The 72089-nt window shown below is 33.1% G+C and overlaps 4 protein-coding genes and 1 long non-coding RNA gene across 9 annotated transcripts; 2 read left to right on the forward strand and 3 right to left on the reverse strand.

The window, feature by feature from the left end:
• Window positions 1–10558: 10558 nt before the first annotated feature.
• On the reverse strand, window positions 10559–12534 carry LOC132635546 (polyphenol oxidase E, chloroplastic-like). The gene has a single exon (XM_060351976.1). The coding sequence runs from the start codon at window positions 12506–12508 to the stop codon at window positions 10727–10729; it is 1782 nt and encodes a 593-aa protein (XP_060207959.1). The 5' UTR covers window positions 12509–12534; the 3' UTR covers window positions 10559–10726.
• Window positions 12535–14075: 1541 nt separating this feature from the next.
• Window positions 14076–28974, forward strand: LOC132635547 (uncharacterized). 3 transcript variants are annotated; one of them, XR_009580616.1, is made up of 8 exons: window positions 14076–14400; window positions 15023–15103; window positions 15205–15304; window positions 26079–26140; window positions 27337–27476; window positions 27575–27729; window positions 27862–28324; window positions 28403–28974. It is a non-coding gene; the product is annotated as an uncharacterized LOC132635547 (long non-coding RNA). The 3 variants fall into 3 exon arrangements; XR_009580614.1 differs by having other exon boundaries at window positions 27575–28324; XR_009580615.1 differs by lacking the exon at window positions 27337–27476 and having other exon boundaries at window positions 27575–28324.
• A 15768-nt stretch (window positions 28975–44742) lies between these two features.
• LOC132635548 (catechol oxidase B, chloroplastic) lies at window positions 44743–46671 on the reverse strand. The gene has a single exon (XM_060351977.1). It carries the CDS (start codon window positions 46641–46643, stop codon window positions 44886–44888), a length of 1758 nt encoding a protein of 585 aa, XP_060207960.1. The 5' UTR covers window positions 46644–46671; the 3' UTR covers window positions 44743–44885.
• Window positions 46672–65540: 18869 nt separating this feature from the next.
• On the forward strand, window positions 65541–67274 carry LOC132637278 (uncharacterized). The gene is made up of 3 exons (XM_060354392.1): window positions 65541–65844; window positions 65960–66567; window positions 66651–67274. The coding sequence occupies exons 1-3, from the start codon at window positions 65541–65543 to the stop codon at window positions 66669–66671; spliced, it is 933 nt and encodes a 310-aa protein (XP_060210375.1). The 3' UTR covers window positions 66672–67274.
• A 2221-nt stretch (window positions 67275–69495) lies between these two features.
• LOC132638280 (uncharacterized) lies at window positions 69496–71870 on the reverse strand. 3 transcript variants are annotated; one of them, XR_009581656.1, is made up of 3 exons: window positions 71073–71870; window positions 69996–70740; window positions 69496–69917 (listed from the first exon to the last, which is right to left on the reverse strand). XR_009581656.1 is itself a non-coding variant. In XM_060355224.1 (3 exons), exons 2-3 carry the CDS (start codon window positions 70111–70113, stop codon window positions 69559–69561), a joined length of 477 nt encoding a protein of 158 aa, XP_060211207.1. In that variant the 5' UTR covers window positions 70114–70740; window positions 71073–71863; the 3' UTR covers window positions 69496–69558. The 3 variants fall into 3 exon arrangements, 2 of the variants coding, with proteins under 2 accessions (XP_060211207.1, XP_060211206.1); XM_060355224.1 differs by having other exon boundaries at window positions 71073–71863; XM_060355223.1 differs by having other exon boundaries at window positions 69496–70740.
• Between the last annotated feature and the right edge of the window lie 219 nt (window positions 71871–72089).

Raw genomic sequence — 72089 nt, forward strand, 5'->3', positions numbered from 1 at the left:
TTAATAAAACTACTTCACATAAATTAAAATTCACGGAGTATATAGATTGTTAAAGAAAAAGGCTTTAAGAGAAGTCATTTGATCATTTTCTAAAGAAAATTACAAAGTCTTCGGGGAATATTTTTTTCATCTTTTTATTTTTGGGTCTTGTTAACATACTACGTGAAGGCAGTATGTTAGCATCCTTCCCATTTTATCTTTTCCTGGAATGCCCTTACTTTTTCTTACTAGTTCATTAAAAATGGGGACCTTTTTGTCATTTCAACACAAAATTCCCCAAAAGCTTTCATATTTGAACTTCAGGAACTCGATTTGGTCGCTGAAGTTTTCTTATCTCTGTTTTTCATCATTTTAACTTGTATCACGACATATAGATGTTCAGAAACAAAAGTAATTGAAATTTGACAATGAAATGGAATGGAGGAGAAAAAGGGAATGAAGATTCAAATCATAAAAATTAAAGTTAGTTCATATAGGTGAATTGGGGAATTATGCAAGGAGAATTAGACCAACTCCCACAACTTCTCTCCCCGCAACAGTTAGGTTAAAGAAGGTAGAAATTTTCATTTTCAAAATAGTGCAGCAAATTAATCCCTTCTTGTTTCTATTTTCCACAGATCAAGAGAATCAAAATTACCTAACCACAGTTCTAATTAACTGTCAGTTGGATACCAAACTTGATTTGAAAGGAATCTTTAATTTTTTTATTTGGTGTTATCTTAACCACAGTTCTAATTAACTGTAAGTTGGATACCAAACTTGATTTGAAAGAAATCTTTAATTTTTTATCTGGTGTTATCTTAACCACAGTTCTAATTAACTTTCAGTTGGATATCAAACTTGATTTGAAAGGAATCTTTAATTTTTATTTGGTTTTATCTTATTGTTGGGTGTCGCTCACGATGGGAGAAAAACGAGTTAGAGGAGGGAAATGAATTTGTGGGATTTTCTATTGAAATGACAAAAAAGCCCACAATTTTAGTGAGTTTGTAAGAAAAAATAGGGGCATTTCATGCAAAGATAAATGGGAAGGATGTAACATACTACCTTCATGCAAGACTCTTATTTATCTATTTATTTTATTTATTCAATTTGCAATTAAGGTTGGGGAAAAAAAAAAGTTGGAGGAAAACAAGATATTGTAGAAATTATTTGTCTTATTTGTCTGCCCCTTGTGTGGGGACATGGCGAGTTGCAATCAACTCAAGGAAAAAAGTAAAGCTTGTGATTTTGTTCATTTGTGAAATTCTTTTGGACTAATTTGCATCAAAATTGAAAAGAACTTGAACACTAGTACACTTCTCTGGTCTGGCTGGAATATATAAATCTGAAAAGAGAATGGATTACATGTGCGTCGACTGTAGAGGTATGACTGAAAAAGGCATAATTATTTAAAGTGACATTCACTTTGAGACAAGATTATTTTTTGCAAAAAATATCTTAGAGTTACGGTTCAACCGGCTAAATTATTGTGCCCTATCCATATCAAATTTCACCACATGTTTTGCGAGGTCCCCGACAACCTTTTTCGTAGTTTTTGTCAATAGCATAAATGTTTGGTGGAAAGAAAATATAGCCATGCTAAGTTAACTAGTAGTGACTTTTCTTTCACTTCTACATTTTCGATTAATCGTTGTTTGGTCAAGCTTATGTGGAGTCAAAAGTACTTAGCTAAAAAAGAATTTAAAAAAAAAATCTTGAATAGTAACATAAACTGTTTTACCAAAAACAAAAAAATAACTTTTTCCAAGAAATACTTATAGAACTTTGGCCAAGTATAAATTGCTACTATAATAATGATAACAAAAAGTTTTTCTCAAAGTGATTAACCAAACACAAACTAATATACTCTAGAAATATTTTTTTCTAATTTTCAAAATAAACAAATTTTGGCAGCTTTGCCAAACAGGCTTCTGAAACATGATGTTAAGTAGTAGGTATTTGATTTGCGAGTTATTGCATAGTGAGCAGGTTATTTAGTGTGCATCTGAAGGGTAGTGGCCACGAGATTTTTCTGGGGGTTCCAACAACAAAAACAAAAAAAGAAAGTATTGTAGTAGGTATTTGGACATGAACTAGCTGATATTTGTAAAAATAATAATAAAAAAAAAATACTAGTATTTGAAGTTAAATTGTGTTTTGAACACAACAAAAAAGATTGTTATGTGAGTAAAATTTGAGAAAACTTGAAAAATTCCCTAAAATTTATTTTTCAAACTCCAGATTTTATATTTTCAATTTAAAATTAAAATAATTAATTAAGTTAATAAATAAATATTTATTTAAAATAATCTCCAAATATTATTTCAAAATCTTTGAAATATGTATGGAAAACGGGTCCTAATAAATTTAAAAATTTAACAATACCTTACACTTTATTAAATTTAGATAGGAAAAGAGGTATCATTAATTAAAATGAATGTACGAAGCAGTTATCAACTTTTACCCTTTTTGAATTTTGCCGTTGAAAATGGTTTCCCACCTTGCACTTGCATAAGAAAAGTAAAATCACCAAAAAGTGAAATCACCATTTGTAAAGGAGAAAAGAAAAGTTGAAAAAGGGTAGTTGCACGCTGATAGAGTAAGCTTCTATTCTTTTCGAGAACCATGTCCATATGGGCTGTCGCTACATATCGAATTGACAACATACTGACCTTTTTGGAACACTACGAAGATTAAGAATGAGAAAGAGTTTGGGAAAATAAGAGCAGATTTTGCTTCTGCTATTTTTATTCTAGTTTATATAGATTTTGTACATCTTTGAAGATAAATATAAAATTTTGAAATCCTTATCTAATACCTATTCTAAAGGAAGAGTAATACTTTTGTTACAATGGATAAGCTACAACAATAGAGTTCTAGATATACTACAATGTGAATTCAAAACAGATGATACACTCTAATAGCCCCCTGCAAGATCATGTTCGGGATCGAACCATGAGCTTGGATCGAAGGTTGAGGAATCGAGTTGTTCCAACAACTTTAGTAAAAATATTTGCTATTTGATTTTGAGATGAAACATAGCGAACCGCTAAAGATTGATCTTCAACCATCTCACGTACAAAGTGATAATCAAGACGGATATGCTTTGACCGTTGATGGATAACATGATTCCAAAATAAAAATTGTGCACTGAGATTATCACAAAGAACTATGGGAGGTGAAGTGAGAGGAGCACGTAGCTCACTGCTAAGTTGTTGCACCCAAATTAATTCAGTAGTTGCAAAGGCTAAAGCACGATACTCGGCTTGAGTGCTTGAGCGGGCTACTACCTTTTGTTTTCGGGAAGACCAACTGATCAAGTTACCGCCATAAAATAGTGCAAAACCATGTTGGGAGCGACTATCATCAAGGTCAGAGATCCAACCAGCATCCGAGAAAGCCACAAGGCTAGAATCAGACATAGGTCATAGTAGGAGACCATCATTAATGGATCCTTTTAGATATCGAAGTATGCGTTTGACAGCTGACGAATGAGTAATGGTAGGTGATTGCATAAATTAACATGCTCGATTGACTGCGTAGGATATTTCTAGCCTACTGATGGTAACATATTGAAGGGCACCAATAACACTACGGTATAAATGAGCATCAAGCAAGGGATCACTAGAAAGAGTAAGTCTAGATCCAGGTTCAGCCAGACTAGAAATTGGTTTAGCATCAGCCATGTTGGTCCGGCGAAGTAAGTCACGAATGTACTTTCCTTGAGATAAAAGAATCCCTTTTGATGTTGGAGATACTTCAATTCCAAGAAAATAATTTACCAACATGGCCGAAATATAGGCACTTTAATCGGTTTAACTGTTAATAGAACTTAAAATTTGAAATCGAGCTGGTAGTCCATAAAATTTAAAAATCATTAACCAAATAGATTGCTAAACCAATATCTTTTTTTTTTTCGGTTCAGTCTATCGGTTAAACCGATTTTTGCACACCACTAAATTCAGGGTCTACTTTGATGACACTTAGAACTTTGAATTTCTCGGGTACAGAATGTAGCAACTTTGAATAATATATATCAAAAGAAAAAGGAAAAAAAGAATTCCAATAAATTTTCTAAGGTGTTTTTACTTTTAAAACTATCCTACATTTAATTTTGGTTATTAGTTTTTATAATATTTTTTTTTGAAGTGTCAATTATTTTCTTTTAAACTTGTACGTATTTTAACTGATTTTTTTTTAAGAAAAATTGAAAAAATGGAAGAATATCTTAAAAAAATTTGATTCGCATATAATAGAATTAATTTTAAAATTGATGATAAAAAAAAAAGAGAAAAAATAGGGAAGAGGAGAGAGAAATGACAAAAAAACGTGATAAAGAAAAGAAGAGTAAAAAGAACATAAAGCGATGGGGCTGACAATATAATTATAATAAAATTAATCCTGACACACCTTGTCATATTTATGCCACACAGATGATAAAGTTTTTGTACGAGCACCCATGCTTGCCTTGCTACTTCATTAAATCCAAAGGAGGTGCCTGAGCATATCATTGCTCCAACATCTCGAGTCGTCACATCCATTCAAGTTAAACATAAAGGACGAATTTGATTGGTTTTCAAAAAAATCTGCCACCTTTTAGGAACCTAATAATGGAAATTCAAACATTTAACGAAGACAAATCAATATTCTCATGTAGATCATTTTGTTATTCTACATCATTTAAAAAATCTTTGGAGGAAAGCATTTTGAAGAAGTTCATGGAAAGGTTTTAAAAAAGCATAATCGGAAAATAACCATTTTTGCTGAAAAGGATAATAACAATAAAGTATACTTCCACTGTTTTATTTGATGTGATAATAACAATAAATTATACTTCCGCTTTTTAATTTATTTTCTTAGGTTAGTTTGTTCTATGATTAATGACACATTTATAAAATATATATGCAAAATAAATTAACTTTTAAATTTCTCATTTTATCCTTATTAACATGTTTTATAGCTATATAAATCTCAAGGTATGTTCAATATCAAAATTTCCAAAAGTCTTTCTTTCCTTATTTATACTTAATAAAACTACTTCACATAAATTAAAACGCACGGAGTATATAGATTGTTAAAGAAAAAGGCTTTAAGAGAAGTCATTTGACCATTTTCTAAAGAAAATTACAAAGTCTTCGGGGAATATTTTTTTCATCTTTTTATTTTTGGGTCTTGTTAACATACTACGTGAAGGCAGTATGTTAGCATCCTTCCCATTTTATCTTTTCCTGGAATGCTCTTACTTTTTCTTACCAGCTCATTAAAAATGGGGACCTTTTTGTCATTTCAACCCAAAATTCCCCAAAAGCTTTCATAGTTGAACTTCAAGAACTCGATTTGGTCGCTGAAGTTTCCTTATATCTGTTTTTCATCATTTTAACTTGTCTAACGACAAATAGATGTTCAGAAACAAAAGTCATTGAAATTTGACAACGAAATGGAATGGAGGGGAAAAACGGAATGAAGATTCAAATCATAAAAGTTAAAGTTAGTTCATATAGGTGAATTGGGGAATTATGCAAGGAGAATTAGACGAACTCCCACAACTTCTCTCCCCGCAACAGTTAGGTTAAAGAAGGTAGAAATTTTCATTTTCAAAATAGTGCAGCAAATTAATCCCTTCTTGTTTCTATTTTCCACAGATCAAGAGAATCAAAATTACCTAACCACAGTTCTAATTAACTGTCAGTTGGATACCAAACTTGATTTGAAAGGAATCTTTAATTTTTTATTTGGTGTTATCTTATCCACCGTTCTAATTGACTTTCAGTTGGATACCAAACTTGATTTGAAAGGAATCTTTAATTTTTTATTTGGTGTTATCTTAACCACAGTTCTAATTAACTTTCAGTTGGATACCAAACTTGATTTGAAGGAATCATTAATTTTTTATTTGGTTTAATCTTAGCGTTGGGCGTCGCTCACGATGGGGGAAAAACGAGTTAGAGGAAGGAAATGAATTTGGGGGGATTTTCTAATGAAATGACAAAAAGCCCACAATTTTAGTGAGTTTGCAAGAAAAAGAAGGGCCATTTCATGCAAAGATAAATGGGGAGGATGTAACATACTACCTTCATGCAAGACTCTTATTTATTTATTTTATTTATTCAATTTGCAATTAAGGTTGTGGGAAACAAGATACAGTAGAAATTATTTGTCTACCCCTTGTGTGGGGACTTGCAATCAACTCAAGGAAAAAGTAAAGCTCGTGATTTTGTACATTTGTGAAATTCTTTTGGACTAATTTCATCAAAATTGAAAAGAACTTGAACACTAGTACACTTCTCTGGTCTGGCTGGAATATATAAATCTGAAAAGGTTAATGGATTACATGTGCGTCGACTGTAGAGGTATGACTGAAAAAGGCATAATTATTTAAAGTGACATTCACTTTGAGACAAGATTAGTTTTTGCAAAAAATATCTTAGGGCTCGTTTGGTTTAAGGACTCATTAGTTCCGGAATTATAATTCCGGGATTAATTTATCTCATCTATTGGGATTATTTTATACCATTTAAAAGATGATATAAAATAATCTCAGTATAAGTGGGTTAAGAAAGTATAAGTTGAGTTATTCCAGCATTAATTTTTATATCATGTTTGATATAAGGTATAAATTTATCCCAGTACTAATTTATACCTTATACCAAATATGATATAAAAATTAGTGCTGGGATAACCCAACTTATACCTTAAACCAAACTACCCCTTAGAGTTACGGTTTAACCGGCTAAATTATTGTGCCCTATCCATATCAAATTTCACCACATGTTTTGCGAGGTCACCGACAACCTTTTTCGTAGTTTTTGTCAATAGCATAAATGTTTGGTGGAAAGAAAAGATAGCCATGCTAAGTTAACTAGTAGTGGCTTATCTTTCACTTCTACATTTTCGATTAATCGTTGTTTGGTTAAAGCTTATGTGGAGTCAAAAGTACTTATTTAGAGAAAAAAAAGTATTTAGCTAAAAAAGAATTAAAAAAAATGAATAGTAAAATAAACTGTTTTACCAAAAACAAAAAAATAACTTTTTCCAAGAAATACTTATAAAACTTTGACCAAGTATAAATTGCTACTATAATAATGATAACAAAAAGTTTTTCTCAAAGTGATTAGCCAAACACAAACTAATACACTCTACAAGTTTTTTTTTTTTTCTAATTTTCAAAATAAACAAATTTTGGCAGCTTTGCCAAACAGGCTTCTGAAACATGATGTTAAGTAGTAGGTATTTGATTTGCGAGCTATTGCATAGTGACAACAATTTTTTGTCACAAAATATGCAATGTTTTAAATAACGACGATTTTAAATTTGTAGTTGAATGATTTAACTCTTGATGACGAAAATAATTCGTAGCTAAATATAAATGATCTTTTTCTACGATTATTTATGGTGATAAGTTATCGATGCTCGAGTGTCTGCTGATAGCAAATATTTACGAAAAAGCTATGATACTTATGAAAAAAGCAAAGCGGGCGAAGGAATAAGGAAGGACATGATGTTTCAAGAATTCATTAAAATTTGGGAGTTTATAATATGGTTATAATCATATTTAAATCGGAAAAGGGCCAAATATACCCTCGTACTATTAAAAAACGGTCAAATATTACCCTTAGTTATACTTTGGGTCCAAATATTTCCCTGCCGTTATACGTTGGGTCTAAATATACTCCTCCTCTGTTGACGTTGTCCAAGGTGGACATCCAATCCTACCTGTCAATGACATTTGATGAGTCGGATGCCATGTGGCATGCCACCTCAGCATCTCTAACTCATTTTGCTCCGCCCTTTATTTATTCTTCCACCACTAAAATGTCCTTTCTCTCCACCACCATTACCATTTGTTACTCTTTCGAAGTTCGAATCCCCCGACAACATAATACCCAGACATCTTTAGCTAAAAACAACTTCAATTTCGTAAGAATTCAAATATGATATCTAACGCTTTCGGCACCCATCTTCTCCTTAGTGGTTCAGCTCCAACTCCTGATATTTCTGGGATGGGATGGCATTTCATCCAACTAATTTCATTAAACCATGATTGAAGTTATTTTTGCTTAACTTGGCTTGAATGGTCCAAAAATTAAAGATTAGTGCCACTAAATTTCATGTTCTAACGTTTTGATAACCTGGTGCATAATTGGAAGGACATTTTTTTTCCACAGCTCTAATTGGTGGCGGTTATGATAGTGATGGTGTGGAGAGGAAGAAAATTGTAGCTAATGTCAATTTATCAAAAGGCTTAATGCGTATGCGCCCCTAAACTTGCAATTATATTTTTTCTTTTCATTTTGGCACTTCAATTAAATGGTGTTCCTATTGAACTCTCAAATTTATCTTCAAGTTTATCTATCAAACACAATCCAACTTATATAGCATATATGGTGAGTTTCATTTTTTCTAGCTTTGCGCGTGAATGTCAATCACATCATATGTGAAAAATTCAACTAATTAAAATACCTTACCTATTTTAATTATACACATCAGATATTAAGTCTACCAAATATCCTTTTTAATTATTTCCCATATTATTCTCACGTTACCTTTGCTCATCTTTTAAAATTCTCACATGATTTTGGTGCCGTGTTTTTTAATTTTTTCTAGCCACAAAAGTAGTTTTTTTTTTTTTTTTTTTTTTTTCCCCTCCCATTTTAGGAGGATTTATAGTGTTTCCACACTTCCCCTCCAGTGTGACTCGAACCCAGGACCTACCGGTCGTGGGTGGAGGTGCTTAACCACTGAGCCATCCCTCACTTGTCAGTAGTAGTAGTAGTAGTAGCTTTTGTTTCTGGCCCCAAAAGTAACTTTTTTTTTTTCTCAGTAAGCTTCCATTATTTATCTTTCTGCTTGTGATTTTTGTTAAAAGCAGAAATTGAAAAGGAGAATAATATGGGCGATAATTGAAAAGGATTTTTACGAGGCTTAATATTTGATGTATATAATTAAAATAGGTAGGGAATTTTAATTGGTTGAATTTTCTACGTAAGATGCGATTGACATTCACGCGCAAGACGAAAAAAAAATGAAACTCATTATATATGTTATATAAGTCGGATTGTGTTTGATAGACACACTCGATGACGAGTTCAGGGATTCAATAGGAACAACGCTTAGTTTAAGTGCCAAAATGAAAAAAAGTGCAAGTTTAGGGGGCAACATATGCATTAAGCCTTATAAAATTACTGTTGTGCCCCCTGTGTGAGGATGACAACTCTTTTGGATTCGCATTTATATATAGTATTCCCTTCGTTCCAAAAAGATTATCTTACTTTTCTTATTTGTTTGTTTAAAAAAAATGACACATTTTTATATTTAGATACAATTTAACTTTATGAGACGATTCATAGCCACACAACTATTCAAGGCTTGTATTTTACTACACATTTCAAAAATCTTTTTTTCTTTTCTAAACTACGTGCTAAATCAAAGTAAGACACTCTTTTGGACGAAGGAATACTAATTTTGTTTCATGTAGCGTCATGCTTTTTTCGGTTTCTTCTTATATATTATAGTAAGATCTTTCACTTTTGGTTATTAAAATTATAGATATTCACTTTCTATGTTATAAATATATTTTTCAATTATGTGCAGAGAAAGATCGTAGGTGGGGAATTCTGCTGGGAAATAGGGAGAGGGGCAAAGAATCTGGCCGGTGCTAGCTCCATTGACCTGGAAAATGACTTCCACCGGGGTGAGTAATTTTCAACAAATTGAGAGAAAATGTCGCGGTTAATATAATATTTTCCTAAACATTTAATGTAATCAAATATGGATAATTAGAAAATTGTTTCCTTCAAACCAAACATACCCTTAATCTTCACTATTTTCTGTAGTGCTTCTGGGTTTATCATATTAGTAGTAAAAAATATTGGAAGCCTTATCACCGGAATTGATCACTAATTTCATCAATCCGTTGTTAGATCAATTTCTTGTTACGCCGTTCTAGAGTTATGAAGCAAAATTTGAAAGGAGATCTGAATTTATCTCTTTTATGTTATCATACTATGTTCTATCTATTAGGGCTCGTTTGGTACGAGGGATAAGAGATAAATAATTTCGGAATTAAATTTGAGATGAGTTTATCTCACGTTTGGTTGGGATAAAAGCGCAGTAAAATTGAAGGTTTTTTTTAATCCCTACGGGGAGAATGGAATAACTAATCCAAGATAAATAATTCTGAAATAACTTATTTACGACCAAACGACCCGTCATATACTCTTGAAAGGCCTTAAAGTTGCCATAATTTTACTTGGAGCGCCTATGATGGAAGCTAATAGATGTGCAATCAATCGGAGGAATGTAACCCCTCCTCCTTATATTTTTTGACTAAAAGCACGAAAATTGTAGCATCACTAGTTCATGCATATCTAAGAGCAGAAGGGGAGAGGCGCAAGGAGTACTCATAAAATAGAATTGAGTGCTAATATTAAAGCAATCATTTAGGCTAATTAAGTTGTAAAATATCATAATCCATTAGATTAAATATGCCATTCAGTGACTAGATTTTGTTTTTTTATACATACTATGTTGTTACCTCGTCTTGTTTCACTATAGATCTTTGACAACACCAAATAAATTAAGCCGACATAAAGATGAGAATCACATAGAAATTTGCTTGGAGACAAACATTTATTCCAGATCTAACAACTAGAAAGTCAATCAGCAATCCAGTTGTTATTTTAACAGAGAAATGAAAACTAAACACACGCTGAAATTTTTGGCACCATAGCCACCAAAGCGGGACTTAACAATCCTCAAGCTGAATCTCCACACCTCCAATGGAAACAAATTCGCCACCTTTCTTTGGAACCATAGTTACCGCAATAGTTTCTTCATCTTCCAATCCAATGTCCTCCAACAGTTCAGTGATGGCCAGCTGGAAAGAAACACCGTTATCAGGGGAATTATGATCTGCATGAACGTGTGGCAAGCTGGTGTAGCTTCCTCCAAACTCTGCCTTGTCAAGCTCATCCGCATTCACCGTCTTGTCTGTGTTGAGGAACACATCAAACCTTATATACTCCAACTTATCATGCTTGACCTGATTGAATGTTAGCATCTCCTCTTGTTCATTTTTCTCCTGTGGAGTCCTCGATGAAGCTGGCCTATTGATGGAAAAGGAAATGGCTCTGTCCATTTTCGCGAGAGGGAATACCTTGCTGGCTGGTGGAAGTGAACCTGTAGGCACTTTCCCTGATGTGGTCTTTTTTGGTTTAAAGTTACGCCATGGGGTGGGCATTGGTGCGTAATCGTATCCCATCTTCTTGGAGTCCAAACAGTCTCGCACTTTCACACGCCATGGGTTGCGGTTTTCATCGTAGAAAAAGAACTCCGAGTTCAACCAATCTTTGTCTGCCAAATCCCTTCGTTTCCCTCCTATTGCTTTCCATTCATTCCACATCCGGTCCACATTGCCGTGGTGGCAATAGAAAACCGGGTCCAAACCAGCTGAGTAGAAATTACCCATATCCTCGCCGTATGACCTGACACCATCTATCGGTTGCTCACCTTTCGGTGTAGCCACTGTACCAGTCCAAATGTGGACCGGAGTGTGAGGGATGTTTTCAATGGTTCCCGCCCCCGGGTCAATATCACTTCCCAGACGGTAAGGCTTACCAAAGAAGAGCAGCGGGCATGGAGCGTTAGTTATCATTTGACGATACATCAGAGTTAAGTTATTCGTCATCGTCTGGAGTTGAGTTGTTTTGGTTTCCTCGCCGAAAGAACCAAGATCGATTATGGTTCCGTTATGGACGTGTGGGTTACGCCTTTCGTCGTAAAGGGAAGAACCTGGAACATCGAACATGGGAGGCAAACGCATGCCCTTTGGATGGTCCCAATTCCAATACGGTAAAGCGAAAGTTGGATCATTAATGAGAGATCCTAAGATTCTCTCGTAGAAGTACAAGTACCATCTATGGAATGGGAAGAACAGCCATGATTCATGAACTTGTAACTTTTTGTCACCAATCATGTAAGCACCGTTGCAATAAGCACAATGGATATTGGCTTGTTGCTTGAACCCAAGAGGGTCATAAGGGTCTTTATCTAGTGCCCTCATTCTACGAGTGGCTAACTGGTACTTGGCTATGTACTCCTCATCAACCGCATGAGCAGGCGGACGGATACGGAGTTTGGTCATAGAAGGGAACTTGTAATATGGAACGCTGTCCATGTCATCTGGCTTAGGGGGGCAACAACTGTAAGGTACAGGTGGATCTTCAGGAAAATTTATCAGGGCTCTACTACAAGATTTGAGATCAGGGGCTGGTATAGGAGAAGCAGTGGCGGTTAATGGTGCAAGATTTGCAGCACCATAGAGCCCTCCTAAACCAAGAAGCACATTTCTCCTATCAACACCATCAACGTTTTTGTCATGCTCGCCAGTGTTGTTGGCATTGCATGAAACCTTAAAACTTTGCTTATTCCTTCCGTGGAGGAAAAGCTGAGAGGGTTTTGTGAAGAAGGATGAAGAAGAAGAGGGAGTATTGGTGGTGCACAAAGGTATAGTAGAAGAAGAAGCCATTGTTGGGATGAGTGCTTTGCTATGAAGGGTTTCGACCATTATTTATACAAACTGGTAACAACGCAAAGACAAAATAAATGTGAAGCACGAAGCTGCTTGTTGTTATTCTTAATTATCATGCAATAAGAGTGAGGAAAATAAATAGTTTAACTTATAAACAAATCTGCCAATTAGAGTAATGTAAAGATTATATTTTCTATTATTAAGTGAAGATTTAGTAACAAAACAAATACTGCTAGTGTAACTTATTTTTAAATTAGAAAGTGTGTTTGGGGGGCGGGTTGGGGGTAAGTGTGTGTGGGGGTGGGGGTTGGATATTGTCACATTGAAATAGTTTAAGATTAGGCCTAACAATAATATTATGGATTCTGCTCCACTCCATTTTTTTTTTCTCTCCATTTTCCCAAGTTCTTATTTAGATTATATTGGAGACACATGTCATAGTTTAAGATTACTAGGAGATTAAATTAACTAAAGTAAAGCCCTAACCATGATTAGGATAATTAATTACTTTCATATATTTGCTTCCAGAATATTTTTACAATCCCACAATTTTAATTTTATATTATATTTTCCCTAAATATATTTAAAACTTAACTTAAAAGAGTTTGTTTAAAGAGAAAATAGTACTCTTAGTCCTTATATTATTACATTAATCTTATTTTAGTCCTTGTGATATATAACTAAGCATATTTAACCTTTAATTAAGTCATGTGTATGTTTTTAGTCCTTATACTAACGGAAACCAAATACAGTCAAACCTCTCTATAATTGTCATTCGTTATAACAACATTTCACTATAACGGCCTGATTTTCTCCGGAACCGATTTTTCATGTTATATTTTATTTCTTTATAACAACATTTTGCCTATAACATCAATAACATCCGTTATAGCAGTACACTCTTTGTAAAATTACCTCTCTATAACAACCATACTCAAATAACGTGTAATAATATTTTGTAAGAAATATATTATGTGACAACAAAAGTGTCGATGAAGAGCCTCAACCTACTGCTACTTGGAGATAGAAGAGTCAAATGTTAAGCACTCAGACAACCTTTAAGGGAAAGCTATTGAATTTCCTTTTGCTGAACGTTTGGACAAAAAATTTCGTCAGTTGAAGCATTATATTATCACTAAGAGACTAGAATTTACGAAACAACCTACAATTGTAGAGTTTTTACATCAAACTTGAAATATTTAAATTCTCAATTAATTTAAAATGCATATGTTCCATATAGTTTAATTCTTTATCTGTGTAGTACAACTAGTTATGGATTTAGTAGTAATTTATTAGTCTTTTCAATTTTTAATTTACGAGATATGAAAATCAATTGAGATTTTAAAATTTAAAAGTATATTGTTTTCGTTTATAATATAAAAAGTACAAAAAGTTAATTGTTTGCTTATTTTTATTTAGAACAGCTAAATGAGATTTAAATATCGAATGTCAGTATACATGCATAAAAGCACCTCATTATAATAGCAATAAAATTTTGAGACAAGCGGTGTATAGAGGTTTGACCGTAAATTAACAGATTGTTAAATAATAAAGAGGGCAATTCGGTATTACATTCTTACTTTTAACGTGGATGCCTAAACTTTTAATCCTCTTCTTCCTTTAACAGTCAGCCTCTGCAACATTAGTATTTCTCTCTCTGCCAAAAACATCTTCCCCTCTCTCTCTATCTCAGTTTCCTTTTCGAAATTTATATATAGCCTGATTTTCGTTTCCCATTTCCGTTGTTTCTAAACAGCTTCTTCCCCTCTTAAATATTTATCCATTTCCTTTTACTCCAAGCTTTCCATTTTTATATTATTTTGAGTTACGTTTTGCTCAAATAGCAGTTAACATTTTGCTTCTTTTAATTATGTTGGCAAGAATTCAAGGTATATTTTCTGGGTAGTAAGTAAAGAATTAAGTTATTCATGATCGACACTTTTTTTTTTCCTTATTTTATATTCTTCTGGTATTTAACCAAATGTAGGGAGTGACGTTCAGAAGACGTACATTCGACATAACTTTCATTTTAAAAGACGAATCTTGGTTTTTCAAATTTTTTTTTTTACTTTTTTATAACTACATTTCACGAAAAATTACAATTTCAAAAATTATGGCCAAACATAACTCCAACTCCAAAATTCCAAAAAAAAAAGTGAATGTTTTTTTATATCTATGGACAAACGGAGCCTTAGTATTTTTTTTCTTAGTTTATGTGGCATATATATATTTTTTTTAGTTGTCTTTGTAAGAATGACGTATTTTTATATTTTTTTAAAAATTAATTATAGAATTGTCATATATAATTTCAAGTAGTGCTGTGATTTTCTTTCATTCTTCTGACATCATAAAAATATTTTTTTCACTGTTGTTTATAAAACTACTAATTATCAGAGGCCCGTGCTAAGTCCGAGCCCAAACTCAAAATATGAAATAATATGTAATTTTTATTAAATAAGTATCATTTGTATTAGATTTTTCTACCACATAATTAATTTAGTGTAATTGTAGGTTAATCATAGCCGCACAAAGGAAGAGTTAAGGTCTGCGTACATCCTACCTTCCCTAGGCGCACTTGTGAGATTACACTAGGTATGTTGTTCATGTAGGTCAATCATATCTTGTTGATAATTGTTTTGATTTTCTTGTTTGTATTTGACTCTTTTCCCTTGTTTTCCTTGTTTTCTATTTAGCCGAGGGTCTTTCGGAAACAGTCTCCCTACCTTCCAAGGTGAGGGTAAGGTCTGCATATACTTTACCCTCCCCAGACCTCACATTGTGGGATTCAACTGGGTATGTTGTTGTTGTACTCAGTCTCCTCGTTATATAATTCGATTATTTTTTAAAAACAATATATTTATAAGGAAGAACGTTTAGTAGGAAAACTAGCAAATATCAAAAGGATGCAATATACTATATAAATTAACATGATAAAGTATGGTATTTATAAGTCGGCGAAGATTATAAATAAAAAATATTTTTGTCTTTTTATTAATTTATGTGTCAAGTGTTTATGCTAGTTAAATGTGATTTTTAACATTAGTTTTAGATGAAATTCAAGAAATAACTTAAATTCATTAAAATGAACCTCAAGAATCAATTTATCTCTTTATTTTATTTTTATGCTTAAAATGTTTAATTCTTAGTTAACTAATAAGAGATTTTAAAGACAACCCGATCTTGATTGATAACACTACCTTCATTTTCAACACCATATAACCCTATGTAATATATATATATATATATATATATTTAACTTTCTACAGTTGTAAGAGCTTACTAAAGAAGTAAACTTTTGGAGGTTTAAAACAAATAGAAAGTACAATATGGAGAAGAACATATGATGTGAGACATATTTAAATGTAAAGTAAGACCTTATAATGCATCAGTTAAAAAACATTGTGCTCCAAAGTTATCTAAATTAATGTATAGGAACAAATAACATAAAAAAGGTACTCTCCGCCCGGTTCCTATTATAGGTGTTTTTAGCATGAACACACTCCTTAAAAATCACTCACCCCTAAAAAGTAAGAAGTATTTTCACTAAATTATTCTTAATGAAATATAACAAATTTAATATGGATTCTTGATTATGTAAAAAATTACTTATCTAAATGATAATTTTTTTAAAAAAGTAATTAATACTTTCTTGATTATATTAAAACTCATCTATTATGACCTAAATATAAAAGTTAAGAACACCATATGCTCCCAAATAAACTTATACTTGAGAAGATGAGAAATAAGCCTGCAACAAATTTCTGAAGGATTAGAAATATTTTTAAGCTTTTAAATGTAATTCAAAAATTGTTGATTATAAAAATAAAAAAATGCTATATTTAGATCAAGAATACTTTAGAAAGAAATTTAAGGTTGCTGGTCGCCGGTTGATGAATTGCCTCTACTGTCAAACAATTTAAAAGAAGGCTTAAAAGAAAATCCGATGTCAAAAATCCCCAAATGTCATATTGCAGTTCTCGCATGTCATCTCTTACATGGAAATTTTATCAATTAGGCGTTACAGAAAGGCATGTAAAGATGGTCTTATTTACAAAAATATATTCCCTCCTATTCAAAAAGAGTGTCAACTTAGTTATTTACACACTTCTTAAGAAAATATAAACTGCTAAACAAGAATAGATAATTTGATTAAATTATCTCTAATTAAATAAGTATGGAGATTTTATCACTTAACACTAATAAAAATAAATTTTAAAAAATAAAATTAATTTTTTATTTAATAACTGAACACTCTTTTTTATAAAAAAAAATAAAAGCTAAATCGATAATCTTTTAAAAAAGGAGAGAGTACAAGACAATAGAGGTAATAAAATGAAAAGCAAGGACAATAAATAACGTGCAAAAGTTGAAGACGCGGACCCAATTACAGAGGTCTATACGGCTCTGGTCTCCACAAATGAATGAGAGCAATGCTCAAATTATAGCACCCACATGTAAGCATAAAAGGACTTGAAATTGTACCAAATAAAACAACAAAAAAGTACAATTACTTAATCCTCACTTATACTCTCTCAGTTTCAAGTTATATGAATTCATTTGACTGGACATGACATTTAAGAAAGAATAATTTTTTTTAAAATTTATAATTCAAAATAAGTATTGAATATTTGTATGGTTGTAAATCATTTTATAAAGTGAATTTATTTCTAAATTAGAAAAGAGATCGTCTATTTTGACACGAATTAAAAAAAAATTCATATAAATTAAAAGAGAGAGAGAGTGTTAAGTAGTAATGATAATCACTTTTTCACAGCACCGTGTGCAAATTAAAGTTAATCATGCTCCACAATAGATGAATTAGGAATACCTAAACTACTGTCTACCTACCCACAGGACCTGCTCAATTATTACATGTAGAGAAATGGTGGTAGGTGGGCGAAGGTACGGGATCCCCTCCAGCAACATTTTTTTTTTTCCGTCAGCAACTTTATGTTCACTTTTTGGATATCATACCATCTGTCTCGAAGAGCAAAGAATATTAGAAAGGGTACTGCTAAATAGCAAAATCTATCTTGTCAAAAATTGTCAAAACTAGTGCTCGCTCACAGTAAAATGACCCGAATACTCTAACCCCCAAGGGCTAACCTCTCTTCTTCAATGTACTGTTATGATTAAAATAGGTCACATTAAAACATAAATAACAGTATTTTAAATGAGATGCATACACCTATATTATACGGTGGGCCAACCTAACAATATACACAATTTTATTTTATTTTTTCATTATATGGTGGTCCAATCTAAACAATATACACAACTTTATTTATTTTTTATTTTATTAGATGATGGGTCAGCCTAAACAATATACATAAATTTATTTATTTTTTCTTTCATTATACGGTGGGCCAACCTAAACAATATTTGATATACAAAACCTTAATTCTTTTTCTCTTTTTTTTTCTTCCTTTTTAGAGACATTTACCACCTAAACCAATTAGTAAGAATTATATACAAGAATAACATATCTTTTTAAAAGTAATAAATATAGCACATTGAATAGAAAAAAAAAATATAAATACAATAATAAACTCCGATTAAAGCCAACCCTCTCTATTAATTAATGAAATCTATTTTCATTAATACAATTTTACTCATTTACTCTTTTCTCTCACTTCCACAATGATCTCTCTCCCCACCTACTAAAAGGCTTGTCAATCAAGTGTGATAATATATATGCTATTGTTGGTGATTTTATTTAGATAAAGAGCAACTATTTAAAATCATTTCACAATCTCACATTATAGAAGCAACAATGCTGCTATCCTTATTTGGAATAACCACTACGAGTTTAATACTAATTTTTCATTAGATTGAATGCTATGATAGAAGATGGTGAACCAACTTATATTATTCTATTCTAAACTAACTTTTAAATAACCTCTTGAACATAAAACATATATATATATAAATATTAAAATTGATATTATTCACGCGTATATCAAAAGGAATCAAATGAGAACTAATTTTTGCAATCTCATCAAATATTCTTAGTATTTATATCTACTTAGTTAAATTTCCACAAGTGATCTCCTGACTCATTCTCATACATAAATTAACAATAAGATACTAATGTTTCTCTTAATTAGTAAAGCAAATTAGTAATAAGAAAAACGTGTTCCATGAATTGATGAATAAAATGAATAGAAAAAAAGTAATGAATCAATTTCAGATCCTCAGTTGTTATTACTTTCAAAAGGGAATTTGGAGCTTTTATAAAATAAAAATAAAATATTAACGAGGAAAGAAGCGTTGTATGTTGAGAAGAACTAATAATAAAATTGATTTAGAGTTTTTGAAAAATGAAGATGTTTTTATCACTATTATTCATATTCGTACTTAGTTTTCGTGCATCCCAGGCCTCATTCCGTAACTAACTATAGAACAATATGTGCCTTTATAATTTGGTGCTTGGAGTTTTAGCATTGCTTCCCATACAATTTCACTAATCAACTGCCACTATATTTTCAATTTCTCAGCGTCAAAATCACATCCATTGACACCTTTGATTTAATAGATTTTGACGTGAATATATCAATCGGATAATATGATCAACGCTAATTTAACTTGCCACAACAAATTATTTAAATAGATAATTTAAGAATTTGATGTGTAATCAATGAAATGTCAGAAAATAATATTAGGCTTATTTTATTTTTATTGGCGCTTAAAGTGAATGAACGAAATTGACTTGTCTTAAAAAAACTATGGATCAAACAATGTTAATCTAGACAAGTTCGGTAATGTAAAACAACGATGAGAATCGCTAACGGTCACCGTGTACACAAGTTCGTAACGTAAAAAACCCACACAAAGCATGAATGTCATTATTTACATTTATGAGAGTGTAACAAACCTATATTTTGCATCGAGTTTCCTATTAAATATTGAAAATTCATTTATTTTACTATTTTGCTCTATTAAAATATGCAGATAAGTAAATTTCTGTTCCGACAAATGACGAATGCTATTACAGCGAAATTGGTGAAGGTTCGCATTTAGAACCCTTAGGTCCCGAGTTTGATTCTAGATGTGCGCATTTAGTCTAATTTTGTTTTTCCATTTTTTCTTTCACTAACAGGATCACCAAACTCAAACAGATCAAGTATCAATGTACTTTATACAATTTTGTCCAAATTTTGTTGCCTACCCTAAAATTAATTGCATTCCCTTAGAATGTAATTAAAAGTGAGTTGTCCTTGCTGATCAAGTATATTTGAGGCAATGTTAAGAAACTTTTGATATTAGGCTGCATTAGATATTGCTGAATATATGAGTTGTAATTGTTTGGGCCCAACTTCTTTGAGCAGCCCAATGCCCATGCATCTTTATATTCATAACAAATAACCCAAAGTTAGGAAGTAGTGTCATATAACTTGTACTCTAAATATTCCTTTAGTCTTATTAACATACGATTATTTAACTAAGATATTTTTTTAAGAAAATTACATGATCATAATTAAAAAAAGAAGTCATGCTATAATAAATGCGGCTAATTTATAAGACATGATATTGAGCATTGACTACTTGTCACACACACACATATATATAGAGAGAGAGAATCGATTGAATTAAATCAAATGTTAATAATTGTTACTCAATCCTATATAACAGTTAGCTAATTTGCAGCAATTTAATATTTCAATTAAAATCAACCATAGTGTTGACTACTTGTTAAATCTACTATTTTTGTTTAAACTAACTGAATTAGATCTAAATTGCTTAATACTACTCAATTATATTTCATCCTTAACTAATTGAGATAATTTCATATTTCAATTAAAGTCAACTATAGTATTGACTACTTGTTACAACTGCTTAAAAAAATTAAATCAAAAGTTGCTAATTGTTACTCAATCCTACATAATACTTAGCTAACTTGAAAGAATTCAAATGTTTCAATTAATATTAACCATAGTGTTGACTATTTGTTACATTCACTATTTTTGTTTATGTTGATTGAATGAGATCTAAACTAGCTAAATGCAACTAAATTCTATTTAATACTTATCTAATTCAGATAATTTCATATTTCAATTAAAGTCAACGATGGTATTGACTACTTGTCACGTATTGTTTTTTAAAATTGATTAAATTAAATCAAATATTGTTAATTGTTACTCAATCCTATGCAATACTTAGCTAAATTGAAAGAATTCAAATGTTTCAATTAAAGTCAACCATAGTGTTGACTATTTGTTACATTCACTATTGTTGTTTATATTGATTGAATTAGATCTAAAGTTGGTAAATGCAACTTAACTCTATATACTTAATTAATTGAGATAATTCCATGTTTCAATTAAAATCAACCATAGTATTGACTATTTGTCACATATATATATATATATATATATATATATATATATATTTTTAAAATTGATTGAACTAAATCAAACGTTGCTAATTGTTACTCTATCCTATATAATACTTAGCTAAATTGCAGCAATTCAATGTTTCAATTAAAATCAATCATAGTGTTGACTACTTGTTAAATTTACTAATTTTGTTTAAACTAATTGAATTAAATCTAAACTTGCTGAATACTACTCACTTATATTTAATACTTAACTAATTTAGATACTTTCATGTTTCAATTAAAGTCAACCATAGTATTGACTACATGTTGCATCTACCTTTTTATTTTAAAAAATGATTAAATTAAATTGAAAGTTGCCAATAGTTACTCAATCTTATATAATACTTAGCTAAATTAAAGGAATCCAATGTTTCAATTAAAGTTAACCGTAGTGTTGACTATATGTTATATCCACTATTTTTGTTTAAATTGATTAAATTAGATCTAAACTTACTAAATGTTACTCAATTCTATTTAATACTTAATTAATTTGATAATTTCACGTTTTAATTAAAATCAACCATAATATTGACTACTTGTTGCATTTTTTTTAAATTGATTGAATTAAATCAAAAGTTGCTAATTATTATTCTATTCTATATAATATTTAATTAAATTGCAGCAATTCAATGTTTAAATTAAAATCAACCACAGTGTTGTCTACTTGTTAAATCTACTATTTTTGTTTAATTGAATTAGATCTAAATTTGCTTAATACTATTCAATTATATTTAATACTTAACTAATTGAGATAATTTCATGTTTCAATTAAAGTAAACTGTAGTATTGACTACATGTTGCATCTATTTAAAAAAAAAAATCAAAGTTACTAATTGTTACTCAATCCATATATTCTTAGCTAAATTGAAAGAATTCAAATGTTTCAATTAAAGTCAACCATAGTGTTGACTATTTGTTACGTTCACTATTTTTATTTATGTTGATTGAATTAGATCTAAACTTGCTAAATGCAACTCAAATCTATTTAATACTTAACTAATTCAGATAATTTCATGTTTCAATTAAAATCAACTATAGTATTGACTACTTATCACGTATTGCTTTTTTAAAATTGATTGAATTAAATCAAATGTTGTTAATTGTTACTCAATCCTATGTAATACTTAGCTAAATTGAAGGAATTCAAATGTTTCAATTAAAGTCAACCTTGGTATTGACTACATGTTGCATCTACCTTTTTTTTTAAATGATTAAATTGAAAGTTGCCAATAGTTACTCAATCTTATATAATACTTAGCTAAATTAAAAGAATTCAATGTTGATGTTGTGCTGCCTACTTGTTATATCCACTATTTTTGTTTAGATTGATTAAACTAGATCTAAACTTGCTAAATGTTACTCCATTCTATTTAATACTTAACTAATTTAGATAATTTCATGTTTTAATTAAAATCAACCATGGTATTGACTACTTGTTGCTTTTTTTTAAATTTTTTTTTGAATTAAATCAAAAGTTGCTAATTTTTATTCAATCCTATATAATACCAAGCTAAATTGCAGCAATTCAATATTTCAATTAAAATCAGCCATAACATTGACTACTTATTAAATCTTCTATTTTTGTGAAACTAATCGTATTAGATCTAAATTTGCTTAATACTACTCAATTATATTTAATACTTAACTAATTGAGATAATTTCACGTTTCAATTAAAGTCAACCATAGTATTGACTACTTGTTACATCTACTTTAAAATATTAAATTAAAAGTTGTTAATTACTACTCAATCCTATATAATACTTAGCTAAATTGAAAGAATTCAAATGTTTTAATTAAAGTCAACCATAGTGTTGACTATTTGTTACATTCACTATTTTTGTTTATGTCGATTGAAATAGATCTAAACTTGCTAAATGCAACTCAATTCTATTTAATACTTAACTAATTCAGATAATTTAATGTTTCAATTAAAGACAACCATATTATTAGACAACCATAGTATTGACTACTTGTCACGTATTGTTTTTTAAAATTGATTGAATTAAATCAAATGTTGCTAATTGTTATTCAACCCTATGTAATACTTAGCTAAATTGAAGGAATTCAAATGTTTCAATTAAAAGTCAACCATAGTGTTGACTATTTGTTACAATCACTATTGGTATTTATATTGATTGAATTAGATCTAAACTTGCTAAATGCAACTTAATTTTATTTAATACTTAATTAATTGAGATAATTCCATGTTCAATTAAAATCAACCATTGTATTGACTACTTGTCAATTATTTTTTTAATTGATTGAGTTCAATCAAACATTGCTAACTGTTACTCAATCCTATATAATACTTAGCTAAATTGCAACAATTCAATGTTTCAACTATTAATTATAGTGTTGGCTACTTGTTAAATGTACTAATTTTGTATAAACTAATTGAATTAGATATAAACTTACTGAATACTACTCAGTTATATTTAATACTTAACTAGTTGAGATACTTTTATGTTTTAATTAAGGTCAATCATAGTATTGACTACATGTTGCATCAACTTTTTTTTTTTTAATAAAAACATCATTAAATTAAATTGAAAATTGTTAATAGTTACTTAATATTATATAATACATAGCTAAATTAAAGGCATTCAATGTTTTAATTAAAGTCAACTATAGTGTTGACTATTTGTTATATCAACTATTTTTATTTAAATTGATTAAATTAGATCTAAGCTTTCTAAATGTCACTCAATTCTATTTAATACTTAACTAATTGAGATAATTTCATGTTTTAATTAAAATAAACTACTTGTTGCATATTTATAAAAAAATTGATTGAATTAAATCAGAAGTTGCTAATTATTATTCAATCCTATATAATACTTAGCTAAATTGCAGTAATTCAATGTTTCAATTAAAATCAACCATAATGTTGACTACTTGTTAAATTTACTATTTTGTGTAAACTAATTGAATTAGATCTAAATTTGCTTAATACTACTCAATTGTATTTAATACTTAACTAATTGATAATTTCATGTTTCAATTAAAGTCAACCATTGTATTGACTCCTTGTTATATCTAGTTAAAAAAATTAAATCAAAAGTTACTCAATCCTATATAATACTTAGCTAAATTGAAAGAATTCAAGTGTTTCAATTAAAGTCAACCATAGTATTGACTATTTGTTACATTCACTATTTTTGTTTATGTTGATTGAAATAGATCTAAACTTGCTAAATGCAACTCAATTCTATTTAATACTTAACTAATTCAGATAATTTCATGTTTCAATTAAAGTCAAACATATTATTGACTACTTGTCACGTATTGTATTTTAAAATTGATTGAATTAAATCAAATGTTGCTAATTGTTACTCAATCCTATGTAATACTTAGCTAAATTGAAGGAATTCAAATGTTTCAATTAAAGTCAACCATAATTTTGACTATTTGCTACATTCACTATTGGTGTTTATATTGATCGAATTAGATCTAAACTTGCTAAATGCAACTTAATTCTATTTAATACTTAATTAATTGAGATAATTTCATGTTTCAATTAAAATCAACCATAGTATTGACTATTTGTCATATATATATATATATATATATATGTATTTTTTAAAAATTGATTGAATTAAATCAAACGTTGCTAATTGTTACTCAATCCTATATAATACTTAGCTAAATTGCAGCAATTCAATGTTTCAATTAAAATCAATTATAGTGTTGGCTACTTGTTAAATCTACTATTTTTATTTAAACTGATTGAATTAGATCTAAACTTGTTGAATACTAAGTTATATTTAATACCTAACTAATTGAGATACTTTCATGATTCAGTTGAAGTCAACCGTATTATTGACTACATTCACTCAAATTATTCCACTCTTCAACATATAACGTCCAACGGGAACCAAATACCGCGTGTGTGTGTATATATATACACACCATATCAAAAATAAAAACATGAAAAAGAATTAGGAAAAGAAGAAAAAATACACTCCAGGACAAATACCGTATGTATATAGCCAATATATAATAAATTTACAGGAAAAATAAAAACAATTTCAGATACCAAAACAAAAAGAAAAAGAAAAAAGAAGAAAAAAATACACTCTAGGCTAAATACTGTACGTATATAACCAATAAATAACACTTTATTTACAAGAAAAAAAAACTTTCGGATGCCAAAACAAAAATAAAAAAGGAAATGAGTACACTCTAGGCCCACCGTATGCATACACAATAAGTAAACAAAAAGAAAAAGAAGAAAAAGAAAAACAAAAGAAATACACCCTGGACCTACCATATGCATACACAATAAGTGAAAAAAAAAAATACACCCTAGGCCTACCTCATGTATACACAATACAACTAATGTAAAAATAATAATAAGAAAAAGATATTTAAAAAAAAATGAAAAAGAACATGGGAAACATAGCTCATGATTAGCCTATATGAGAGAGAGTCTCATTTTATCAGGAAGGGTAGTGATGTAAAAGCACATCACAATAAAATATTAAAAAGTAAACATTTCCCAAGATTCCCTATGAAATGATTAATGTACCCTCATTTTTTAGGGTTTTGCTCAAAAGTGATTTTGCCAAATAGATTTTTCCTATTAGAAAATGGCTAGGATTCATTTTGTGATTCAAGCTTTACTAAAAGGAATTAAAAATGGAGAAGAAGAATATATTCTTCTCAAGACCACTTCCCGTCATCCCCGTTTTGCTCACAACTACAAAGTTGTAAAATGCAGCACAAGATACATGAAAATATGTAAATGAGCATATTTAAAAAAAAAAAAGAAGTAAATGATCATATGAGAAATAACAGTTGCTTTTTACCTCCATATTTTTCTACTATCGATTCTTGGAATAGTATTTACCACAAAAGAAAGTAATTTTGCAACTAATACTATAATTCAAGCGACATAAAGATCCTTGTCTTCTTTACCTTAAATATTGTTTTTTTCAAGTAGCAAGTTTGTGGAGAAGATTTGTATAGAAGGCGACTTTCAAGTTTCAATTGGGAATATGGCCATTCAATTTTTTTTTTAATTATTTTTCGGTATTAGGGTTTAAAAAAATGGGAATGGGGGTACTTTTCATAATTTTAAAAAGTTTGGAAGTTTTAAGTTAAACACTTAAATTCATGTGACTTGTAATAAAATATACAAAGACCCTCTCTCTCATCCATCCCTTTCATTTCTTTGTTTCTCTTTCTAGCTTGGAACTCTCAAACTTCCACCTCTCCCCAAGCTCCAATACGCCTTGATCGTCGTAAACAGGTAATTTCTTTAGCTCTGCAACTCCGTCGGAGCATTTTGAGCTCCATATTGCCCTGAATTTTTTTATTTTTTTCGATCTTGATAAAAAACTAGTGTTCATAAAGATCTGCTTTTTTTTTTTCAAAACCTTTGTTGTTTTGCTTTTTTTTTTTTTGTCGAAATGTGTGTTATTTATACTTATTTTGCTTGTTTCGATCTTTGTTTTTTTGTTTTTGCTTTTTGAAATTATATATGGTCTATTAATAGACTTTTGGTCGATTATTCTTATATCGTGGTTGATCAACGTCTCTATTGTTTGTATATAGATCGTATAAATGCCTAGGTGTAGAGGCAGAGGAGGAAAAATACTCTCCCGTTCTTGTGCTATGGTTGAAACTCGTTCTAATGCGAATCGTAAGGATAAAAAAAAAGAGGTGAAGAACTTAGCCGAGATAGAAAAAGAAAAAGAAGTGCAGAAGCTGAGAGTGCATCCTACTCAGACCCCATTGATGAGTGTAATGTTGATGGAGATAGAGTTGATAGTAGAGTTGAGAGTGTATATGAGGATGGTTCAAAACACTCTAATGCTACTGAAGATGTTGATCATTTGTCCTTGCCATATTGTGCAAAGACAATTAATGTTGAAATGTATGGCTTGATCAATTGGCTGGATGATTATGAATCTTTTGCAGCAAAATTTTCTGTTAGGAGCAGGATGACGTTGTTAGTTGAATTTAATAATATGTTGAGATAAAAAACTAAGGAAAATATGGAAGCGTTCCTATTTTGGTCACTTTAGAAAGTTGTCAAAAATTCTTTATCAATTTCAACGGATGGATGATCCACTATATGCTTCTTTGTCATGTGGTCCAGAAAAAGAAGCATGAAATGTGGTTTCTCGTGAACGACAGGCCTGCATATTTTGGCTTGAAGGAGTTTACGTTGATCACCAGTTTAAATTGTGGATCCTATCTCTCCCAATCTAGATAGGACACGATAATTAAGATCGGGGTAGAATTCCACTAAAAGGTTCTCGAAAGAAGAAGATTACATCAGACAAGCTATTGTTGGTGATAAGAGGGCCTAGATTAAATAAATAAGAAAAGCTAAAATGTTGTCTTGTGTGGTTTCTCCATACAATTATAATGGCCAAAGACGTGTCCAGGGGTGTGGACCCTGATTGGTTTAAAATGGCTGATGATTTGGAATTCTTCCAGAGCTATCCTTGGGAAAGGAATCCTTTGAACTCACCTTGGAATACTTGATGGACAAGGTAAACATTCCCAGACACCACCAAACCTACCTTGATAAGAAGACGCCATCATATGCTCTCTACGGCTTCCCCTGGGCATTCATGGTACATGTTATAAACCACTGGTGTAGTAGATTATAGAATGTGTGTTATTTATTTTTATTATTTATTTTTATACTCAGCGATTATTTGTGTCATTATAGGACTGGACTTATGAAGCCTTTCCCATACTTGGACTGCATGCTGGCAAATCAGATGAGGTTCCTTTACCTATTCCTAGGATTCTTAAGTGGCACACCACAAAAATGGAGCAATAAACTGAAGGTGATCCATTTAGGATTGGAAGGGAATTTCACAGGTATAAATTTGGAGTCTATTATCAATGTTTTTGCAAAAATATAAACTAAATGCTAATGTTTTGCGTATTTAATGGAGCAATTAACTGTTTGTACACCCTTATATCATTCCCACAATGCGTGAGCTGGAGCAGAACTACATGAAAGACTTCTTGGTGTTTGATGATGAGGTTGATGATCCCATCATAGATAAATTGAAGATTGAATTGGAAGGCGTGACTGTATTGGTTACATCAAAGAATGGCTCGAAGGTTCCTAGCAGCTTGAGAAAGGAGCCCAAGGAGAATTCTGATGAGGATACTCATCATGCCTTGAAGCGTCATAGTAGATTTGAAAAGGAATCCGAGGAGCTCTTATATGATGGGGAAGATATTCAATCAGAAGATTTTGGTGGTAATGTTGGCATTGGGACTTCTAGGGGTCGTGCAGCACCAAATGGGGGCCCATCAGTGCCGATAGAGCATGTGGAACTGCAATAGCGTGTGGATAAGATGGAGGAGTCTCGAAATTTTCTTCTCGCTTATATGGAGGTAGAAAAATTTAGAAGGAGCGAGAAGGCGAAGAAGTAGAATAATCAGGAGACTATCCAAGAGAAAGGTGAACATTTTGAATTTCTTTGTCGTAATTATGTTATATACGATTTGCATTCTTTTTAATTATGTCCAAAAAATGCAGCACAAGCACCTGTGGAACCATCTGCTATTAACAAGTTGAATGTAGGTGCTGAGCCAACTGCTGAGATCCTTAGACCAATTGCTCATAAGAAGGTTGAGGTCCGTAGACTTGCTTCTGAAGTTGAGAAGGTTGAGGTCAAGAAGTTTGAGCTCCCTATGCCATATGCTCAAGCTGAGAAGGTAGCAGATGTTTCTGTGCCAAATGTACAGGTTAATGAGAAGAATGCTAGTGCTGATCTTGAGAAGGTTGAGGTCGCTAGACCAGGTTTTGAAGTTGAGAAACTTGAGAAGGTTGAGGTCGAGAAGGTTGAGCTCCCTATGCTAGCTGCTCAAGTTGGGAAGGCAGCATATGTCCCTGCTAAGGTTGATGAGAAGAATGCTAGTGAGGCGAGTCAATCTAATGTTGAGTTTGACTCTGAAAAAGTTTTGTCGGGCTTTCTCGCCTAGATTAACGGTTCTTCAGACAACTAATTTGGTTATTTGGGTTGTAACAAACAATTAAGTTTTTTCTGAATGTGTGTGGTGGATGATGACAAACAATCAGTACTAATGTCTGACAGTTTTAACAAACAATTAATTTTGACTATTTTGGATTAATTTATGCGAAGGTTAGATTAATGGAACCTTTGTATATAATTTTGTTGTTGCCTTTTGAATTTGGATGTGCATAAATATTTTGGATGTTTTCAAATATGATTGTTTTAACAAACAATTAGTTTGACTGTTATGTATCTAAGTCTGTTGTTTCATTGTGAACTTGGATGTCTTCAAATATGACTATTTTTACAAGTAGTGGGCACTTTTTAATATAATTATCTATTGGTGACACGAAGCCTTATTATCTGCTATGATGATTGTTGATCATCGACTGTAAGTTTATATATACTATTATCAACTATGAATAAAGTTTATACACAAACTCAATAGAGATGTTATAACGCTTGAGGACAAACACATATATTTTTCATATAAATAAAACCCGCTTCATTATTGTCCAAAATTCTTCATAAAACCCGCTTCATTAAGAGACTGACTAAATATTTTACTAGTACTTGCTTAGTATTAATTCCTAAAGTAGAAGAACCATCCACCTTTTCTCAACTTAGACCAATTAGTTTAACTAATTTCTCTAATAAAATCATCTCTAAAATTATGGCTACCAGACTTAACCTTCTTGTACCTAAGTTAGTTTTTGAAAATAGTCTGGTTTCATTAGGGGGAGACTCATAACTGAGAATGTTCTTTTAACTCAGGAGATTGCTCATGGGATCAACAAAGGCAATAACTCTAATCTTATTTTTAAATTAGATATGGAGAAAGCTTATGATAGGGTCTCCTGGCTTTGCATTATTTTTATTCTGAGAAGATTTGGATTCTCTCAATTTTTTATACTGTTATCTGAAGTTTTTTACTGTATCATCATTAATGGAGAAAGAAGAGGTTTCTTTCATTCAACTAGGGGTCTCAAACAGGGAGACCTCCATCTCTTTTTATATTAACTGCTGAATTGCTGACTCAACTTCTTAACAAGCTTTTTGAGAAAGATAGCTATATAGGCTATAACATGAATATAAATGGTACTAGAATCAGTCATATAGCTTATGCTGATGACATAATACTTTTTACCTCTTGGGATAAGTATTCCATCAAAGCATTGCTAAGAAAGATGAGGAAATATGAAGAGGTTTCAGGGCAAAAGATCAACAATGGTAAGAGCATGTTTCTCACTGTATCTCATGTCTCAAGAGACACTATGAGAAGAATTTCCAGAATGACTAGTTTCAACCCAGGTAATTTTCCCTTTACTTACCTTGGTTGTCCTATTTATACTGGTAGAAAGAAGATCCAATACTTTGCTGACAAAACTACTAAAATCCTTAAGAGAATTGGTGGTTGGCAAGGTAATCTATTGTCATATGGAGGCAAAGCTATCATTATTCAGCAAGTTCTTCAATTACAAACTTTACATTTGTTGGCTGCTATATCTCCTCCTAAAACTGTTTTGAAACAAATTGAAAAATATTTTGCAAACTTTTTGGGGTCAACATAAAGGAAAAAACAAGTACCACTGGAGCGCTTGTCATAACCTTTGTTATCCAAAAGATGAAGAAGGCTTAGGCTTCAAAGCTCTTAAAGATATTCAAAGCGCTTTTATCCTTAAAAGATGGTGAAGATTTAGAACCCAAAAAAGTTTTTGGTCTGATTTTCTAAGGTCAAAATACTATATTAGAACTAATGTTGTTGCTAGAGTTTGGTGTTCAGGTCAATCACAAAGTTGGAAAGAATTGCTTGACTGCAGGGAAGTTGCTGAGCCACATACGTATCGGAAAATTAATTTTGGCTCATCTATGTTTTGGTGGGACAACTGGACTGTCCTAGGATCTCTAGCCAAGCTTCTTGAACCTGGCCCTAAACCAGGAAATACTCTTGTTAAAGAGTTCATCATCAATAGAGGCTGGGACATTAGTAAGCTTGAGGTGGCTGTGCCTCCAAATTTACAAAGTCTCATTTTGAAAATCCACATTGCTGATCACAATCTGCCAGACTCTTGTATTTGGGCCATCACAGATGATGGAAATTTCTCTACTGCTTCTGCTAGAGAAATCACCAGGGACAAGAAAAACAAAAATGACACTTCTAAGCATCTCTGGCACAAAGGTATTCCTTTCAAAATTGCTTTCCTTAACTGGAGAATGATAAAGAGAAAGCTGCCTTTAGATGATATGATGGCAAGGTTTGGACAACAGATGGCATCCAGATGCAACTGTTGTGCTAATCCACAAAATGAGACTGTTGATCATGTGTTCATGAAGGGTGAAGTGGCCGAGAAAATTTGGAGATTCTTTGCAAATCCCATGGCTATAAAAATATAGAGAGGTTCTATGAATCAATTAATGTGGAGCTGGTAGGCAACAGAAAGATCTAATGCTCTACATAAGATTATATGTAACATACTTCCTACGTATATTAATTGGGAACTTTGGAAGAGGAGGGGTGCCAGTAGGTATGGACAGAAGTCTTACTCTATCAATAATATTATATACCATGTGAATTTTCAAGTCAAAATCTTGTTATATAAACACTTTACCCAGGTTAAACTTCACTTGGCTTGGATAGATATATGTGTTCTTGCAGATAACTACTCAACACCAGTTAGCCTTTTTCCAGTTTATTGGAGCAAACCACAAGGACTACAAGTCAAAATCGACACTGATGGAAGCTCTATAAAGAAAAAGAAGAAGGCTGGAGCAGGTGGGATAATCGGAGACCATGAAAGAAGAATGATCTTGGCTTTCACAGAGTCCATTGAATACAATGAAGCAAAAATAAAGGCTGCTCAAATTGGACTCTATTATTGCTCGACTCTAGGACTGAACAATGGCATATTAGAGATGGATTCAAAACTTATAGTGACATGATAATAGAGACAAGTAAACCTTCATGGAAATTCCAGCACAAGATAAAAGGCATTCGGAGTAGATTAAACATGTTAGAAGGAGTAGCCCATCATTGCTATAGAGAGGATAACTGTTATATCCTGTATTTTTGAACGTCGGATTATTAGTAAGCTGAGGTGGGGCCCACACATCGAGTTTTTTTTTTTGAAACATGTGACAAGTTATATGAATCACATATGTAAAGTTAAACACAACTCATGAAGGACTCTTGGGCCAAATCAAAGTGGAAGCCCTCCAAACGAATATTTTTAAGAAAACGTTTTCGGGTGACCTGACTTTGTGGGGCAAAAACGGTATTATAAGTTTGGAATTTGGAAAAATACCAAGAAATAGAAGTTGTAGATAATTGAATTAACTTTCCAACCATAGGTCGTGTGTTCCAAGGTGATGTCGGTACAAGGATATATGGACGTTTTAAGGTCGAAAGGTCAGTGGGCTAGACCCAACTCGGGACCAACCGGGTTAGGCCCAAAAAAAAAAAGAGAAAATAAGGCCCAAATGGAGAGGATGGCCGGCCATGGAGGAAATAAATGGCCCAACCCCATATTAATTTAATCCATGCGATAAGAATAATAAAAGGGCACCAAGTCTTCATTTTATGAAGATTCAAGAACAATCAAGAACACAAAAAGAATTGAAAAAAAAGAAGAAAGGGGGGGGGGGGGGGGGGGTTCGGCTAGAGCAAGAAGAGAAAGAAAAAAAAAATTCAAGCTCTTCAATCTTGATCCAAAAAATTGTTTCTTCATGTATTTCTACTAAGTTCAAGGCGCTCTTCAACGTGGTATAATTAGTTAAGCGAGAAAACTACGTTTGCGACAAGTGGAAAATTGAAGAAAAGGTAAGAATTTCATGTTCTTATTATGTTATGGAAGGATTATATATGTTATGGTATGTGGAAATGAATGAGAGTATGAAATTTGTGTGTTGTGGATATATATATGTGTGTGTAGCTGTGTGGTGTTGTGATGGAGAAGAATGAATAAATTTTATTTGTTATGTTAATTGTGTTGTTGAAGCCTTGTAATGGAAATGGAAGAAAATGGTTCAAGTTGGTAAGGAAAATTGTTGAAAATGATTATAGGAAATTATGTGATTTAATGTAGTTTTTATGTAATTATGGAAGTTAAGTTCTAAATGTGAATTATCATGTTAGTTGGTGGATTTGGAGGGATGTAAGTCCATATTAGCATGAAAGATTGGTTGTTAAGTTGTTATGGAAAGTTTTGTGATTTTATGGTAGATTTATGTAATTATGAAAATGAAATTGTTAAGGTGCAAATTATGATTATTGTTAGTGAAATTGGAGGATGGAAATGTGTTATGAATATTTATGTTGAAGATTAGAGGTTTCGGATGAATTCTGGTTTTGGTGGAATTTTTGTATATTTTGTAAATATTTTGTAAAATAATATAAAATGCTTCCGAATTGTATTAGAGTGATCTTGATTAGTAAATGAATTTGGTTGAAGTTGGAAGTGGGAATTATGGCCGTGTGGTGTGGAGATAGAGATGGAAATGAACTAATGTTGTTTAATATGTTAGTTGCGTTGTTGTGATCCTTATAATGTAAATGAAGGCTAAATGGTTTAATTTGGCATTGAAGTTGATTGTAGAAGATTATGTAATTTTAGTATGACCTTATGATATTATGGAAATGAAGTTGTTAAAGTGTGGATTATTGTTGTTGGTTATGAATTTGTAAGTAGAAAATGTGTTGTGATGATTTTGTTGCATATGTAGGAACTTTGGGTGGAATATGGAATTGTTGAATATTGGATATATGGCTTGGAATATTCTTGGCTTATGTTTGAATGATCTTAAATTAGTGTATGAATGTGGAAATGTTGATATTGATTTGAAAGTGCAAAGTTGAATTGGAAGTTGTTGCACTGTATGGAAAAGAAGACAATTTATGATAGAATGCGTTTCTAATCGATTGCTGATGATTATTGGTATTGTTGTTGGTATGGTTGTTGATATTTGAGCCGAGTTAAATCTCGGGGATGTTGTATATATAGGGGAGATGCTGCCCAAATTTCTGTAGACAAGAATTGATTAAGATTGGATTCTTAAAGCCTTATGATTAATATTTGGTAAATATGACCAATTGTAGATTTTGGACGAAACGGGATTTGAATTTGGAGAAGCGTAAGGAGCGAATGAGGTATGTAAAGCTTTACCTATCTTCTCTTGGCATGTCCTAGGTATTATAGGCTTGGATACGAGCCTTGGGGACGACTCTACTCTTAGAAATCCGCACCTAAATTTGCTCCTTTTTCATTCAGTAGAATTGAATTGAATATGTTATGAATAGTTGGAAAAATTGCCTAAACATCTAGAAATTGCACAAATAGGACCCGACTACTTTAAAACTCTCATAAGTGATGTTATGAAGTGTAACATACGTAAATTATGTACGCCACCTCATTTGATCCCAGGTGGGTCCACTATTCCCGGATTTTTCTGATTTGTTCCGTTTGGCTTATTTTGAAGTGGAATTCAAAGGAAACTCTTGGCTACTTTTCTAACTACTATACGACAGTTGCTTTGAAATATTTCGTAAGTCCCACAACGTATTTTGAAACATGAAAACGATTTCAGAAGCTTATTTTGACATAAACCATTGTGACATCCGTAAGGCATACGCTATGATTACCGTTTAGTTTCTTTATATGGTTTGTCATCTGAATTATGCTATTGAGTCTCCGTAAATGTGTTATATTTTATATTGCATTAGTTTCTCACTACTCCATTCGTGGATGCCTCAATGTTTCCTTCACTGAGCCCGGGCCAGGATATGTTATCACGCGTATTCCACAGCATTGTTCGCCGCACCTCGATGTGAGGAGGCAGGTATACATGTACATGGGTTGTGGAGTATGCTGTGCCATATACACATATTCTGATATATGATGATATGATATGATATGGCCATCTGATATGTTTGACATGTGCACATTCTGATATGATATGATATGATATGTTACGGAGTTATTCCCTACTCTGGAGTTATGCTGTGTTGTGGCGCCAGTGTCGGGGTGGCGACCACGTTCTGTTTACCCAGTCCCGTAATGGGACCAGATATGACATATGTTTTCTGCATGCACTATTTATGCTTTATGGTCAGCATTTTGCTATTTTGGATATTCCGTTCATTTTCTGTACCTTCTGCTTCGGTTATGACTTTGTTTACTACGTTCCGTGCTTTACATATTCAGTACATTTTCCGTACTAACCCCCTTTCTTCGGGGGCTGCGTTTCATGCCGCGCAGGTACAGACGACAGATTTGCTGATCCGCCTGCTTAGGACTATATTCTGCTATCTTGGAGTGCTCTATTGTTCAGAGCCTACATTTTGGTACAGTCTTTTGCCATTGTACATATGTATGCTATTCAGGGGTACGACGGGGCCCTGTCCCGTCTTATGAGTCTGATGTGTTCTGTAGAGGTCTGTAGACATACATGTGGGTTGTGTATATGTTTTGGGATGCTATGTTTTATGATAGCCTTATCGGCTTCCACGTGCTATATCTGTTTTACTACGACAATTACTAACGCCATTCGACTTCTGTATGTGTATATTCTGCTTACATACCGGTTTGGGTTATTGGGTACGTACGGTGTCCAGCACGGACACTAGTCGCGGCCTACGGGGTTGGGTCGTGACACTAACTCTGTAGTAGATATTCTTTCCAACGAAGGGTCCGTTAAATGTCTAAATGGTGTCTTTCAAGACCCTTGACACTTACCTAGGACTGCTATTAGTGCTTATAAACTGCACAAGAGTGGTATGGCCAATTTCAGGATTAGGAAAAAGAATGTAGGTATTGGCTAAAGTGTATAGAACAAATGGTGAATCTCACAAATGATGAAGATTCATTATTTGTTCAAAATATTCTTTTGAGATCTGACAGGTTTAGGAGAAAACCTCTATAAATATTCACGAATGGTCTGTCATTCTGTGCAGGATGGTTACTTGTAACTATCCCCTTTTGCTCTCCGGGTTATAATAAAATGAAGATTTAAGTTTAAAAAAAAGAGCCTACTCTCTTTCTCTTCAGCCATCATCAACCTCTGTTTTACTTCATCCCTCTCAATTTCAGCTTCTCTCAACGTAACTTTCAAGTTATTCTTCTTTTCTTCAGATTCTCTAAATACCAACTGAAGTAATTTCTTGTTCTCTAAAGATTCTTTGAGCCTATTTTGCAGTTAAGCCTATTGATGTTGGTGTCTCAGGTTCACCTGGGCTCCTGCTAGGTCATGGGCTCCTTTGAGTGTTTTTTTGGCGTTTTGTTGGGGGGTCTGATCAATAAAACTGAAATAGTCGCAGCCATCATAATTCTGAAACAAAGCAGCAATCAATTAGAGTTTTTTGTCCTGAAACCACATAAAAAATGCATACATTTTGAATTAGAAACTTACAGTTCCAACTGCACAGTTAAAGAATCTGCAACCTGGATTCTTTGGGGTGCGTGATGTCTTCAAGACAGTGTATTCACCGCAGAAACAAATGTCGGCATCTTGTGGTTGAGATGTTTCAGATAGCTTTGACATTTTGGGTGTTTTGATTAAGAAAAAAGATAATGGTGGAGTTTGATCAAGAAAAGAGACTATGGAGGCGTTTGATCAACAAAAGAGACAATGGAGGTGTTTGAATTTTGAGTCAGTTTTATATAAGTAAGGGTGTATTTTTACCGTTTTAAATTTACGAATATTTTATTTTATTACCGTTGTAATAAATACATGGCTTGACGGTCGAAATAAAGCTAAGTGTGTCGGGTCTATTAATAAACATAACTATAGTAAATGACTATGATCTATAATTACTCATTGACACGATCTATGATGGACCTTTAAGGTTGATTATAAACTACGAGAAGCTTGCTAAATATGCACAAGTGCAACAGATCAAATAAATAAATAAAAATGAACCAAATCTTTAAAAAGCCAAAAATAAATAAAAAGACTTGATACTATTTAAACATTATAATAACACTTTAATACATCATATTATAGTCCCCATACATTAGACACATGATCAAAATAGTTTTAGGACACTTAATGGTCCTTAAATCACTAATATTAGTCCAAAAAAGCCAATAAATAAATAAAATAAAATAAATAAAAAGACTTGATACTATTTAAAAATTATAATAATACTCTAATACATCATATGAGAGTCCCACCAATTAGACACATGATCAAAAGGCCTTAAGCACAGGTAATGTTGTGCTTAGAACAAGGTTGTGCTTTGAGAACAATAACTTATTGTTAGACTAATTGGATAGTAGTGATATGATTACTATTACTTGTGCTTAAACTCTTTGGATCATGTGTCTAATTGGTGGGGACTCTCATATAATGTATTAAAGTGTTATTATAATATTTAAATAGTATCAAGTCTTTTTATTTATTTTTGGCTTTTTTAAGCTAATACCAGTGATTTAAGGACCATTAGGTTTCCTAAAACTATTTTGATCATGTGTCTAATAGATGAGGACTCTTATATGATGTATTAAAGTATTATTATAATATTTAAATAGTATCAAGTCTTTTTATTTTTTTATTTTTATTTTTTTTAGCTTTTTTAGACTAATATTAGTGATTTAAGGACCATTAGGTTTCCTAAAACTATTTTGATCATGTGTCTAAGGGATGGAGACTTTAATATGATGTATTAAAGTGTTATTATAATGTTTAAACAGTATCAAGTCTTTTTATTTATTTTTGGCTTTTTTCAGATTTGGGGTTTGTGGTTCATTTTGTTTTGGTCTGTTGGACTTGTGCAAATTTGGCAAGCTTCTCGTTCCAATAGTCAACTTTATTCTCGTGGTTTATAATCAACCTTAAAGGTCCATCATAGATCATGTCAATGAGTAGTTGTAGATCTTAGTCGTTTTTTATGAGTTATGTCTATTAATAGACCCAACACACTTAGCTTTATTTCTATGGTTAGAAAACAAATTCAAAAATCAGAAAAGGACATAAATAAAACTGTAACACTCCGTAAATTTAGGTTAGGTGTGAATATGTAAAAATCTACTGTTAAGATGATATTATATCTATATGAATCCATTCTTGATGAATTCGGGTGGAAGATGGTCGTTTTGAAGTCAAACCAACAATTGAAGTTCTTAAGGACTCTTAAATTCGCCTAAGTTTTAGTAGGTCTTTCTTCTGGGCGATTTTCATAAAAATGTGTTGTGAATTTGGAAAAACTTCCTTGATGAAAGTTGTATATCTTTGAAATAGATTTCCAACGGTAGGTCTCCCAGCTTAAGAAAATTTACGTACAAAAAGTTATGCCCGTTTTACTGAAGCCTGTCTTCGCTAAAAATTTGGCCTGTGTTACGGTGAGACGTTACGGACCGTAACACGTGTTACGGGCCGTAACATGGCACCGTAACATCTCAAAAATCACCAAAACTCTCTGGAAATTTCCACTAAAGGACGGTCCAAACCACGGTCCGTAACACTAAGGACAGTCCGTCCTTCGGGGGCGTCCTCTGGTCTGTTTTCACCAGAAAAATATAAATAAGACACTTGTTTTGTTTATTCCTCCACTTTCTAAACAACCCTAAGGATGAAAATCAGTCCTCCAAGTCTTCAAATCAAAGGTAAGGACATCCTTAACATTACTAATTCATTCTAACATCAAACCCATGATTCTTGTGACCAAAATGTAGGGTTTGGGTGTTCTTCATTAGAAAAGTGAATTGTTAAACCTTTTTTAACAAATTAAGGTATGTCTCTCTTTTGAAAACTTATTTTGAATGAAAATAACTTTTGAAACTATTGTTGAAAGTATAAATTTTATTCAAGATTCTTTAATGAATGAAAGGAAAAGTAATTTTTTTTATGTTTCTTGAACTCCAATTCATGTCTAAGTGGGTTTTAATGTGTGTGAGGGGACAAACCCACATTAAACCTAGATTGCAAAAAATCCTATATATGTATGTGATATTAAGAATGTTTTCCTCTATAAGAGATGCTTAATAATGATGGTTAAGGGTTAGTAATGATATTCTCATTGATGAATTAGGACATGAAATCTTTCGTAAAGAAGTTATATGTTTTCAAAACATTGGTTGGAATGACTTATTCTTTCAATATGGCATAATGATCTGTAATGACAAGTGGACTATAAAGATGATTTGTATGTCTCTTTTAAAAATCCTTTGGACTATGAGGGTGATTTGTATTTCTATATTTCAAATTTCGTCTTTTCATGTATGTCTAGATTTTCTTGAAAATCTTTCTTGAAGTATGTCTATATTCCAAAAATCATCTATTCAATTATGTCTACTTGTGAAGTACGCTTATATTGTGAAAGCATGAATTGTATTTGAGAATCTTTCCTTGATTGTTTGTTTAAGTTATAACTCTTGTTTGGTGGAATTTATTCTGGAATTAAAGATGATTTCTTCTAGACAGGGTCATGCGTATGTAGGGTCAAGCCCGCATCGAACTTTATACGAACTATACTACTTTGTGAAACTCGCTTTTCCCATTATTGGATGATTGAACTTAATCTTCTAAAGGTTGGACCTTAAACTTGTTTTGTTGTTGAATGGGTTTCTTGAACTTGAAATTGAATAAGATATTTGAATAAGATTCTAAATCAGTTATGACTTGAAATGCCTCTATTTTGAGATGATGACTTGAGAAGTGAGATTCGGCTCTAAGCCATGATTGATGATTCGGTAATATTCCATGATTTGTATTTTGTTGGTGTTTGGGCCTGTATGGGCAAGCTGTGATAATCCAGAGGACAATTAACCTATGTTGCTTCCTAGCCTGGAGTATCTATTGCTGTGCTAGTCCAGAGGACGATTAGCCTCCGCGGTTTCCTAACCCGCAGTATCGATTGATTGATTAGTTTGCCTATGAGTGGCTTGTTTCGTATCTTATTGCCTGTGAGTGGTTTGTGGTGATATTGAATTCGTAAGTGAAATACTTAGCATGGTAAATGGTAAAAAGTTAAGTTAATATGTCTTTCGTAGATGGATTCTTTCATGACTCTTTAATGTTGTCGACTTACGTTATTCCTGGGTTTGAATTGTGATATTCATTAATATCATTTTTATTAATTTTATTCATCATATATTGTTTTGTAACTATTGACCCTTAGACATTCACTGAGTACGAAGTACTCAGGCATACTATTGTTGTTTTTTATGGTATGTTAGGTAATGGAGAAGAGCGGTTCTTGATACTCACAGTGTTTAGGAAGGACTTGTTGCTGCTGCTGATTTGGTGAGCTCACACATTCATTCGTGGGACACCCCATTTATTTAATTTCATTTATTTATATTAGTTTCCGGGTTGCGTCCTGATGAGTTAGACATTTATTCCTTATTCCTAGAAGCTCCTTAGTATACATTCGAATGTGGGTAGAAGAAGAGTTGTTGTGTAACTATTTTGGGCACGTTATCATGTTTGGTTGAGTTATTCAAATTATAAAGACTTCCGCTGATCTAATTCATATATTCAATGATCAGTTACATTTATTTTATGAACTGCTGGAGGCAACTATTGAACCTGGCGGGTTCAAGTGTTATTATTGTGTCGTTTAGGTTCTTCCAATGTTGTTCATGACGTCGGATGCTGGTCACGGCTAGAGTGAGTTTTGGGGTGTGACAAAAACACAACACAAGAAATATGAACATTAACCATATATTTCATTTCATTTTAACCCCCAACCAAAACAACAAAAATATCTAAAAGCTTTCATACATGAAAGCCCAAAAGCTGCTTCAATCTACAACTTTCACTAATGAAAGCTTTAATCATTACGCTACTCAGTTCCGCATGATAAGGGTTTTAATTGGGGAGTATAGATCTCCTAAAGGAGGATTAATTTACTAACTATGAACCATTATAGACCAACGAATTGGTTATTATACACCCACATATAGTCTATGATAGACTAAAAAAAAAGTTGATTAATATTGAACTAATACAATAAAAATATATTCAAATTAAAAAAAATAAAGTGGGACGCTCTCTCAAATACCGACACGTTATTTTCTTGTGAACAACCCTCTTGAAAATCGAGCACTTGTTTCTCGTCCCTTTGCTCCCTTGGACTTGAAAGATTCCGCGATGCCAAGAATACGCTTCACTCTCTTCCTTCCAAGTTTGGGATCGTAAGGGGGTGGAGGAATATACATGTTTGCATACTTCTCTGGGACTTCCCTTTCTAACTCTGGAGGGAATACATTAATAGTTTCACCAAATGCAAGAATGTAAGACTGAACTTTATACATGGGCGAGGAATACTCGTAGATACTTGAGCCATAATCAGGTCCGTACTTCAATCTCAAGGTTGCCATCGCGTGAGCGGGCAGCAATTTCACCAAGTCGTACTTTTTATAAGTACATGCTTTGTTCAGTAGTTTGACTTTGGCAGTTAGGCCACTGCCGACTACGGTGAACTCGTTGGTATTCCCGTTTATATTATTGACAAACAAGGAGTCACCCTCATTCATATTTTCCCTTAGCGTCTTTTCAGCCGAAGGCACAAATAAATTGATTGAACTGCTGCTATTTGCACGCCTTTGCCTGAAAATTTCAGCAAACCTCCTAGAAATGGAAGTGACTAAGGCAGTCACAGGGTACTCTCTTTCATCCCTCAACATTGATTTAGCGACTCAGCAATGTTTGTGGTCATGCATCATACCTATTTTCTGGAAAATATGCCCTGCTTCACTTGTCAAATTCAATATCAAACTCGAGGCAATTAGCAGCTTAGGGGCATTTATCCCTTAATTGCTGAAAATGTTCATTGATTCCTAGTAACCATATGCCTTTGCTGCATCATAGTATACATAAAGAGAATCTCCACATTGGAAATTTTTTCAAAGGATATCCCCAAGATGCTTCATGCATAGTTTATGGTGAGCATGCTTAAAAATTTTGGAAACATCGTTGGCTATGCTCTTGTGCCTATCAGAGATCATGCACAAGTCTGGTTCATCGGCGATTATGTACCTCAGCTGCTCGAAAAAGTAGGTCCAAGATTCATCACACTCCTTGTCCGCCACGCAAAAAGCAATTGGATAGATATGGTTCTCAGTATCCTGTGCGACAGCGAACAACAACACACCCTCATACTTGCCATATAAATGTGTGCTGTCAATGGCAATAAACTTTCGCATTTGTTTATATCGTCAAATGCAAGCTCCGTAAGCTACGAAGTAATATTTGAACCTGTCTGCATCATCAAGACTAATGCAAATTCTGGAACCTGGATTTAGATTTTCAACCATGTCGAATAAGCCGGTAAGTAAGCATACTCGTGCTCCGGTGTCCCCCCTAACCATGTTCTTAGCCGTTACACCTGCCTTCCAACACACCAATAGCTTAGTTTGCAATGGAACTCCCTGAAAACCGTCCTCTGGATTTCCTTTGTCGTTGGTCCTTTGTTGTCAATATAGTCATTCATCAAGACTGATGCAAGGACAACTACCGAGGCATGCTTATGAGTGCTCATAACGTATTCAACCCCGCAAGTGTGATCACTAACATACTTATAAATGCGAAACCTATCCGAGTTGTCGTACTTATTGGCCCACAACATCCAACCACAATCAGGAGAGGTGCATTCCACCTTATAATATTTGTTGTTACTCTTATTTGGTTTAAAACAAAACAAGGTCTTGCAGCTTTCTTCAATAAAACCTTTAAATACTCTTTGTTCTCAAATGTTTGCCGACAGTAAAATTCCATCATTGAAGTTGTGGTTGCTTTGTGAACCACTTGGTAGCTGCCTATCACCCCTATCATTTCCATCACACTCTTCGTCATCACTATCAGGATCATCCATATCCATAAAATAATCACTCATGCCCTCATGTTGTATTGAAGCTTCATCGGCTGGCGGCTGTGGCAGTGGTGGGTCTGTGGGTGGGGGTGGTGCTGCTGATGTAGAACCAACCTGAGACCTCTCAACAACATTTATTATTAAAACAGGCCAAGAACCATCAATAGCAACATCAAGCATGTACAATACCACCTGTCTATCATTTGTTATAAAAGAAGGATGGTTTTTTCCACCGGTGGGCAAAGCATTATTAATCATGTAGCTAATGCGCAAGTCTCTAGGCTCACAATTTAACTCCCTGCTTTCCATGACACTTGTAACCAAGTCATTATACGTAACATTGCAACGCACCACAACTGGCACTGTCACCTTGCTCACAGAATTCCAATTCCAACATTTTGGGGTCTCTTCCCATTCACCCATGTAATCACCGCCTACTATAATATATTCTGCAATCGACGCCATAGTAAAATATATAATAGACTATGACTTTGGTCTATGCCTGGTCGATGACTCGTTGATGATTGTGGTCTATTACTGAGCGGAGAGATATACCAGATGCAGAACCAAAAAGAGCAGGGATAAAGCTCTTACCAATTGCGAACTGAGGTATTTGAGTGGAGAATTGATGGAATGAGGTCGGAATTTTCGCCGAAAAAGTGAGTTTTTACAGCAATGAGGAAAGCTCATTCTCAACGATTTCTACCAGATTTTACTTGCAATGGCTGAACTATGGAAGCTTTCCGTCGTTGGGGACCGATTATCCGGTGTAAAGCCGAAATTTTCGCCGGAAAAATGGTCTGAAAACTGCAAAAAACGAGAGCTTTTGGAGGGAAATATTTTATTTTTTATTTCTATTTCTGGTAATAAAAATGTTGGGGCTGTGGGGGAAAAGTGTAATTTTTAAAACTTTGAGGTTAGGGTTTGACACAGTAGTTCTCTAACATGCTGACATCATAAATGGTGGCTAAAGCATCAGTTTCTGAACACTTATAGTCTTTTGGCAACTTTTCAATATGGCCTTTTGGCCAACTTCCCGTAGTTTGTGCGAACAGAGACAATATGAGATTTCAAATTACTTTATAGTTTCAATATTTCACAAAATAATCTAATAGACTACATCCCTATAGCTAGCACTTGGAAATTTGGAGCAAATGGGAGCATTGGAACTCTCGTTCAACAAGTTTGGAGGTTATTCTGATAAAATTATTAATAAGAATAGTTCACTATTAAAAAAGGGTAAATTAAACAAATTGGAATTATTTTACATTAACAACTAGTAAGAAATAGGTGAAGAATTATTACAAAATAACCAAAACAATTAAAAGGTGAGGGTAATATCATAAAACACAGTAAGAGGTCTATGAAATTATCTCTTTTAAGTTTTCATAGAGTGAATAACTTAAAAAGTCATTGAACTATAGCAAATGTCTCACCAAAGTCACTTATATTTAATTAAAAAAAAAGAAGAAAATATCCTAAGGCACAACGTAAAAAAAAAGAAGAAAATATCCTAAGGCACAACATAATGTTTACAGCTAATTAGATTGAAACAGAGAGTTAATTAAGTGCAGAATATTTACAAAGTTAATTAAAAAAATATCCTAAAGGACAAATAGGTAAAATTATTATTTTTTATATTAATAATAATTAGGTTAAAAAAAGTATCATAAAAAAATAAAAATAAGAGAGGCGAGTAAACCACAAAAGAAGAAAGTGTTACAAAATTAAACTTAGGGAGATTTACGTAATTATTTCTTTAATTTTTTGGATATAATGACTTTATAGGTACCTAACTTTGAATAACATTTTTAATATAAAACAAATATAAATAACTTTATTGAGACATTTGCTATAGTTCAATGACCTTTTAAGTTATTCACTGTTTTCATACTAATATTTGGACTGGTCATTTTAAGGCTAATTAAGTCGTAAAATATCATACATTAGATTAAATTCTACCATTCAACGATTAGATCATGTTTCATTATACATACGCCGTTTTGTTTCACCATAGAATTTTGACATCGAAACTAAGCCCAGAATAAAGAAATGAGATTGATGACAGAAATTTGCATGGAGGCAAATATTTTATTTCAGATCTAGCAACAACTAGAAAGATAGCTGACATTTTTAACAGAAATAAAAACAAAACCGCACACTGCAGTTTAATTTTGGCACCATAGCCACCACACCAGGACTTAACACTCCACAAGCTTGATCTCCGCACTGTCAATGGAGATACCTTCGCCACCTTTCTTTGGAACCAGAGTTACCGCAATAGTGTCTTCATCTTCCAGGCCATTGTCCTCCAACAGTTCAGTGATGGCCAGCTGGAAAGTAACACTCGTAACATGAGTCGTATTATCTCCATGAACATGTGGCAAGCTAGTATAGCTCCCCGCGAACTCTGACTTGTCAAGCTCATCAGCATTCACAGTCTTGTCCACGTTAAGGAACACATCGAACCTTATATATTTGCTATCATCATACTGTATCTTGTTGAATGTCAGCATCTCCTCCTGTTCATTTTTCTCCTGTGAAGTCCTTGACGAAGCCGGCCTATTGATGGAAAAGGAAATGGCTCTGTCCAGCTTCGCGAGTGGGAATACCTTGCTGGCTGGTGGAAGTGAACCTGTATTCACTTTCCCTGTTGTGGTCTTTCTTATTGGCTTAAAGTTACGCCATGGGGTGGGCATTGGCGCGTAATCATACCCCATCTTTTTAGTGTCCAAACAGTCTCGGACTTTCACACGGAAAGGGTTGCGATTTTCATCGTAGAAAAAGAACTCTGAGTTCAACCAATCTTTTTGTGTCAGATCCCTTCTTTTGCCTCCGGTTTGTTTCCACTCGGACCACATCCGGTCCACATTGGCATGGTGGCAATAGAAAACCGGGTCTAAACCAGCAGAGTAGAAATTACCCATATTCTCACCATGTGGCTGCCTAGGGTTGTCACCGGTCCAGATGTGGATAGGAGTATGAGGAATATTTTCAATAGTTCCCATCCCTGGACTTGGATCAGTTCCCAGAGGGTAAGGCTGACCAAAGAACAGCAACGGGCATGGAGCATTAGTTATCATTTGACGGTACATTAGAGTTAAGTTATTAGTCATCGTTTGGAGTTGAGTTGTTTGGACCTCGTCACCGAAATGACCAAGATCGACTATGGTTCCGTTGCGGTGACTTTGGTTACGTTTCTCGTCATAAAGGGAAGAGCCTGGAACATCGAACATGGGAGGCAAACGCATACCCTTTGGATGGTCCCAGTTCCAATATGGCAAACCAAATGTTGGGTCATTGATTAAAGAGCCCAAGATTCTCTCATAGAAGTACAAGTACCATCTATGGAAAGGAAAGAAAAGCCAAGAGAAGTGCACTTGCAACTCTTTGCCACCAACTTTGTAAGCACCATTGCAGTAAGCACAATGGATATTGGCTTGTTGCTTGAACCCAAGAGGGTCAAAAGGGTCTTTGTCAAGTTCCCTCATTCGGCTAGTGGCCAATTGGTACTTGGCAATGTACTCCTCATCGGCAGCATGAGCAGGCGGACGGATACGGAGTTTAGTCATAGAAGGGAACTTGTAATATGGAACGCTGTCCAAATCTTCAGGTTTAGGAGGGCAACAACTGTATGACACCTCCTCTTTGTCATTTATATGAGCTCTACTACAAGATTTGAGATCAGGGGGTGGTATAGGAGAAGCAGTGGCTAATGGTGCAAGATTAGCAGCACCATAGAGCCCTCCTAAACCAAGAAGCACATTTCTCCTATCAACACCATCAAGGTTCTTTTCATGCTCGCCAGAGTTGTTGGCGTTGCATGAAACCTTGAAACTTTGACTACGCCTTCCATGGAGGAAAAGCTGGGAGGGTTTTGCTACGAAAGATGTGTTGGTGAAGGAAGAAGAGAGGGTTTTGTTGGTGCATAATGGTAGAGTAGTAGTAGAAGAAGCCATTGTCGGGATGAGTGATTTTAGCTTGAAGGGTTGAACCTTTATTTATACTACACAATTTGTAAAGGTGGCTTGTACAAACGTGAAACATGGAGCTTACTGTAAATCTTATCTTTTAGTAGGAATAATTGCGAGAAAGACTAAACGTAAATGTGCATACAAAGAATAGAAAAAAGGTTATCACGTTTCTGACCACATGTGCATGAAGGATATTTGATCTGGTATAAGCTAATGAAGAAATTCAGAATTAGGATACTTAGTAGGCGTTTGGCCAACCCATGGTTTGAAACCATGGTTCCAAATCACAGTTTGGACATAAGTTTGGAACGAGTCCGGAGCTTAAAAGGCACAAATTTGAACCAAATTTTTTAAAAGAATTTGTGGCCTACGCAATAAACCAAAATGGATTAATCGTGTAGTCCTACACAATTTACCCATTTTTTAACTGTTTCCGTCTTTCCGTCCGTGAAGTTTTAAAAAAAAACAAAAAAACTAAAGGGCAAATCGTATCCCACTACACGATTTGCGCAAAATTCTTTTTGCAAATCGTGTAGATGTACACGATTTGCAAAATTAATTTTGGCAAATCGTGTACATGTACACGAGTTAACTCATCCCACGTCAATGAATTCAATGAGCAATTTTAGTTTAATTCAATGAGCAATATCCCACGTCAATGAAGCTGTAACAATAACTTTTATGCCTTTAGCTAAACATTTAATCACTTTGTACAATAAACAAATTGCTATTATTTGTACAATAAACAAATTGCTATTACTCCCTCCGTCTCAAATTATTTGTCGTGGCTATTAAAAATAGTTGTCTCAAATTATTTATCGTTTTAAAAGTTCAACACAAAATTAATTTTTTTTTTTCCATTTTACCCTTAGTAAAATTTTGTTATTAATGAAGATGACATGCATATATGAGAGTCAACATTTAATGAAGATAAATTATAATTTAGATATAAATAAGGGTAAAGTAGTCAAGACTCCCTCCTAATTAACATTTCTTAAGAGTCGTATAAAATAAAAAACGATAAATAATTTGAAACGGAGGGAGCATTATATTTCATTATTCAAACATGTATAGTTAACTATCGATCAATTACAAAACTATTTTAGCTTTAATATGATATAGAAGGTGGACTTCTTGTACTCGCTATTTCATCAGGAAAAAAATTATCCTTTCAAAATCATATTAAAGCTAAAATAGTTTTGAATTGATCGATAGTTAACTATACTATACATGTTTGAATAATGAAATATGATGCTCCCTCCGTCTCAAATTATTTATCGCTTTTTTATTTTACACGTCTCTTAAGAAATGTTAATTAGGAGGGAGTCTTGACTACTTTACCCTTATTTATATCTAAAATATAATTTATGTTCATTAGATGTTTACTCTTATATATGTATGCCATCTCCATTAATGACAAAATTTTACAAAGGGTAAAATGAAAAAAAATTAATTAATTTTGTCTTGAACTTCTAAAACGATAATTAATTTGAGACAACTACTTTTAGTAGCCACGACAAATAATTTGAGACGGAGGGAGCAATAGCAATTTGTTTATTGTACAAAGTGATTAAATGTTTAGCTAAAGGCATAAAAGTTATTGTTACAGTTTCATTGACGTGAGATATTGCTCATTGAATTAAACTAAAATTGCTCATTGAATTCATTGACATGGGATGAGTTAAATCGTGTACATGTACACGATTTGCAAAAGATTTTTTCACAAATCGTGTAGTGGTATACGATTTGCCCTTTATTTTTATTTTTTTAAACTTCACGGACGGAAAGACGGAAGCAGTTAAAAAATGGGTAAATCGTGTAGGACTACACGATTAACCCATTTTGGTTTATTGCTTAGGCCACAACCCCTTTTGGAAATTTTGGTCCAAATTTGTGCCATTTAGGCTCCGGACTCCGTTTGGAACCATGGTTTCAACTTTTTAAAATATAAAATTTAACTCATAAGTTTATATTTTGTAAAAAAAGACATATAAGTTGGTAGATATTTTTAACAATTACCCCCATCAATCATTTACCAATCTCATTAACTTCTACCAATCTTTATTTATGTCTACCAACCTTTAATTTATGTGGGAAGATTATATTAAAGAGTAGTTACATTACTATTCATGTTAAATTTTCGTTTTTATTGAACTAAAATTTGATTAATTGATGTTGCATTTTTTAGAAAGGCCTTCTAGCAGTGTACTAATTTTGTTATAAACTATGATTTGCTCATTTGGTAAGATTATATAAGAATTGAGAATGTTTTGATAGTTTTCACAATTTATGGGGTTTTTATGCCTATAAGAAAAAATACAACTTAAAATGTTCAAATTGTATGTCCAAACATGGTTTCAAACCATGTCCAAACGGGGCCTTACTTTGTACTTGCTTTTTGGACAATATTTGTTGAAGTTTGGAAAACAAAAAGAGTATTTAAAGTTGTAGTGAAGGTATAGTTTGGACAATGTTGTGTTTGAACATGAAAATTACTTGAAAAAAAAGCTACTCCTAAAATTTTATGAGTGAAATCAATATTTCATTCAACAAATACTGTTCAAACTAATTTTTCAAATATTTATTTGAATTTCTTTCCGAATATTTGAAATAATATCTATCTAATTAAGTCGGCCTTAAATAAGCAAATCTACCTCTAATGTGCATGGACGACGCGCGAGAAAGAGCAATTGACAAGTCATCATCCTTCCAAAACTTTGATCTCTATATTTTGTTTTCCACTTACAAGTCACACTTGCTTATATTTTATGATCATAACTTTTGTATGCTTATGCAGTATAGTAACTATATCTTTCCATGCCATTATATTAATATCTTTTAACTAAATCAGTAGGACTATTAAGTGAAGACTTAACAAAATAAACCGGTAGAAAGTTTTGTGCAACAAGTGCGCTTTATATACATCTGTCTGCAACCACTTGCTCAATTCTTTATGTTGATTTTACAGCTAGCTTTTTCTACATATAGTAAGGTATTTACATGTACAAAGCTTTTACTACAGTAACTGTTAATTCAAGGAACAAAACAATAAAGGAGATCCTTAGTGGGAAGGTATGGTTTTAAATTATTGAGATTTGAGTTATTCGAAAGTAGTGGAAAAAGGAATACAGCATGGGGCCACAGAGGGCAATGACGGATCCGGCAATGACAGCACAAGTTGTGTCAAAACTAAATGATCAAATTCAATTGTCACCAACCTACATCAATCAACCTACAGGAGGAAACACACCTCACCAATTTTTTTTTTTTCCGGTAATAGTTATTGTCACAAAAATATTTATCAACAATTGATTAATGTTATTAGATTCAAGGTCGGTAAAGCCTTTAGCGACATTTATTGTTAGGACTGAAGTTTGATATTACCGGTTATAATTAATTCTAAAATATAATTAGCGATAATTAAGTATTATCTTAAATTAATTGCCGCTAAAAATATATTTTGTTGTAGTGAAATTAAACCTACCCATCTTGACTCAACTACACAGCCAAACATAATAAATATCAATGAGGATTTGGGCGGAGGAGGATCGTGGTTGTTGGGAAGTAAAGGAATTGGAGTTATTCTTGTGGGTCATGGCTTGCTAATTCCGTATTGTTGGCTTGGCGGGTTTGTTCTGGGCTTTTCTATTTGGAAAATTTATGAAGCCGTCACTTTTGTAGGATAAAAAAAAAAATTGAACTAAACTAATACAAAAATATATATATATATAAATAAGTTTCACGCACTAATTTAGTGTGTGAAAGGACCAAACTGAAAAAAAAACAGTTTGACCTTTCACGCACAAAGTTTGTGCGTGAATCAGCCCACCAAAATTTTCCCACCAAACTTTTGACCACAATAGGACACTTTTTGATAAAGTATGAACATGTCAATGTTTTAGAGAGAATATATTAATAGAATAAAAATATTAAAGTTAAGATCAGAGAGAGAATAAAAAAATGATTAATAAGCTGGCACAACCAATTTGACAACCGCCACCCTCCACCTCCAGCCGGCTGCCCTCCATCGCCGCCGCCTTGTACCAACTTTATTTTTTGCAATATTTAGTATTTTTTTCATACTTTGACCAACGATTAGTCGTGTGTCAAGACTCCGAAACGTCAATATTTTATATAGAACCTGATATTTTTTTTTGCGTACAATAATGTAGGTCCAATACATCAAGGATACGTAGACGTTCGGATAGTCATTTTAGGGGTTGAAAAGGTGCCCGAAGTAAGTTTTGTTTGAAAAAAACTTAATGTTTTTTCCATACTTTGACCAACGATTAGTCGTGTGGCAAGACTCCGAAACGTCAATATTTTATATAGAACCTAATATTTTTTTTTGCGTACTATAATGTAGGCTCAATACATCAAGGATACGTAAACGTTTGGATCGTCATTTTAGGGGTTGAAAAGGTGCCCGAAGTAAGTTTTGTTTGAAAAAACTTAGTATTTTTTCCATACTTTGACCAACGATTAGTCATGTGTCAAGACTCCGAAACGTCAATATTTTATATAGAACCTGATATTTTTTAATGCGTACTATAATGTAGGCTCAATACATCAAGGATACGTAAACGTTCGGATCGTCATTTTAGGGGTTGAAAAGGTACCCGAAGTAAGTTTTCTCGACATATAAAGCTGATTAATTTTCTCGACATATAAAGTTGGTACTGTTTCTATAACGCAGTATTTTACTGCGTTATAGATTTTTTTTTTTTGGTATTGTTTCTATAACGCAGTATTTTGCTTCTATAACGCAGTAAAATACTGCGCTATAGCACTTAACGGCTCCGTCTTCGTGAAGTGCTATAGCGCAGTATTTTACTGCGCTAAAGATACTTTGGAAACTTTTTTTTTTATTGGGGTATTTTGGTTCAAAGTGATTTTTTTTTTGGGCATTTTGGTTCCGAATCTAAATTAAGGAGCAAGAGAAGGTGGCGGCGGCGGAGGGCAGCCGGCTGGAGGTGGAGGGTGGCGATTGTCAAATTGGTTATGTCAGCTTATTAGTCATTTTTTTATTCTCTCTCTGATCTTAACTTTAATATTTTTATTCTATTAATATATTCTCTCTAAAACATTGACATGTTCATACTTTATCAAAAAGTGTCCTATTGTGGTCAAAATTTTGGTGGGCTCATTCACGCACAAATTTTGTGCGTGAAAGGCCAAACTGCAGTTTGGTCCTTTCACGCACTAAATTAGTGCGTATTTAGTGCGTGAAACCTATTTATGTTTTTTTTTTTTTGTGTTAGTTTGATTCAACTTTTTTTTTTGTCCTACAAAAGTCGCGAATTCAAAATTTATTTGGTGTAGCTATCTCTAAGACTTATTTATGGATAGTAACTATCCTTTCTAATATTTAAGTTTAGTAGCTATATTATTTAAATTTTACAATTCATAGTTACCCCATTTTTTACTAATTAACTGTGCTGCCCCCGTATCTCTACATACACGCTACATGTTTATCTCTCTTCCTAAATATACTCTCTCTTCCTAAATACACGACAATTAACTCCCCAATTCTCTCAATTTCTTCCATTATTCAAATCATTTTCTATCACATCTTCAATTCTCATATCTGTTTTTCACTCTCCATATCTCCTCATTATTCAAATCAGTTTCTATCACATCTCCAATTCTCATATCAGTTTCTTGTCATGAAGATTTGAGCAACTAACAATTTTTTTTAAGTGAGTACATGACTCATATTGAGAGTGTTGATGAAATTAGTGAGGGAAAGAGAAAAAATATGAAGGTCATGGAGAAATAATGTTGTTAATGGATTTCTGTTTTGGATGACCAAGGAAATAGAGATGTCGAATAAGAGAAAATGGAGAGCTGAAACATGTTTTATTACAGTGTTAATAGTTCCTTAGGTGGTGTAGCATTATATTATCTAGGAGCAAGAGAATAGGTTGTTGGTAGAGAAACACCATTGATGAGAGTTGTGAAGTTTCATGCCCACCAAGTGTTTGATAAAATGTTTCAGTATATTTCAATGTATTTGTGTGTATTAACAACATTATATTTAATTTTCAGTGTATTTCAGTGTATTATTTCACTGTATTTCAATGTATTTATCTTATATTTTTGGCAAAAATATAGTGAATGTTCCAAATATATAGCCTATTTTTGCTCCACTTTGTTTTCACGATTTTGTATCTCGCTGTATTTCAATGTATTTCTAATTTATGAAACAATTATGATATATTTCATTATATTCCATTGTATATACGCATACTACAACTTTATATTTCTTAAACAATCAACCATATTTTATTGTATTCCAGTGTATATTTTTCTGTATTTGAATGTTTTTAGATCTTTAGTGATTTTTGAATTCAAAAAGTTTTGATTGTGATAAAAGTTGAGAGAGATTGGTGAGCCGTTATAGAAGAACAACCGTTATGCGTGATTTATGAGAAGTTTTAAATTGAATCCCATTTAAAAAAAAAAATAAATTTGTTCCATAAATAGGGCCTGATTTACTCTCTGGTGATTTGCGTTTCTTGTATTTCACTGTATTTTATTATATTCCATTGTATATATGCATACTACAACTTTTGAATGGAGTGATTTTGTTGAGTTTTTTTGAATTCAAAAACTTTTGAATGGAGTGATTTTGATTGACAGACGTGAGCTGTTATGGAACCTCATAAGGTTTGCGTAAATCATGGAAGCATTAATACAAATTACCCTTTAATTTGGAAAATATTTTTATTGCCTTAAATAGAGCCGTTCTTTACTCAACAACGTCGTTGTATTTCGCTGTATTTCTCTGTATTTCGAAAACGCGAAATTTACTGGAAATACAGCCAAAAGCAGTTACGAATTGTAATTTTTCAAGTTGTAGCTATAAATTGTTAGAACCTATTAAAAGGTAGATATTTGTGTAAGTTTCACTTTCTGTTTACTGGCATAGGGCTGATGGCTTTGGGCTACGCAAAAATTAAATACCAGCCCATTTGAAGGGCAAAATTTATTTATTTTTGCGTGGATCATCCTTCTTCTGGGGTGGTATTTAACTTTTGTCCCTCAAATTAGTGGTCTTTAATTTTTGTCCTTCGCCTGTTCTGGATTCGAATCCCAGTTTAGTTAAAAAAAAGAAAGAAAGGAATTTCGCTAAAATTCTGCCAAACTATGCCTTAAGGTAAAGTTTTAATCTGAATTTTTTTTTTTTTTGAAACTGGTAACTGTATGTAATCTGGATATTGTCTTGCTTTCAGCATCATTGATAATGTTGTTTTGGCTTTTCAGGCTCCAGTTAGTGATTGAGAATATAAAGTCACTCTTCTTGATATTGCTTCGATGATTGATTTGGCCCCAGACATGATAAGTAAAGGTCGTGAATCAGAGTTAATGCCAAGGAAGGCAAATCCAGATGCTCCAATCACTGCCTTTAGGTTAGGGTGATTATTAGATCTAGCTACTTCAACCTCAGCTCAATCATATTGAATTACCTCGTGACCTAGACGATGTTGGTTGTCTTCAAGGCAGAATTTTAAAGCCAAATTCTGCTTTAAGGAAGAGTTTTACCCAAAGTTTTGCCTTAAGGTAGAATTGAAACTCTGCCCGAATCATGCAAAACTCTGTCTTGTGAATCCAAGCTCTGCTTTAATTTTTTTTTAAAATTTTTGACTGAGCGGGGGTTCGAATCCGAAACCAAAGAGTTCTAACGAAGGACAAAAATTAAAGACCACCCCAAAATAAGGGCATTCTTGCGAATTGCCCGGCAAAATTTAAAGACCAGTCCATTTGACGGGCAAAACCGTGCAATTACTTGGTTTGGGGTTTCTTCGTGGGCTACAAGGGTAGAAGAAGACCATTTTTATGTGTGGAATACCCTTCAAAGGCACTTGTCATTAATTTTTGTCCCTCAAATTTTTAATTTTTAATTTTTATCATTCGCCTAAAACCCATGGGTTCCAGGTTCGAACCCCCGCTCAGTCAAATATTAAAAACAATTGCAAGGCAGAAGTTTGTAGCAAAGTTAGGCCTACTTAGAGGCAAACTTCTGCCTGAATGGACCTAATTTTGGGTAAAAGTTGGCCTAAGGCAAACCTCTACCTGAATAGTAGGAGTGTCAATGGGACGGTTCGGTCGGTTATTTTAAAAAAATTATACCATCCCAATTCTTCGGTTATTTTATTTTGTATAACCAAAATTAGACTTTTCGAGACCGTCCCATCATCTCGATTTTTCTTCGATATCGGTACGGTTTGGTTAATTTTCGCTTATTTTAGCTTTAAAGTGTCACTTAAGAATACACCACATCAAAATGTAACGACACAGACCTCTACAAACCTATTTGTAGTACACCATCAAATAAAGCTTCTATTTGTTTCTTATGAAATATTTAATGTAAAAGCTATTAAAAAAACTACACAAAGTAATTAAACTGAAATGTGTTATATCAAGTAGCAAGACAACAACGATGGTATCATCGTGACATGAATCCTCACTGATTGACCAAGGAGAAGAATAACTTGCCAAAGACAACAATGTTGAATTGAGCCAAAACAAATGTTAGCTTATAGGCCACAGAAACCACATCTTGAATTTGATACATATATATCAAGCAACATAGTAGAGGAGACCAAGATGGAGTTAAACTTCTGTTGGTGCTAACTATAACAAAAAATGCCTACTTAAATCATCTAAATATATGACCGTATGACTATGTATATGAGGTACTTTTAAAACTAAATCCAATCAACTAAAGGCCCAAAATTTAGTGGCCAAAATTCTTTTTTATATTTAAAATAGAACTTATAAAATATATTTTATATATTCAATTTAACATATTTTTAATATATAAAATATATTTCATACATGTAAGGCTATTCGGTTCGGTTCGGGAATTTTTCGGTTTTTTGTATAAATTAAAAAGACAACCCTAATTGTTAAGGACAGTTATAAGCTTTAATAAAAATTCACGATTTTATTGAAAAAAACACTATAAATCGGTTCGGTATGGTTAGTTTCGGTCGGTTTTTCATATTTTTTTGACACCCCTACTGAATAGGCCTAATTTTGCTACAAACCTCTGTCTTGCGATTATTATTTTTTTGTTTTTTTTACTGAGCCGAGATTCGAACCTAGAACCTCGGGGTATTAGGCGAAGGGCAAAAATTAAAAACCAACAATTTGAGGGGCAAAAATTAAAGACCAGTGCCTTTCAAGGGTAATCGTGCAAAAGTTTTGGGCTTTTGTTTTGTTTTTATTTTCTTTTCTTTCCTCTTAAAACTTTTTAAAAAATAGAATTTCCAGGAAAGTTTACTGAGAGGTTTTGTATATCATTATGAAAATACAATAAAGGGGGAAGGGGGGAGGGGGGATTGGATCATACCCCTGATATGCAAACCCAGATTGCAAGCCACCTAAGCAAAAGGGAATGTTTAATTTGTGAGATTAAACATTCCCTGAGAAAGCCAAGCTATACGTTTAGCTAACAAAAATGTTGGTTTTGTCCTATCTTATCCTGATAGTAGGAAGCTGTATTCTATCCAAAAAAATAAGGTCCTTTAGCTCCGCTTGGCATCTGGTCAAATCCGTGAAAAATAATTTGATCATCAAGAGCGGTGGCCAATTTTGCCAAATAATCAGCCACTTAATTGGCTTCTCTATAACAATGGGAGAAATTAACATCAGCATGCTCAATTATGGAATTATTGTCCTTCACTATAATCTTCAGATTGAGATTGTTGGGAAACTTGTTTCTCCTCGGGTCACCTACCACCAGTGTTTAAAAAGGCAACACTCTTTCTTGGCTAGTCTAGTAGACTATATTCTAGGTCATTCGGAAGGCGAGACGTTTTACATAGGGCGTAAGCCCGATGGGTATTTAATTTTTTGTATTTCATAAAATAATATAATTATAATAAATATTTTTAAATAGGTAAAATTACATAAAAAAATATATAAAAAAAGTGTAAATAAATTAAATATATATATATATATATATATATATATATATGTGTGTGTGTGTGTGTGTGTGTGTGTTTGATCCTCACAAAAAGTCAATCAAAGCAATCCATTATACGCCACTTACAACTTGTAATTATATATAATATAACCTTAAAAGTATAAACAATACAATGAAATAAAAGTTATTATGAAATGCAAACCAACTCTAACATCTTAACTTTCAAACAATGAAAAAATCACAATTTGTTAAAACAATATTACTATTATACAATTCATTATATCTCCCTATAAACAACTTTATCAGTATTATAATTGAAACGTAACTCCTTCATGAATAAAAATAAAATTACTTTCAAATAGAGAAATAATAAAGTATGATAATTTGATACATAGGACAAAAGACCAATGACAAGTGAAAATTCACAATTCGGTTATCAAAGAAATATTAAGTGATATTCACCCTCATGATGTTCTCATATAGTAAATATGCAATACTACGACTTGTTATTTGAGTTATACCCAATCTTCTTATTTCGGTAAATGAAAAATTATTAAGTATCAATCATTTGTTAAAGAATTATGAGGGTCAACGGTTTTAATTAAGGAATTTAACATATAATTGTGTAAGAACTGTTAGGCGAGCCCTGAGCGTTGCGCGTTAGGCGTGTTTAGGGCGTACAATCGGGTGCTTAGGGCGTACAATCGGGCGCTTAGGGCGTAAGCCTCACAGGAATTAAGCCCCACACGTGAGCCCTGGGGCATTTTGCTAGTGCCCCGCCCCGGGGCGAGCCCCGAGGCGAGTCCCAGAACTGCCTACCACCAAAGAATTCATATCGATAGTCTAACAAAAGTGGTCACTATCTTTAATCATTTTAGCAGCAAACTGAGCAACCAAAGCCTCAACTATGTTGCGATCTTTACTCTATAGAGGTGCAGCAAAGGCGAACAAAAATTCCCTGAATCCCCCGACTTTATATTACACTAGTTTCTGAACCCAATACTGATGAATGGTGGAGGTAATAAGGCGTTGAACTCAAAATGTCGTGAGCAATGTTAATAATATAAAAGGTAAACCTTAATTACATACCTCAAGCAATATATAGAATAATCTTGTTGATTTATAATACTAAAGTCTCAACGAAATAAAATTTAACTGCTATGCGTAATTCTCGTAACGTTCTTTACATGATTTTGAATTATTGAGTAATTTATTAGTGGCAATAGAAAGGGTCGAAAAGGAATTCAATAAAGAATGCTCATCTTTTGGAAAATTGTCAAGCTTAGTGTCACACAAGCATGAATGAAAAATTATACTTCAATTTTTATTTCTAAAATTCATGTCATAAAAATTATAGACAAAGGAAAGATAAACAGAAAGGGTGAAAATGAACATCTGTGGCTGTACACGACACTGTGTTAGATGATAAATTATTAAAGGGAAATTTGTGTGAGCTCTCTACTATAGGATCACTATTACTAACTATTACCTACATTATTAAATATTTACTAATATTACCAATATTATATGTACACGAAATTATCCCTTAAAACCCAATTAAATCTTTCATAATGCTTATAAGTTGGGCGATCTACCGGTCTTTTTCTTCTACGGGCTTTTTTGTTTATACACTCTTATACACTATTATGCATTATTTATACACTTATATAGGTAATGTATATAGGTAATGTTTTACCTTGTATAAATATGTATCAAACCTTATATAAAAGTGTATAAACTTTGCTAGCTACGATGACTTTCAGTTACAATTCTTGTTTAAGACCAGTTCAAATATCTTCTACCAAATGACCCTAAATTTTGTGGACAACCTCCTTAGTCAATTTTTAACAAGTCTAAAAAACATTCGGTTCAATTTCTCACAAAAATCATATTCGAAATTCAAACTCACTTCTTTAAGCTTACAACAATAATTAAAGCTGGTTACCTTTCTAATCTAATTTCACCATCCAAATTTTACAAAATTAGTACTCGAATCACGATTTAAGCTTCAAACACAACAATAAATCATGATCATTTGTTGGACTGTCAATCTGGCAACAAAAACAGATTGGTTTGTGTTTTGAGCAGTGGATGACTTGGTAGGAGATTTAGCAACGAAATTTGCTTGAAGTGTTGGGTTGTGACTTGCACTCGCTAGGGATGTAGAGTTCCCGTTTGCTCATAAATTGTGCGATCTAATGGTCTTTTTCTTCCAGGAACTTTTTGCTTGACACTCTTATATATTATTATGCATTCTTTATACAATTATATAAGCGATGTTCTACCTCGTATATACATCAGTTTAAAATCAATACTCTAATCAGGTTTTAAGCTTCAAACACAACAATAAATAAAGTTTTTTCAACTATCAATCAATAGAAACCACAATCACGCACCCTAGAATTTCGACCTTCCCATATTCGAGCTTCTCAAAACTCATCAATGGTATATTTCAAAATAACTCGCAGCCTTTTGAAATGTCAGGTTATTTTGAAGTAGTTTTGTGATTTTTGAAATTGTTTCAAGGGAATCTCAGATTGGTCTAAACGTGACTCAACATTGTCCAACAACAGTGGCAAGTGAAATGTAGTATGGAACTGAAAGTGGAAGTCAAAAGAGGAATAAACAGCATAGAAGTAATGAAAGAGAGACCGGGTGAAATTTTATTTCAAAATATATGCATTATGGGTCCAATCGAGTAAGATTAAAAATATTGACCCATTTTGGCTATAATATTGGTCGGGTGACTCAAAATGTAGATATTCCTAACTTAAATCCTACATATAGTTCTAACATGTGACTTGATTTATAAACTTATTTTTCAGGAAAAAGAGTCATATTTGCCCTTGTACTATTCAACAAGGCTTAATATTACCATCCATTATAGTATCAGTCAGCATATGCTCCGAACGTCACAAAAATAGCTCAAAGTTGTCCTTCCTCTTTTAACCTCATCCATATTAGCTACATGGCATGTCAACTCTCCACACTTGCCATTCTTCTTTCACCACCACTCCAAACCATAAACACCTTCTCATATCTACCATCACCACCAACATAAAATCATCTTTTTATCTTCTATTTGTTAAAAAATAAATATTAACAAAACCTTTAATTTTCAACGTCAACATATCTAATGGTAATCGCAGTAATCCTCCTCACATAATAATCTTCACAATACACGTATCACAAGCTATTAATTCTTTATTTACTTCTTTTTTTTCTTCTTAATTATCTAGTTAAGTATAGAAGGAAAGTGGATTTGGTTTTGTTTCTCAGAAGTCGGAAGTACAGAGTAATGAATACTTCTTCCAGTTGGAATGAAGTATTGATCCTTTGGATCATTTGTTTTCTTTTATTTTTAGTTAGTTTAGCATTATTGTACCAACTCGATATTTTTTCAAATGTTTAGAATTGCTCTCTTAGTCATAGTTTATTTAATTTTAGCGGGTTTCATATCGTATGGGGTAATTATGAAATATAGTTATACAATATGTGAACTTGATATATTGTTTAAGGGAAATTGACAAAATGATACTACTCCTACATATTATTGGCATCTTTCTAACGTAAAAAGCTTTAGCAAATTGTAGGCTAAAAGAATTGGCACAACTTAACCAACTAAGCAAAGAGGTGGCTAAATAATAGGGATGAATAATTTTTTTATCCTTTATTTAACATAACAAAGCAAAGAGGTGGCTAAATGATAGGGATCAACATTTTTTTTATCCTTTATTTAACATAACAAAGCAAAGAGGTGGCTAAATAATAGGGATCAACATTTTTTTATCCTTTATTTAACATAACAAAGCAAAGAGGTGGCTAATAATAGGGATGAATATTTGTTTTTCTTAATTTTAGCTCCGTTTTAACTTGGTTTAATCCCAATTCTCTTTATAACTCAATGCATCTAAAATAATAGACATATACACCAAGAATATCTTGATATTATCGATAAAGAACACAACAATAATAATAATTGTTTTTGTACCAGAAGTAGTGTACGAACACTGCAACTGATTGTTGTACCAGAAGTACTGTAAGTTGTAACATTAAGTTTTAGCCTATTTCATTGATAAATAAGCATGTGGGTTCCACATTATTTGAAGTAAACCACGTGTACCTATCTTTTACAGCACTAATTGGGTCTTACAACATTAGCCTCTGTAATTCTCTTCCCTTCGCTGCTCCTTTCTATCTCTCCAATTTTCCTCGCTACTGTTTTCATGCTTCGGAGCGCCATTTCTCTGTTTGGTGAGTTTTTCAGCTTTTTCTCACTTATAATACTTGTTCAGTGATCTATTCTATGTTGTTTCTCTCTGTTCGTTACTCTTTTTAAAGTGTGATTTTTTATGCTGGGAAAAGGTATTTAGGGTTCTCGGTTCCAATTTTTGCAACGAAATCCATGCATCATGCATGTATTCATTTTTGTTAATTGAGCTTCTCGCGGGTATTGTAAACTCTGAGAAATTAGAGAAGAAGCCAGGTTTGGCATTAAAGGGTTCAAATAGAAGTTCCACAAATGATAGTTTTCATCGGGTAAGTGAGTAGTTTCGTTGTCCATAGTTTATTGGAAAAACATTAAATTACATTCTTTAACCATGCTTCATTTATTCTAATTTAGTTATGTGAGTTAAGTTTATTTTCTTCTATTTCACGAAGGATCTGTGTCAATGATAAAATGATGTTTTCAGCAGTATAACATGTGCTTAAATTGTGTAATTTCACTTTGGGATTTTGTACATTAATCAATATGTTTTCTGTGCACTGTACATCTGTGGACGTATTCCACTTAAGCAGAGTAAATCAATAGTTCTGTTGCTGTTTTTCAAAATAGGCACCATTATAGGCTAATCTGAGCTCTCTTATTGTTTAAAGATTGGTTTTCTTCTTACTTTTGTTTTTGACTTCCCTAAAGCTTTTAATTGGATATTAAAATAGCCTGATATGATTTCAATTTCTCCCTTCTTCGTCCTGCATTCACCAAAGATGCATGAATTAAGAATTGTTGGCCCGTGCGCTATGTTTAGATATGAAAATACTAAACATTTATATAGTACTAATAACTAACCAAATATACGTTAACTTCAGCTATTACGAATATATTTGGATTAAAATACAAAATTATAATTAAAATAAAACAAAAGCTTTTGTGGCGACCTCAAAGGCTGCCACTACAGCTCCACCTTTAGCGGCGACAACGTCGCTACATAGACCTTTTCGAGCGACCAATTATTTGTCGCCACAATACTTTTTCCTTCATATGTTATTAGAATAATTAATTAGCAAAAGTATAGTTATGTCTAAAAAAAACACCCCAAAAATATATTCATTTGTGAAAATTCCTCTTTATATAATTAGGGATTAAAAAAATAATTTTAATCTAAGCTTATTGGGTTATCCGTTTAACCATTAACTGAACCTGTAAAACTCAAACCGAACCGATAACCCAATAAAAAGTTTTACAAAATCGTTTACAAACCGTTATCTCAATAACCCGATACCGATAAACCAATAGCGTTTTTATTAGTTCGATTTATCGGTTAAACCAGTTTTTGCACACTCTTAGTTGTAAGGGAAGAATCTTCACAATCAAACAATAGGAGGCGAACGCGTGTCCTTTGGACGGTCTCCGTTCCAATATGGTAAAGAGAAAGTTGGATCACAACAGTACTAGCAAAACTCGAATTACATGGCGATTTTCTTGGGAATTTTGAAGCAAAATCCGCAGGTAAAGAAGTTTCCTGCAGATTTTCCTGCCAATAAAATTTTCTTGAAAAAACGCTTGTGGGTAATTATTACCGGCGGCTTTAAAATTACCCAGGTAACTTACTTGGGGATTTTAGTTTCGCATGTAAATTACCTACGGATTTTTTCATAGGAAATACTAAAAAATTTTGGTAAAAATTGTGAAATAAAGGAATTTTCTTATGATTTTTTCTCCAAATAATTGTGCATGAGAATCTGGTTAAGAAATATCAATCAGTTTAATTAGGGAAAGCTACACAAACTGCCCCACAAAGGCAAAATATTTACCAAAGTTTGCCCGCACATAAACTATTTAACTGAAATGCCCATTAAGCCAAACAATTTATCCGAGTTGCCTAACATTTCTACTGTGTGTACGAGACCTTTGCTTAGAGGTAAGTATTCTTTTATGGTAATGAAATATCTGCTCCTTTATTGCTTTTGTCCTTTTGTTGTTATTGTTTTTTTTCTTCTTTTTTTCCTTTTTCTTTTTTAATCTTTCTCTATCCTTTCTCCTTCATTTATTGTCGATGTACTTTGCTGACATTTCTATTATTTACTAGATACCAAAGTCACGGGCCCAACATATATTTATAACTTTATTTTTATGCAATTATAAAAAGAATTGATATATTCTACAATATTTTTTGAAAGTCATGTATGTAAAGTTAGAAATTTTGGAAGCACGGGTTCAATAATTTGTGCCATGATGTTATTTCTTTGTTTCAATTTATACGGCTTTATTTAAGAAAAAGGCTAATAGACACTTTTTAAATTACGTGTTAATTAAATTTGAACCAGAATTTCAAAAATTATTGAATTTTTAACTACTTCTAAATACGGAAACGTCATTTGAATTACCATTCCCCCAGGCTAAAATGTGAAACTTTTTATACATATGGTGATTATGTATATTGTGTCATATAACATGGGCATAGATGCGGTATAAGATTTCTATCCTTTGTTTTTTACTTAACCCATCATAAGTATGTACTAATAAATTATTTTGGCTATTATGGTGCTCCGTATATAATTAGAAACTTAAGACATTGGAAAATGCCTTTTGAGAATGTAATACACATCTTAGTTTCTTTTTAGGATATTAAATAGTACTGCAATAAACATCCGAGTAATTTATTTTATCAGTTGTAACATTATTAAATTAATTTGATTATAGAATTACAGTTGGTGAGGTAAGATATCACCCATGGAACTACAAAAAATAATCAGTTGTAATAGTGACTTTTAAAAAATGAAGCTTGATAATAACATATTCAGAACTACTTTTGAAAAATTAATCCTTACATGTACTTTCTCTGTCTATTGAATATTAGTACGATAGGAGTACAAAAAAAGCTATGGAGATTGGAGGGAGAGATAAGTAAGAGACTGCCACATTAAAGTTTAATGGGGGGCCATTTTTTTTGGACAGTCATTCAAAAATGATGCAAATGCAGCGCGTGGTATAGAAATCCAACTGAATGAATCCACCATTATTGACTTAAAGGGGATACTTTGAGAATTACATGGATATTGCTTAATTTTTTAATATGGGGTCCACGCTTTTTTTTTACATGAGTTGGACGGGGTCCACTTTTTTTTTTTTTTTTTTTTTTTAACACGAGTTGGAGGTGGACGACGAAACCACCTCCAAACTCATGCTTATATATAGTATAAATTTTCTTCTTTTCGTTTTGCTTTTTTTCTTGGGAAAATTTCACTAATAATCAATTTAATAGCCAAAATTACACGGGAATAGCTCATATTTTGTATTACAAACCTGCGGCCCAACAAATCATGGCCCAGCTATAAAAGAGGCTGAATATATTCAAATAACGGTTTATTCTCTTTCAGCTCAGAAGGTAACTTCCTTCAATTTCTCCTCCAAATCCCTACAAAGATTTTGTGGAAGATTTTCCATGATTTTCTCCAATACAATTGTATATGGCAATAAAATCGTGATTTCAGGTTCTTCGATTTCTCCTTTCAATTCTGCGATTGAATATCTCCTTCAAATCTGCATGTAGATTTTGCTTTACTTTTTCCTTGATTATTAGTGATTTTCAAAGATTCTTCGATTAAAAGTAAGAGAAACCATTGATTTCGATTCAATTTTATGCAATGGAAGTTTATCCTATATACATTCAGCATAGTGGTGAATGGAATTTTGAAAATAGATTTGTCAATTTCGTTGGGCATTGTGTTGTTATCGAATCTAGTTTCAATTTTGAGAACTTAGTGTTAGCAATTTCAAAACTGATCGAGGTTGATTCTGAATTGAATATCATAGAGATCAAGTTCATTCCGAAGGATGGTTTACCGCCTATGCTAATTCACAATGACACTAGTGTACGTGCGTTTTTTGAATTGAAGAAAAAAAAAATTCAAAATTCGCTGCCTATCCATTGTGTATAACAGTGAAGAAGGTGTCAATTGGTGTTGGTTGTTCGGATAGTAATTTTGCTACTACAGATTCAGTGGGCTTAGGTAGAGGTGGACCTATACAAGAGATTGATAATGCATATACAATAAATATGATTGAGTTTCAGAATGATGAAATTGATTCTGAGAATGATGAAGGAGTTAGCGAAACTGAAAACAACGATTGTGGTATAATAGAAAACGTTTTACAAAAATATGTTGCGGAGGATCAAATTTACATAAACAAGGAGACACTTGCTAGTGTAATGAAAAACTATGCCCTGCACAAGAAGTTCCAGTTTAAGGTGAAGAGATCAAGTGCAACAAGGGATGGTATAAAATTGTATATTCCATTATATATTTGTATATATGAACAGTACGTATGTTGATAGAGTAATTCGTGTACTGTATGTATGTGGTTTGTGGATATGTTTACGGATATTTGTGTATAAATTTGTATTAAGAAGTTTCAATTATTTACTACTAGGTATCACCTCTCTTGTGTGGATGACAACTGTGATTGTAGTTTCAAACCTTCTGCCGTGCACATGGGAAACATATTCAAAGTGAGGAATGTCAATAATGTTAATACATGTTCATTTTTTGAAAGATACTTAACGCAACGTCAAGCTACTTCGGTTGTAGTTGCTGGTTTTGTTGTGGATAAACTTTCTAATCCGAAAAGAAATTACACTCCAAAAGATATAATAAGTGACATGCAATGGGAGCACGGGGTTAAGTTGAACTATATGAAAGCGTAGAGAGCTAAAGAAAAGGCAATGGAAATAGTAAGAGGGAAACCTAGTGTATCTTATGGGGAGTTGCCGTCATACCTGTATATGTTGGAGTACACAAATCCAGGAACGGTTACAAGGTTGCATAAGTCGGATGAGGGACGCTTCCTTTACACATTTGTTTCCCTGTATTCATCTATCAAGGGTTGGGAATATTGTAGGCCAATAATGGTGGTTGATGGGAGCTTGCTTAAAGCAGCATATAGGGGGACAGTATTGACTGCTTGCACACTGGACGCAGCTAGTGAGTACACTATATCAGGATTCCTTTCTCTTAATGGTAGTTTCAGTTTGTATATACTTCTATAAAAATGTATAACGGTGTATATTTTTCTATACTGTCTGTATAAGTGTGTATATTTTTCTATACTTTCTATATAAGTGTGTATATTCTGTCTAAACAGGGAATATCTTTCCGCTAGCCTATGCACTCATCGACTCAGAAAATGATGCATCTTGGGGATGGTTCTTCATGCAATTGAAGAATACTTTTGGGGTTCGGGAAGGAATGCGTATTGTTTCGGATAGACATGATAGCATCCAGAATGCAACATCAACTGTTTACCCAGAAGTGCCTCATTGTTTCTGCATCTACCATTTGTGGAACAATGTCAAGGATCTATTCAGGAAAAATAAGGAAAAAGCGAGACCGATATTTTTTACTTTGGCTAAGGCTTACACCACCGAAAGGTTTGAACACTACATGAACGAATTGAATAAAATTGATCGGCGAGTGCAACCTTATTTGTTCAGTGTTGGGTATGAACGGTGGTCTAGAGTATTCTGTAGAGTGAAAAGGACAATTTTCATGACCTCCAATATAGTTGAGTCAATGAATTCGACAAACAAATTTGCCAGAGAGCTTCCAGTAAGACGTTTGCTAGAGTTTTTGACAAAGTTGATGACACAATGGAGCTATGAAAATAGAAAACATGCAACAAAGTCTACAGAGCTTGGCAAAATGTACAACAAGAAGTTGAAGAAAAATATGATTGCATCACAGAACATGACGGTAAAAACTGGAGTACAATATTTCATTGTATTACTGAATTGCATCCATAATAAATGTCTTTTGTGTTCTTGAAAAAACTGTAGGCAATACCTTCTACGGACTAGTTGTATACAGTGGTTGAAGGCAAAAGGATAAACATAGTGGATCTCGGAGAGGGAACATGCAGTTGTAAGAAATTTCAAATGAACAAATTGCCATGCTCGCACGTTGGGCAGTTATAAAGCACAATGGAATGGGCCCAATCTAATTCTGCTCTTTCTACTACAAGAAGGATTATCTCATGAAAACATGAGAAATTCCTGTGAATCCTATTCCAGATGAGACTACATGGGTTGTCCCTAGATAGGTCATGGAGAATGTGGTCTTACCACCAGAAGGGAAGAGAAGTGCTGAAAGGCCAAAAATCAAGAGATACAAACTAGCTTCGGAGACTGATAATAATAACAATAAGAAGAAGAGGGCTAAGCTTTCATGTGGGCGGTGTGGACAACCTGGTCACAATAGGAAAACATGCAAAAATATACCAAAGAACTTAGTTTGAAACACTAGACTTTATGTTTTCGTTTCTTGTCGTTGGAACCATGTTGAGTACTTAAAATTCATAGCAACAGTTGACTCAAAATTCATAGCAACAGTTGAGTAGTGCTTTTGAAGCGTGACTAAGCATTTCAAGTTAGACTATGCCACAATGTTGAAAATATATTTCACTTTAGCTGCTTATTTTCTTGTTAATTCCTTGAATCTTATTTGTTGCATGTGTATACTCTAGCTGCTCTAACTGCCCATCTATAGTATTTTAACTGCCCATGTATAGTATTTGTTGGTATCGAGTGTCAAGTCAAATAAACCTTCATTTTTGTTTCTTTCTAAGTTACTAGGTGTATAATCACCAATATGCAGCCTCAAGACTGTATAATCTATGTATAACTTTGTATAAATTTTGTATACATCGAAGTATAATAATGTATAACCCTGTATATGTGTGTATAACAATGTATAAACCCGCATATGCAGTTGTATAAACCTGTATATGAAGTTCCCGTGACAAATTCCTGTGTATACAAGTGAAGTATAATAACGTATAACCCTGTATATGTGTGTATAAATAATGTATAAACCTGCATATGCAGTTCCCGTGACAAATTCCTGTGTATATAAGTGAAGTATAATAACGTATAACCCTGTATATATGTGTATAAACATTGTATAAACCTGCATATGCAGTTCCCGTGACAAATTCCTGTGTATACAAGTGAAGTATAATAACGTATAACCGTGTATATGTGTGTATAAACAATGTATAAACCTTCTCATGAAAAATTCCTCTGTATACAAGTGAAGTATGATAACATATAACCCTGTATATATGTGTATAAACAATATATAAACCTGCATATGCAGTTCCCGTGACAAATTCCTGTGTACACAAGTGAAGTATAATAACGTATAACCCTATATATGTGTGCATTAACAATGTATAAACCTGCCTATGAAATTCTCATGAAAAATTCCTTACAATACTATCAGTGACTAAATCATACTAACAACACGTCAAACAGCCTCTGACTAACAATAATTCGGTAAGAGAAATCAAATACAAATCCATAATTCCATAATTGATCCATGCCTTCAGATTTTTACAAGAGTCAATTACACCAAAAATCCATAACAAACTAACTAGTAAGTAGTTTTTTGCTTTTGCAAATAGCAAAAAGGTATTGTGATTCATCAAAAGATGTACTTTAACAAAACAGGGCCGCCCCCTCTTCTTCTTCTTCTTCTTCTTCTTCTTCTTCTTCTTCTTCTTCTTCTTCTTCTTCTTCTTCTTCTTCTTCTTCTTCTTCTTGTTGATCCTGCCCTTGACCTCATCATCGCTCACGACACCAAGCTGTTGTTTCTTCAATCCATATTGCCACAACTGGGATCCAATTCTTGCGCGATATGTGTCGATGTCGAAATTCTTCTTGTCTATTTTTTCCCCATGATGAAATACTCAGCAAAGGCAGCAATAAAAGCGCCACAATCCCTGTAAGCACCAAATTTCCCATAAGCTACTGTAGATACACAAAATATCGTGACTAAAACGATATAAAAAAAAAAAACTTACGCATTGAACTGATGTGGCAGGCCAGTGACCAAATTGACCAACAACGGGTCAGATAGTGCTTTATCGGCATATGCATCACTTTTGAAATCAATGTCGCTCCTCTTGCCATAGAATCCGGTACTTGTTAAGAATTGAGGTATCATCAATGCAAACGGCAACAGTGCTTTTGTAACAAAAGAATCATTCAAAGCACCACGGTTAGAGTCATATACGTGGATGCACCTATCCTTGAACGTAAGCATACCCAAGACCCAGTGACCTATATCTTTTTTTCCACGCTTGACATGAATCAGAATTAACACATGGTCAACTGTGTCCCATGGTACATTTGCGTCACAGTAAAAGCCTTGAATATACTGAGATATCTCATTAACTTCAGGAATAATAGTAGCATCATGGTTAGCCTTGACATACTTTTCATAGAACTCAGCAATCTTGCCACCAAAAAACCAGTCAGTTGTCGTGAACCGCATAGCAACAGTAGAATCATATTTACCCTTTTTTCTCAAATTGTAAAATATGACATCAATGTGCTGAGACCGGAAAATAGAAGTAAAGTAACAATCATTAGATAAATCAACCTAAAGAAACTTTAGAACTTGCTAAACAACAACTAAACTCCACTCTGAACTACCCGCAGCAACAGAAACATTGAAAATTATAAGGAAATCACATACCTCATCAGACAAAAGTTGACCACTGTATGAAATTGTGTGGAACCAATCCCTCTTCCTCACATAAATTGATCCAAAAATAAAAGGCACTGGCAGATTGTTTTTTTCCTCGGGATAAATATCTTTGGCGCTTTAAAATCATGAAAATGAAAAATAATCAACACATACGGATCATTGTAAAAAGAAAAGAAAAATCTTAAAACAATGAAGCTACCTTTGTGTTGAAATCATCCCATCATCAACAAACTCAGCAAATGCTCTACCCTCAGGTGAATAGGGATCAAGCTTATCAATGTTGTTCACAAAAGGATACTTCTCCTCAAAAATGCACTTGGGCGCTGACTTTGATGTGCCACTTATATCAGAACCAAAATCTATCACAAATGGAGAAGAAACACATTTTGGTGGAAACTTTTTTCGAGCCAATTTTTCGGGTGTCATGTCTTCTTTATTGGCATGTTGCCTATGAAGCACAATTTGGGACATGTTTAACTTGGCCAAAACTTCATCAGTGAGTTCATTGGCATGACCTATGTTTGACTCATTCACAACTGGTGTTTCCGCTGCCCCTAAGACAGAGAAAGGTATATTATAAGTTATATAAATAAAAGATAATTATGTAATTCAGAAGGTGAGGGAATATATACCAGAAAAACCACCAGTAACTCCCTCGTTTGCCTCACCACCAGTAACTCCCTCATTTGCCTCACCACCAGTAACTCCCTCATTTTCCTTGACACATGACTTAGTTTCCTCAGCAGGCATATTTCCTTCAGGAACATTCGCGGCAAAGTCATGATCATCGAAATGTTGATACCCGTCGTGGTCATATGTATCATCATCATCAACACTTTGATGTTTCTAATAAAAATAACACAGAATTGAGGTTACATATTATTTTTTAAAAAACAGAAGGAAATAAAATCTGGAAAAAGGGCACTTTAGAAACAGGAATTTCATCCTCTTTTTTCTTTCTTTGCCTTGGAATCAAACAAGTTGAAGAGTTTTTCAAAGGAAGAAACTACATAATCGTTGAGTACCACAACTTTTTTGGTAAGCTAGAGAACAAAAAAAAAAAAGACAAAAGTTAAACCAACAAAGCATATGTATACAACAAACTGGAAAAGGCACAAGTTAATACAATACCTCTCCGACGTCAACGCTCAACTCACTAATTTCAGCCTTTAAACTATCAGGGCTTGCAAAACTATTGCATCTCGGATGAGGCTGTTGCTTCTGTGGATGAACTGGGGATGCAACGTTAGAATGATTATTGTCAAAGGTAGGCACATCTTCTCCCAATGGAAGATCAAAATTGACATCTTCAAAAAATGCCGCAAGATTCAGCCTTGATATCTCTTCACTGGTAGGGGTAAGGTTCCGGTACTCCAACTACAACAATAAAAAAAAATTGATATAAACACAAATTGAAGTAAGAAAAAATGTAACATATACATGATTATAAATGATTTATACAAAAGAAAATGGAATCTGCCTATCTTGTATACATGATTATACATAGTCATATCTCAATTTTTTGTATAAGCCATGTATAATCATGTATACATGTCACAGTCTCATTTCCGACTATGATGTATACATAATTATACATGACATATACAGATCATACATGTCACTTAAATAACAACAATCTAGCACATTCAGAAATACTTTTCTCAAACTACAATCATAAACATATATCAAATAGCAAACAAGAACTTTACCTGGTAAATACTAGTCATGAGTTTCCCACTAGTTAGGTCCACAAACGTCGGAGCTTCTTTGACTTTCCAGTTAAGGATGCGTTGCACACTATTGCCAACACGAGAAGCTAGAGTTTTGTCAACCGTGGAGAAACACTCATTAAACCGTACTTGGAATGCAAGTGGCAGACCCCCGAGCCTGTACATTGTCAACTTGGCACGCAGTTTATCCCTCGTTGTTCTGAACATGTCTTCAAATACTTTTATGCCCCATGCATACCTCTGATACTGACCACTTTCAACTATATCAAAATATTTTTTTAATATGCTATGCTTATAAGCATCAGAGAAAAGGAAATGGTGGACGAATACTAGTATGGCCATTTTGAGCGCATCCTCATATGATTTCCAACCCTTTTACTTGAAGCGATCAAGCAAACTCTCCCTCGTTACTGATTTTTTTCCATCTCCGGGAAAATACTCTTTCAGTAACCTGTTGACTTCTGGCTCATCATACACAGTGTTATCATCTTCGTAACATTTCAACCCAGTAACCAAAGCAAATTCTCTAATGCCGAACCGCAAGGTATTACCATTGAGTGTAATCCACATCTCTTTTTCACAATCAAGGGCAATTTCCTTCAGTAACAAAGCATATATGAGTTGATTCTGATTGTTGAATGGAGGCAAGTCGAGGAAGTAGCCAAAACAACTATCCCGAAACATTTGTTGCTATTTTTCAGTCAAGTATTGCTTCAGAATGTTGACAATCTCTGTGTTTATATGACAACTAATCCTGGTTTGGAAATGTTTAGCAGCTTCTAGATAGTACTCGCCAACCTAAACATGGAAAAATAAAATAAGAAACAGTGAGAATTAATCGGAATAGAGAATGATATACCAAATTTCAGTTTAGATATACATATTTATATTAGTTTATACAAGTATAAGTCCCCACTAGAATAGAGGGAACTCATTCAAAATAGCACCAAGTTCAGATATACATAGTTATACCAGTTTATACGAGTATAAGTCCCT

The sequence above is a fragment of the Lycium barbarum genome, chromosome 4, assembly GCF_019175385.1.
Source record: "Lycium barbarum isolate Lr01 chromosome 4, ASM1917538v2, whole genome shotgun sequence".
NCBI classification, from domain to species: Eukaryota; Viridiplantae; Streptophyta; class Magnoliopsida; order Solanales; family Solanaceae; genus Lycium; species Lycium barbarum.

Coding starts and splice junctions, on each gene's coding strand:
- LOC132635548 (XM_060351977.1), bottom strand. CDS start 46,643: ATGGCTTCTTCTACTACTACTCTACCATTATGCACCAACAAAACCCTC.
- LOC132637278 (XM_060354392.1), top strand. CDS start 65,541: ATGGAAATAGTAAGAGGGAAACCTAGTGTATCTTATGGGGAGTTGCCG. Junction 65,845..65,959: donor TTCTCTTAATGGTAGTTTCA/GTTTGTATATAC, acceptor CTGTCTAAACAG/GGAATATCTTTCCGCTAGCC. Junction 66,568..66,650: donor TTGCATCACAGAACATGACG/GTAAAAACTGGA, acceptor AAAAAACTGTAG/GCAATACCTTCTACGGACTA.
- LOC132638280 (XM_060355223.1), bottom strand. CDS start 71,435: ATGGCCATACTAGTATTCGTCCACCATTTCCTTTTCTCTGATGCTTAT. Junction 70,741..71,072: donor TCATGACTAGTATTTACCAG/GTAAAGTTCTTG, acceptor TTATTGTTGTAG/TTGGAGTACCGGAACCTTAC.
- LOC132635546 (XM_060351976.1), bottom strand. CDS start 12,508: ATGGCTTCTTCTTCTACTATACCTTTGTGCACCACCAATACTCCCTCT.